This window comes from Lotus japonicus, chromosome 2 (assembly GCF_012489685.1).
Source record: "Lotus japonicus ecotype B-129 chromosome 2, LjGifu_v1.2".
In the NCBI taxonomy this organism is placed as follows: domain Eukaryota; kingdom Viridiplantae; phylum Streptophyta; class Magnoliopsida; order Fabales; family Fabaceae; genus Lotus; species Lotus japonicus.
The window spans coordinates 75,910,864-75,981,791 of NC_080042.1; the positions used below are offsets into that span (position 1 = coordinate 75,910,864).

Here is a 70,928-nt window from a genome sequence, read left to right on the forward strand (position 1 = left end):
GCTTATAAACATATTTTTGTGTAGTAGAAATCAAACTCACAACCTTTTGAAAAAAATGATTCGATCTTAATAGCAATATGTGCTCAACCTAATAGGTTAATGGCTGAATAGCGTCGCTTTATCATATGTCCCTACTCTAGCGTAGTAGCGTACATCTTAAGACAAATTCGTCTTGGTTTTGGGCTAAGATCCTTTTTATTTTTTCTCAACAGTGTGCGCGACTTTGAAGTGATCGTAATAAGGTTGATAACTTACAACTTGTAGTACTTTTTATTTTTTGTTAGAAGTATGAAAGTGTAGGAAATATTTAACCAAAATCATAATTAATAAATAATTGTAACAATAAAATTAGAAATAATTTTTTTTATAAGAAAATGTTAGTGGTTAGTTGTTAGTAATTACAAATGCTCCTCCTTAGGACCTCCATCTCCAACACTTATTTCTACCATTAGCTTAACCAAGTGAGCTACCCCTCCCACCCACTAGAAATAAAAATATACTATAAAGTTTATTTCTCATATGGATGAATTAAAATATAGACTAAAATAATCAACAAGCTACATTTGGCTCGGTTTAAGAGTATTTCGTCAGTACATTATTTGGTGGATATGTTCTCATAGCTAATATATCCCAAGATACAACAATTACATCCAACTAAACTTTGCACATGACATAATCGGGCTACTAACTATTCTTAGTTAGATGTATAGTGAGAATTGTGATAGGTAAAAATTGAAGGTAAATAAGAGATATGATATTAGATAAGAGTATAAAAGGAAGAAAATGAAAAAAAAAATTATTTTTATAACAAAGACGAAATTAAAGAAAAAACAACAAATGACTAACGTCTTAAGAAAGCGGTCGCAAACGAATCCGCTCTTAAGAAATACAAGGCACCCACTAGAGAAGCCCACACTGCACTAAGGCTTGGAGCTGTCGCTCCCAACTTAGCTAAATAGTCTGCCATTACATTCCCTTCTCGAAGCAGAGAAAAATGTTTTGAGTTTGCAAAACGACATCTATTTTGAAATATAATATAAATGTTAAAATAACTTATATTTTGGAACGGAGATTAACAAAAAGTACTAAAGCATATATTCTCTATAGTTTAATTATTGAAAGATTCTACTTGGTGCAACGAGGCAATAGTATTGATTAAAGTAATCTTTGCATTTAAAATGAGACCATTAAGATGCTCTAAATTATAATATTTGTCGATTTGTATAATGTAGTACAGTATATGGTTGTCTGGTTGTACAATGTTTGTGGATGCCAAGAGTAAAAAAAAAAGAAAAAAGGACAACTTTTGAACATTTTATTTCACTTTCCAAAGGTGAAGAAAAGTAAAACAAATTATAGAAAAAAGAGAGGATAATCACCAAGAGATGGACATGCCAGGTTGAGAGAGATCACCACTAAATCACCTAAGGCTAATCCAAACCAGTTGCAGCTTGTAGAATAAAATGACTTTATGAAAACAGTATGATATTGGGAAAGACATGGCAATTACAGTGGCAGTAATGTTGGTCCAGAACCATCAACGAAAATAAGGTCATTACTCTATAGCTTGATCCATAACGAATAAGAAGAGGAAACGTGTCAAACTGCAGAAAAAGAATTTTATGAGCAATGGCAAAATCAGACCAAATACAAATTACCAAATCCTGTTAAGTATCAGGAAATTTCAGAGTTAATAAGAATGAACAAAGAGAAAGTTTGATAATAATGTAGAAGTTCATACTATCATTCATATTCATCTTTTTCTGATATAATGTTTCATCATCTAATTGCATCATTATAAGCAGATGTTTATTCCAATTGAGAAGTCAATTGAGTTTTGTAACTAATAATAATGTAAAGAGAAATGCTAGCAACACTCCCTTTAACACTCTCATTTATTAGTTAGCATGATTCCTTGCATCGAAAGAAGAATCAGATAAAATGTGAGGACATTTTTTACCAAAGGGACCAAAAAAAAGGACATACTTTTACTACTCAAGTGAGGACATTTTTTACCAAATAGATAATCTAAAACCACATACTTTTACCACATAAATGTGTAGCAAATCCTTGGTATGATGTTTTTATCATTGCTATGCACTAAATCAGCAAAAGTGTGCCACAATGCACAACGAAGTCAATGGCTAAATAAACATTGTAATCTGTGATGCATTACTGGAAATACAACAGCAAGAAATGGGGAAATGCAAGCCAAATAATATAAATTAAAGATAGTATTAGCTTATTTGCAGACCACAATTTACAACGTATAATATCAATTTTTTAAAAATACGGTAATTTATAAAACACAACCTCTCATAAAGTAAAATTTAAAGTAAAGTAATTTTCTTAAAAAAAGTTATACAATTATTGTGTGAACTTTTAAAGTAAAGTAATAAAACACAACCTATATTATCAAAAAAAATAATAATAATAATAAAACACAACCTATGAGGTTTGCGTGGATTTGGTTGCATTGTTTCAGTGTTATGGGCTTTGATGAGTTTACCAGTGATAGCGAAAATGGCTCAAGGTGAAGCACAACACAACAGAATCCTCCACTCGTTCCTATTGTCCTCTTTGATGACTTTGCCTTGTGTTTGGATTATGCTTTACTATCCAATTATCATCATCTCTCTAATCAGCGACCGATAAAGTCGCTCTCAACCAATAGGCATGGATTTTGATCCTCTAAAAATAGTGACGGAAATGAGTTCCTCACTAAGTAACGACAGAAATCAGTCAATCTCCACATAGCGACCGACTGGGTTCCCAAGCTAAACAGCGACCAATAAAAATCCCTCTCTACTTTAGTGACGGATACGTCTCTATTTCAGTGACGTTTACTATTCCCTCGCTAAGCTAGCGACAGAAACTTTCCTCACTGTTTGTGACGAAAACTGTTCCCTTGCTCGCCATCTTGCGACGACTGTTTTCCCTCGCCATTTTGAGATAAAAATTTCTTCTTTACTAAGTTGCGACGGAAGTGTGCTCGCTATTTTAGGCGCCTTAGCCCGCCTTTAGCATTGGAAAAAAAACTAATACTCCTCCTTTTAATTGCTCTATGTCTATGTGTCAATGTGTGAGAGGGAAAAAATTATCTAATTTTCGGGTATTAATTAAGGTATTCTACAATCAATAGTAGCGTGAGATTAGTTTGTCGCCCCACAATTAGCACACTAAGGGGCGGTGGACTTTTCAAAGAGTTTTTCATTCACAAAAGTTGATAGTCCAATTTTGAACCACTTGCTTAAAGGACCAAGTAGTAAACCACTAAGTCAAGTTCACTTGATTCAATTCAACAATTGGAGATGCTCTCACCTGTTCCTGAAACTACAGTTGCCACTCCCAATGAATGACTTTACCACTAAATTTGACATTTTCTTCAAACAATTTTTTTGTTACATGAAAGATTTCTTACGATTTTTTTTGTTTGTTGACATGTAAACTTAACTCATAATATAATGTAATAGAGGTCATGAATTGTTTACTATTTTCTCAAGGTTTCGTGCCGGCACATTTGGGAAGTCTTTTTTTTTAAGGATACATTTGGGAAGTCATACCATTACCATATTCAAGTGGCAGCTCCACCAATGAAACTGGATCTAGACGTTTTCAAGTATTTTTTTGCATAAATTTCTTTGGATCATGGAACAATCATGTGCTATCTAGCTCATAGTTTAAAGACCAATTGAGTAAGTTGACCACTTTGAGTATCATATAATATATACCAACTGGTACAGTTCATATATTACACTTCCCAATTGCACTTATTCAACACAAATTGTCCTTCCTTATAGCTAAAGCATTTGTTTGTGTTTCCTCTATGGTATGATTTGATTTGATGCCTTCAAAAAATGATTTGATGTAGCTCTATTATTTTCCATTTCCCTCATTTTGTTATAGAAGAGAGTCCAATCATATTCAATGGGGAGGTCATGTCTTCCCAAATGCAAACTGGCCAGAATATTGGGTTGGCTGCAGATTATTCTGGGAGGAATGGTTATCTTAGTAAGCATTTTGAGCCTAATAAAATTCTACTCTGTTGGGATTTTCTTCCACAGTGAAGATATGTGCCAGCAGAAATTCTACACTGTGAAGGATGTTGTTCATGAAGGTTTCGATGCCAAAGCGCTCAGTGATCGAGTTGTAGAAGTGTTAAACAAGTTGGAAACTTTGCAGGGCAAGCTTGAGTCTAAAGTACAAGAAATGGTGAAAAACAAGGGAACTTTGGAGAAGCAGTTCTTAGAGGATGAAATAGTTAGGCCTCTTCACAGTGCTAATGTTGCTTTAAGACAGATTCGGCTTCCGAAGATTGCAGAAGGGAACTCCACCGTGATGGAAGATCCTTTGATTAACTTTTTTGTGACAGAGGAGATTAGAAAGTATATAACCCCAAAGGAGAATAGAGTTAGCAAGATTAACCTCTATGGGACAGATAAAGTTTACAACACAATTGGGCATGCTTGTGTTTTGTACAAGAAAGAGTTAGAAGAGTACATGGACTATGACATTGGCTCCTACTGTGATGATGATTGGAACTTAGCTCAGAAGCTCATGCTCAATGGGTGTGATCCTTTGCCTATAAGAAGATGTTTAACAAGAGCTTCAAAGGTTTACTATAAACCTTACCCTATAAATGAGTCACTTTGGAAGCTACCAGATCACAGAAATGTGAGGTGGGGGAACTACCACTGCAGAAACTTTGAGTGCTTATCAAGCAAGAATCCGAAGAGGGGCTATTCAAAATGCACTGGATGTTTTGAAATGGAAAAGGAAAAGCTGAAATGGGTTTCTAATAGTTCACTTCCTGCAGATTTTTTGATAGGTGATGTTTTGAAAATTAAGCCTGGTGAGATGAGAATTGGGGTAGACTATGGAATAGGAACTGGAACATTTGCTGCAAGAATGAGGGAACATAATGTGACAATTGTCTCAACTGCTATGAACATTGGGGCTCCTTTCAATGAAATGATAGCTCTTAGGGGTTTGATTCCTTTGTATGTCACACTTAATCAAAGGCTTCCATTCTTTGATAACACTATGGATTTGATTCACACCACTGGTTTTATGGATGGTTGGATAGATCTGATGTTGTTGGATTTCATACTGTATGATTGGGATAGAATTCTAAGACCAGGAGGTTTATTATGGATTGACAGATTCTTCTGTAAGAGAAAGGATTTGGATGATTATATGTACATGTTTCTTCAACTTAGATACAGGAAGCACAAATGGGTTATTTCTTCAAAGTCAAAGGATGAGGTATATCTCTCTGCATTGCTGGAAAAACCTCCCAGAGCCATATGAACACAATCAACTTCTTGTTTTCAATTTTCACCCTTTCTAATACTTTGCATATGTGGCTGTATTATTATGGATGCAATTTATGTACTAGGAATCAGGAGTTTTTATATTTAGTTTTCCCCCTGGTGTAGATTTTGCAAGCATATATTGCAATAGTTCTTCTGACCTATAATTTTCTGTTCCTTGATAACATTTTTCTTGTTTTTTTCTGAAAGCACTGATCTTAACGATGATGCTGGTGCTCAAACTGTCCTTCACATTGAATCACTTGGTGATGTTAACTATTGTTAAGCTTGTTAAGCATTTATCTTAAGCATGTACACATGTTCTTCCTAAATTTATATAGTTTTTTATGTTGTATATGTTTTGGATGTCCCTATGTATTAGTTTCTTTGAGTTCTGAGATTTATCTTTGATTGCTGGTCATATGTTGGTATCATTTAAGGCCTGCAGGCACACAAAAAAGTGTCTTATTAGAAGCAGCTGAAAATATGTTGCCAAACTCTAGATTTATTAAATGTGTATAAGAGGAAATATGTTACCAAACTCTAGGTTCAGTCTTCCCCGCTTGCACCACAACCTACTTCCATTGCCAAACAGATATGGATTCTAGTCTAGAAGACCCATGATATCTGTCATTTCCACTGCAACTTCACTGAACTCATACAGAAGGAGTCCAATCTACGAGGATGGTGATCAGAAAAAGTCCGATCAATCACTTAGACTAGTGTAAAACTTCTTAAAGGGACATGATGAAGGCGAGTTTGAAGTGGCTCCGAACTCTGCTTCAGTCCGGATGGCTTCTGCGCATGGCGTGGACCACCCGTAAGTGGTATCTACGATGACACTCCGACAGCTCAAGTTAATAAGATCAAAACATACCTGGTGGTGCTCTTGTTTAGTGGCAGAGCTAGAATTTTATTTTGAAGGAGCACTGAGGAAAATTCAAGTATTGGGTTGCAAAATGACATGACTTTCAACACATGTTTACCCAACCCAAATTACCCAAATTAAGGTTTGTTAGAAGCAATTCAACTCAAAATTACTTCGCCTAACGCTATTTTATGTATCTCAAGACATCAACATAGAAGTTATAATTTGCCACATTGAGTTAACCGTGGATAAGAGAAGTAAGATTTGACATATTAACTTTAACGCCAATTCATGTTGTGTTTAATGGGAATCTAAACGGACACCTAGTCTCTAATTTTACAAATAATTTTGGTTTTGGTCCTCATTGTTAATATGTTAGTGTTAGGGGTGTTCGAGGATGGGTTGAGACGAGTTGAACTTATTTTTCACTCAGTTCTAAATATTGACCAAGCCAGTTTTTAAACCCGAACCTGTCCCTAAACCTGAACAAACCCGATGAAGTGCATCATGTTTAGCAAAGAACGCAGTTGAGTTGCCCTGAAAGACAAATTGAATTTTAATTTCAATTCCCATCAAAGAACTATAAATACTTTTATTTTGTATCAATGAATTTTTAATCCTATTTATTAACTATAAAAGAAATTAGATTGTTATTAAATCGGTACTAAACTTTGCATGCACAAGATTCTAATGTAACTATATAATGAGATGTATTTCTACTCATGGAAGATAGATAGAATGAGGTGACATTGGAACGAGCAGTCAAGTATAGTCAGGTAAGAAAGCTACTGCCCTTCCTTAGGCTATGAGGGATAGGAGCCCTTCTTCTCAATAATATTTTGGCTTAATTGCAACTTTGGTCCCTGACATTTATAAAAGCCACGATTTTGGTCCCTCACCTAATTTAATTACAAAAATCGTCCCTCACCTAACACTCTGTGAACAAAGTTGGTCCGACCGTCAATTTTTTAACGGAAGAAGCTTATGCGGTGTTTGAAAACTTAGGTGGAAGTGCCACTGGAGAGAGGGAGGCACATGCCTCTACATCTCAGAGGAAAAAACAAAAAAACTCAGAGGAATAGCACACAACCTCAATCCCAGCGTTCCAACAACTAGGCCTCCCAACAGCAAAGCTTCACTATGAGATAAAAAAAACAGCCGAGAGGAGAGGAAAAATTGATTCTGACGCCAGTGGCACTTCCACATTAGCTTTCAGACGCCACGTAAGCTTCTTCCGTTAAAAAATTGACGGTTGGACCAACGTTGTTCACGAAGTGTTAGGTGAGGGACGATTTTTGTAATTAAATTAGGTGAGGGACCAAAATCGTGGCTTTTGTAAATGTCAGGGACCAAAGTTGCAATTAAGCCTAATATTTTATTACAACTACATATCATATTGGTGGAGGTTTGAAGTTATTATTACATGAAATTGTTTTTATGTGATGTTAATTTAAAAATTGTAATTCTCAGTCCCACAAAGTCATTTCTTAAAACCAGTGGTAAAAGGTATTCATGGACGAATTTGAATATATTGTGGTTGTTTCTCACCTGATGCTAAATGTTGATCGGGGTTAACTTTTAAACTCGAATGTATCCCTAAATCCAATGGAAATGGAATGTGATTTTGATGAACTTCGACCCAAGACAAGTTAAATGACCGAGCTGAGTTATGTAAATCCTTAGTTAGCGTTAATGTGGCCAACTTATTGCTACATCAGCACATTAAAAATCACATCGCACTAAGTGAGATGACTATATTTACCGCAAGTAATTTTTTCTCATACTGCATTTTCAAAACGCGCAACATATATTCGAAATTTGCAGGCCACACAATTTAGAATGTAGAACATGAATTAAAAAATATATTCTGCAGTTTAAATTGCAATATGTAATAACTGGAGGGTATTTTTTAAAATGGGGTAATGACTTTAGACTAGCCGCCTAGGGGTGGTGGGATAGTTTTGTCCTATTAGTTCGTGACTTATTAAGGCCTGGCGACCAATCTTGGTCATATAATTAGTCCATGACGCTCTCCTCAGTAGTCAGTAGTTCTCATAAAAGTCAAAGTTAATGATCTTAGTTCATTGCTTAATCAGTGCCAAACTTAATTCATTGACTGAGACTACTTTTAAATACTCATACTCTTTCATTTCATTGAATATAGCTAGAAATGCTCATATCCTTTTTTACACTATTTCATTTTTTTGTTTAGTTGAAATTTATGCATAATTACTAAAAATTTAAAATTCACACTTTTTAAATTAATGATACTTACATAAATTTCAATTAATGAGGGTTGAAAATAGATCGGGTGTTTAAAGTTTCTTTATTTTCACTTTATACATTAATTTTTTTATGAGTAAAATTATTGATCACCCGAGTTTATAAGTAGTATAACCATATGGAATAATATATTTATCCTAAAAAGTAGTTCAAAACTTCAAATGGTAACCGTTGAGGGATATATGAGTTGGAAGAAGAATATCCATAAATTAATTCCTAAAGGAGAATTTTGGTGGATAAAAAAAATATATTTAAAATTCAAAAAGTTGAAGTTAAAGACTTAAAGTATATAGATCATAATTTTAAAATGGACACTAGTTTTTCATATTATCTTTTTACATTCTTTTATCACCAAAATCTACTGTATCTATATTATTACAAGAAGTATTTACATATATACCACAACAGTCCTCGAAGAATAGGTGAAATGATAAAAGCTCAGTGACATACATATGAGTTAGGAAAAGAGATGGGTAATATACTCTCTACACTTGTGTATGCGGAAGAAAGAAAAAAAAGAGATGACCAACCCAAAATAATGTAAAAGGGATGGTGACAAAACTAATTCCCTTTTAAATACTCAAAATTTTAAAAAGTTGAAATTAAGTATGCAAATAATAATTTAAAAATGCGCAAAGTACAATATGTTGAGATTGAATCCAATCAGCTTTTTATATTTAAAAAATATTTGACATTTTCTCTATTTAGTTTGGGGCAATGATAGCCACATGATCTTTATTCAAAGAAAAATAAACACAAATAGCCTGGGAAAGTGCAAGAAAAACTTGTGGTGTAGAGGTGCATAGTCAGAGACCTCTGCGTAAATGCTACGAATTATGAAGTGTGCGATCCACAATGCAACACGTGAAAGCAACAGAGAATCTCATTGTCCTTTATTAATTCTGTGTTGAAACGCCATACATCAGAAATGCTTATAATTAACTTGGAACAAACTACTATAAGAAATTTTGTAAAGGAAAAAAAAGTGTGATGTCAAAATGCTAATAAATTTTACACAAATTTATTAAATAAAATTTATTTATACATTTAATAAAATTTACATAAAGTTATCTAATGAAAAAAACATATAAAATGAAATAGTACTATGTGATTATCCAAATGTGTTTTTTCAAAAATAATTTTGAAAAATTTAAGTGTGATGTCAAAATGCTAATAAATTTTACACAAATTTATTAAATAAAATTGATTTATACATTTAATAAAATTTACATAAAGTTATCCAATAATAAAAACATATAAAATAGTATGTGATTATCCAAATGTTTTTTAATTAAAAAAAAGGTCGTAAAATTAATTATGACGAGTGTGAAAACACACTTGTAAATTGCAAAGCAACACAGCTGTGATAGTTTTATTCCTTTTCTATGTTTTTTTCCTGCCTTGAGATTTTTAACAAGTGTTCATGTGATGACAATTGTTAGGGTTGGACCATATTAAACAGAGTATGAGAGAAATCTGGAACACGCATTGAATATTAATAACAGTTGGCAGAACAATAATGCAGCAGATGCGCCCGAAACAAGATAACATCCTTTTCTCTTTTGCTTTCTCTTTTCTTGTTTTGGATCAAAAATTCCAATTTACTTGCTTTAAAAAATGTAGGGCTGTGATCAATTTGGGAGTACATGCTAGAAGGGAAAAGTTAACTTTAGCTAAAAAAAAATATGAGGCTGAGATAACTTTCACATAAAGGACAAAGAAAATTAATCAGGGTAGCTGGTGGTAGAGACTAGTGACGTTTTGTAATTCCAATTTCCACCGCATAGTTGTTCAAATATGATTTCAGTTTCTTTTACTTGAATTATTTCATGCGGTTAAATAGCATGTTTCCGTGCGCGTCTCGTGTGTCACATCTAGGACATGAGTCATTTTGTAACAATAAAGATATGTGTTCAAGCTTCCAAATAGACCATTAGAGAGATCGGTAGAGATGAGAAATAAATGATAGACCTATTATATAGCTGACGAGTTAGGTCTGATCTATCATAAGTCCGCTAAAATACAGGGTTATGTTAGTTCGCTTTTAATATTTGAGTTCAAAATCTCAACAACCAGCGTTTTAGCGGATCAATAGATTAGCAGACTAATCCACTTTGTGTAATCGAGTAGCAGAAAAAGTGATTATATAACAATAAACATCACAAATTTAAATTAGACACTTAAAAAAAAATGTGGTTGCTTCATATAGTTCATTGTTCCAGCATTCATGTCAATCATAACAAATTTATTTCAACTAAACAATAAAAACCACAGATTCACAGCCAATAATAATAAACAATGGCTAAAGGTGCTTCCGATGTTAAAAACATTAACAAATTTTAACAAATTTCTCTTGGTTTCTCTTTCCATTAGGTGATATAGATAATTTTAGTAAGGGTAGAAATTTCCCTCTTCCAAAAAATAAACAAGAAGGTTCTGATAGAAAATAACCTGATATCCAAAAGCAACAACAAGTAACAATAGTGGCAATGAGCGATGGGCGAAACAATGATGGGCGATGCAGATATCATTAGATGAACAACGACGATGATATAGGCGGATCAAGCGGCGCCGTGAAGAACGACTAAGGTGATTGGTGAAGCGCGCCGCACATAAGGTGGAACATGAAGCCAAGAAAAAGTGAAGACGCGCGCAGGGTCGCCCCAAAAGTAAATGAGGCCTGAAGCGAACTTTAAACTGAGACTTTTTTATTAAAAAATATTTACTTATTAAAACTTTTTACGTAAAAATGATTATTTATTTAAAATTTATTTTTCGAGTGTTTTGAGATGTAAAATCATTTATAAAATTAACATAATCAATTTGATTTAACGTGTCATTTTCAATTGATAATAAAGCTAGTCCATGTAATTTTTTATAAGACATGATTGATCTAAGATAAGATTTCATTAATTTTAATTTTGAGGGTCTTTTTTACTTAGTAAAAAAATGGGGGCTTAAAGCTCTTGCTTGTGATTTTACCCTTGAGCCGACCCTAGACGCGTGTGAAGTGAAGATGAAGAACAAAATAAGTATATTGTGACTAGTGAAAATGAAAGCGGGTTTGAAGTTGAAAAAGAAACTCTAGTCTCCTAAGTTTATTTTTTAATATCTAACTATCTGTAAAATATATATATTACTACGACTTTAGCTTATGTAAAAAAATTGTTGGCTCAATCATACTATGTCATATAAGACCACATTATAAGAAATAAAATTATATTTTATATATGATGTAGTGAAAAATAATTAAATGTCTGAACAGAGTTTATATTGACAATATACAAACTGAATTCATTTTAATTAGTTCTAAAATGTGATAATTAATTAAATAAAAATACTCAATAAAAATTTGTTTTTTTTATTTGATACTGACATAAAATGAACAGGTTATTTAAATCACTCGTGATAGTGGTTTAAATTCACCTAAGTAAATCAAGAAAAATTTATAAACAAAATTAAAAAATTTCTTATTCCCTTATCTTAATTTTTATTAATCCACCTAAGATAAAGTTAAATCACCCTCATGATTTTGTTTCTTTTGTGAAGAAACGCCTCTAAATGATTTAGACAATCCTTCTTGAAATATTTTGAAAGTGATATTCATTTTGGAGGTAAAGTAGGAAATGTACAATTGACATGTCACGTGAGGTTGGATATTATTATGTGCATGCATGCTGCAATCCCATCCACCATCATCATCTACTACACAAATGGTGTCCTAGTCACTGCAATGAGCGATCCTTATCCTTCCCACTCGGATCCGATTCCTCATATGATATTTTATACATGTAATTATTGCTTGAGCAAGTCCTACTTGAACGTGTTAGAAATATGTAAGGGATACATTAAACAAGGTAGCGTTTACTATACATGTTAAAAATATTAAAATGAGACTTATACACAAGTTCTATTATGCGTTTGTTAGTTATATTTTTAAGATACAAAAGCTTATTGAACGGTTTTATTTTAACTCCGTTGAAAACAAAAGAGAGCAAAACATAATACTAATTCAAAAACTTACACGGACTAAAATAAAAAATCTCTAATTTACATAGAAACTTTGTAGTACATGAAAATAAAAAATATGAATAATGTGTTAGTCTATGGTGATAAGCAAGTTAGGCACTGTAAGTATGAGAGTATGATGAGTTCAAATCTCAGAAAAACATTTGTTGGGAGAGATATTTTACCGTTTTACAAATGAGTGACATTATCTCACAAAAGACAAGAAAAAATAATAATAAAATATTAATTAACAAATATACATAAAACATCTTTTGTAAAAAAACGTCATCTTGTACCTATTAAAATAGTAATGTTTAGAATCCTTCAATTCATTATTTAGAGTATAAATGATTAAGAAAATAGTGCTACAGTGATCTAACTAGGAAAATAGTTAAGGGTTGGTGGGGATAACATAGAAAGGGGAGAGCATATGAAAATATATATGTAATATTTATATTTTATTCTTTTTCAACTCGTTATTATTACATGTTATAACAAGTAATTTGTGTAGCACCTGAACTGATGAGGGTGGGGAGTGATCGCCAGTGCAATGAGTACATATATACAATGAGCAGCTCCTGACAGACTTTTAGGTAGAGGGACACATAAATAAACTAATCTTGCACCCGAATACGAGGTATTTCGATCGAGCTTATATAGGTATAATTAAGACTATATAGTTGATGATGACATAAAAGATTTGATTTTATACTACTCATGGCAACAAGATGCATCTTCTTTTTGGGAGCCAAACTCATGAAAACTTCAAGGCTAAAGTGTGTTTGTCTTGTAGTAATATTGAGATATTGGGATAGGTGACCTCTAGGAAGTTTTCCTGAGAGGCACGTGAGTGATGATAAAACATGCTGAAAATACTCGTGTTATTATCGTGAGACCAACCGTCAGATCAAGATGTTACAAATGGTATCAAAACCGGCTCCCAGTACATTGTGATTCAGGGACAAACTAAGTAAAAGTTGGTGGGCATGCAACACCCGAGACGAGTGAGGGCGGGAAGTAATCGACGTTGTTGTGAGGCACGAATAAGGAGCGACTCCTGACAGACTTCTAGGCAGAGGGACACTTGAATGAACTGATCTCGCACCCGAACAAGAGATATTTCGAGATTGTATAGGTATGAGACTACAATTAAGAAGGACATAAAAAGATTTGATCGATACTACTCATGACAACAAGATTAATCTTATTTTTGGGAACTCAATTCATAAAAACTTTGCCCTGCTATTATTGAAATGAGTGACCTTCTGAGAAGTTTTCCCATTAAGCACGTAAGTGAAGACAAAACATGCTGGAAAGACTTATGTTGTTACAGTGAGACCAATCGTCAGATCAAGATGTTACAATTTGTGTCATGCACTGGTGATAGACCTAACGTAACACTCACTTTCATCATAGAAACAAAAGTAATAGTAATAGTAATTCTAGAGTTCCGAGTTTCCATGTGTAGATTCTAAAAATTCTAGCTAGTCATTCAATTGACATAAGCATTTTGTAGTGATTTCAAATCGTCACAAACAATCAGACATAAAAAAAGTCATATTTATAGTGTTAAACTACCACAAAATTCATAGATAATTTTCATGTATGCATCTTATGGCAGTTTCAAATTGCCAGTATCACATTGTCAGTGTCACATATTTTTTAGCTTTACAGTTTGTGACTGTTTTAGATGATCACAAAATGCATGTGTCGACCGGATGTGTACGTATTATATCCAACAATTTTTATTGTAATATTTTAGTTTGTATATTGAATCTCAAACCTGAAAAGTGCATGCAAAGAAATCACAATAATATTTTATTTCATCATTTGTATTTTCAAGATTCTCGGATATGCATGATTATGAATTATGATAGTCTTTTGAGCTTTTTTTAGAGCTCTTATTTTTGCTTCTTTGGAAAACCTTTAGAGCTATTATTTTCTGAAACAGCCTTTATAGCTATTATTAGTCAAACGGTTATTTTTTTTTACAGTTGTCAGCGCGTCCTTTATATTCTTGGATTAGGGATATGTATTAGTATTGAAAGAAATGTTTTCCGTGACTATTATTGATAATGAAATACCCTATATATACAACTTACCTAGTTGACTAACAATAAATATTAAACCCTAATTACAGGCGTAATTACAAAGAGAATAAATAATATCCTATTCTATCACACCCCCGCAGTCGAAGCGGGAGGTTCACCGACGCTGAGACTGGAATGAAAATCATCAAAAAGAAGCCGAGGTAGGCCCTTGGTAAAAATGTCCGCAATCTGATGACGGGAAGGAACATGAAGGACGCGAGCCTGGCCACGCGCGACCTTTTCCCGAACAAAGTGGATATCCATCTCAATATGTTTGGTACGCTGATGGTGCACTGGATTCCCAGAGAGGTAGATGGCACTAACATTGTCACAGTGGACCAATGTTGCCTGAGAGAGAGGAAAATGAAGCTCCAGAAGTAAATTGCGGATCCAGCAGGACTCGGAGACAACATTAGCAACACCGCGATATTCAGCTTCAGCACTAGAGCGAGAGAGAGTGGGTTGCCGCTTGGAGGACCAAGATATGAGGTTGTCACCGAGGAAAACACAATAACCAGAAGTGGAGCGTCTGGTGTCAGGACAGCCCCCCAGTCAGCATCAGTGTAAGAAACAAGCTTTTCAACCGGGGAGGGATACAAATGTAGCCCATAAGTCAATGTGCCACGAACATAGCGGAGAACCCGCTTTAGGGCAAGCATGTGCTCGGTGTGGGGTGCATGCATATGTAAGCAAACCTGCTGAACAGCATAGGAAATGTCAGGACGAGTAAATGTGAGGTACTGTAGGGCACCAGCAAGGCTCCGATATAGGGAGGCATCCTCACAAGGAGTCCCAGAGAAAGAACTGAGCTTCTGCTTGGTGTCAACCGGTGTAGCAGAAGGGTTGCATGAGGCCATGCCGGCGCGAGCAATAATCTCAGTAGCATAAGTGCTCTGACTGAGGAAAAGGCCACATGCATGTCTAGTGACAGCGATGCCAAGAAAGTAACTCAGAGGACCGAGATCCTTCATAGCAAACTCGGATGCAAGAAGTGCCATAAAGGATTTGCGGAGATCATGCGATGATGCAACCAGGATGATGTCATCAACATAGAGAAGTATGTAGGCAATATCAGAACCCTGCCGGAAGATGAAAAGAGAATGATCTGAAGTGCTGTGCCGGAATCCAATAGAGGAAACATAATCAGCAAATCGCTGATACCAAGCACGAGGCGCCAGTTTCAGACCATAAAGGGACTTCTTCAGACGGCAGACATAGTCCGGGTGGTGAGGGTCGCGGAAACCCAAAGGCTGATGCATGTAGACAGTCTCATGGAGATCACCATGCAGGAAAGCATTCTGGACATCCAACTGATGTATGGGCCAAGATCTGGAGAGAGCAATGCTGAGAACTGTCCGGATGGTAGCCGGTTTCACCACGGGGCTGAATGTCTCATCACAATCCACACCTGCAATCTGAGACCTGCCATCACCTACAAGACGAGCCTTATACCGCTCAAACAAACCATTAGACTGCTTTTTATGGCGAAAAATCCACATGCAACGAATAACATTAACATCACAAGGACGGGGAACCAACTCCCACGTATTATTTCTAATAAGAGCATTAAATTCAGACTGCATAGCGGACTTCCAATTTGGATCGGATAAGGCTTGTTTTGGGTTACGAGGCAAGGGTGAGATAGACGGGTCATCAATAGAGACCGAAAGACTAAAAGGCTTTTTAGGTTTGGAAATGTCGTGCATGCTACGGGTAGTCATGGTCCGTACGGGTGGTGCAGGAGGGACCGGAGGCAAGGGCAAAGGTGAGGGAGAAGCGGTAGGGGAGACGGGAGCCGATAAGGGAGGCGAAGAGTCAGTGGGACTCGACGGCTGGACCGGAGGGTCAGGTGGGCGGGAGGATACGGTTTGCCAATGGTGGATCAAGGAAGGAGGGAGGTCCTCAGTGAAACACTCATAAGAAGGGGCAGGAGTCAAGGATAGGTCAGCAAAGGGAAATCGGGTTTCATAAAAAATGACATGCTGCGATATTAAAATTTTTCTGTGTGACAAATCATAACATTTATAACCTCTGTGATTCATCGGATACCCTAGAAAAACACACGGAGTCGATCGTGGTTGCAATTTGTTTATTGTAGCGGAAGGAAATAGAGGAAAACATAGACAACCAAAGACACGTAAGTGGGAGTAGGAAGGGTCGCGATGATACAACAGCTGAGTAGGAGAATCATTCTGAAGAGTCTTGCGTGGCAAAATGTTCAGAAGATATGTTGCCATTTGAAGGGCATGATGCCAAAATGAAGGAGGAACTGACGAATGAGCGAGGAGGGTGCGGATCATGTTGTTAATGGTGCGAATTTTCCGTTCTGCTTTGCCGTTTTGAGAAGAAGTGTGAGGGCAAGAGAAGCGAAAAATAAGGCCATTAGCATCACAATACCGATGAAAGGATTCATTGTCATATTCACGTCCATTATCACATTGAAGACATTTAATATTTGCTGAAAATTGTGTTTTAATAAGTGTAGCAAGAGTAGTAAACATTTCATAAACCTGAGATTTCTTGCTAATCGGAAACGTCCATAAAAAATCAGTGTGATCATCCAAAAACAAAACGTAATAACGATGACCAGCAGTACTTAAAACATGAGACGTCCATAAATCACTATGCAAAATATCAAATGGTCTCAAAGTAATAGTTGCAGATGAACTAAAAGGCAACCGGACATGTTTGCCTAAAACACAAGAGTCACAAACAGAACTAGAACGCGAAGGTTCACAAAAAATAAGTTTATTATTCCTAAGATAGTTTAAAGCTGAGGAAGCTGGATGACCAAGTCGATTGTGCCAGACACTAGAAGCAAGACCAGCAAAGGGAGAGGAACGAGTGACTGGGTAGAGGTCGCCGAGGCTGTTACATCTCAGGAGAGGCATCCCCGTCTTGAAGTCAGACACCGAGAATCCAAATGGATCAAAAGAAACAGAAACATTATTGTTAGTAGTGAGTTGTCGCACAGAAATTAAGTTTTTAATAATTCGCAGAGTGTGCAAGACATGATTGAGTGCTAAAGGTTTGTGAGGGGTAGGAATAGAAGTGTATCCTGAACCCTGAATTGGAATGCCCTGACCACTACCAACTATCAGTTTCTGATTTAAATGACTTAAATTAGAATAAGACGTGAGAGTACCTTGAGATGCCGCAGTATGGGACGAGGCGCCGGTGTCCATGTACCACGTGGTGTCTGGAGGAGTCAAGGACATGGTGTGCATGGCAGCAGCGATATCAGTGGGTGCTGGAGAAGCAATAGCGGTGTAGGCCTGAGGACGCGGACCTAAAACGCCGGGTTGCTGCGGAACACCCATGGGACGCGACCACTGAGATGTGGGGTAAGGACAAGGAGGCATGCCCCAAGGGGAAGGAGCCCAACCAGGGGGAGGAGCCCAACCCCATGGATTCCAGGATGCCTGCGGTGGTGGGCGCCAGGGTGGAGGAGATGCAGCAGAGGAACTAGAGGAGCCAGATGATCCAGGATAACGGGAGTCACCTTTCTTCCTAGGTTTACCAGAACCACCCTGATAATTGCGATTTTGCCCTGACCCATAACGATGGTTGGAGTGGCCCTGATCGCTGCGGTAGGTGGGGCGCTGCTGAGAGGAGTCAACGGAGGCCGGTGGACGGGAAGCAGAGGTGTGCAAAGCAGTCTGAGAGGCCGGACCTGACATCCTGGCGAGACCAGATTCCTCTAGAATCAACATGGAGCGGACCTTGAGGAAAGGAGGCAAAGGCTCACTCTGACGAATCAGGGTGGCAACACCACGGAAAGGCCCAGTGAGACCAGAGACCAACTGGAGAACAAGACGATGATCATTAACAGGGGCACCAACATTCCTCAACTGATCAGAGATATGTTTCAGACGTTGACAATAGGCCGAAACATTAGGAAAATCCTCCATGCGAGTGGAGATGAAATCCTGGTCGAGGGCGACAGCACGGGAGTTCTGATTGTCCTCAAACATAGAAGCGATACGGTTCCAAGTAGCCATAGCAGTAGAACCTTTCTCCATAACAGTGGAGAGAAGGTCAAAGGAGATGGTGGAATAAATCCATTGTTTGACAGTGGAGTCAAGAGTGGCCCACCGGGCATAGGAAGCATCGGTGCGCGCAGGAGGCTCCATGTCAGCTTGAGGAATGATGTGGTGGAGCACCTGAGTAGCGTGAGCATGAGTCTCAAACAATTCAGCCCACATAGCATAATGATCCTTGTCTAACTCAAGTTTGAAAGGAATGTTGTTTTTGATGTTGCTGACAGCAAGGGCCGGATGAAAATCCGGTTTGGCAGAGGAAGACGACGACGCCGTGGGCGTAGGGATCACAGTGGTGTCGCCGGTTGGAGAGCCATTGGTGGAGTCGGAGGTAGCCATAGAAACTGCAAAAACAGAAGATTAAAATAAAAGGAATTTAATTTTTTTTTTTTTTTTTTTTTTGAGTTTCTGGCGGGAGCGGTTTGACCGGGTTTGGTTGAGCCGGTCCTGTCTGGTCAAACCGGTGTCTGGTGAACCGGAAAGGAAGTAACAAATAAAATAAAAAATAAAATTAAACAAAAGTGGCAGAGGGAGACGCGGGTCGGATCCGGGGCCGCGGGTTGCAATGGATGTTGCAAACCCTAGGGGCGGCGGCGGCGCTGGTCTTTCTGACCGATGGGTGGCGCGCGCGAGCCGGTGGCGGGCGGCGACGGGGCAGGCGCGGTTGGAGGCTGCCGGAGGTGTGCGGATCGCGAGAAGATGCGGCTCGATTTGGGTCGTTTGGGAACGAACCCGGTGCTACTGCAGTTGTTCGTTGGGGACGAACGGAGGAGGATGATGGCTGGCTAGGACCGGCGGCGCGACGGAGGAGGCGCGGGTGGACTAGCGGCGGCGGCGGCTGCACTGAGAGAGAGGCTGCGGCGGCCTTTGAGGAAGGAGGGAGAAAAAGGAAATAAAATAACTGTAAAGTAAATAATTAGGTCAGATAGGGAAGGATCTGAACCTGCTCTATGATACCATGAAAGAAATGTTTTCCGTGACTATTATTGATAATGAAATACCCTATATATACAACTTACCTAGTTGACTAACAATAAATATTAAACCCTAATTACAGGCGTAATTACAAAGAGAATAAATAATATCCTATTCTATCAATTATGATAATGATAATAGTCTTATTATGGGACAATGATTAAAATTAATTATAACAAAATTAAAAGTTATTTAATTTTTTACTATTCATCTTCTTTTTATTATCTTTTGTTTTCTTTCCAATCCTATTTTAATTTTAATTCAAATTTAAAATAATTATGCTTTATATCCTTATCAATATTTGCTTACTCATTTCAAAAGTAACAATAAATTGTGGTCAAGGATATTAATATATTACCAATTCTATTTTTTTTTTAAAGGAAACCAATTCTAATTTTACTTGTATACATATTTCATAAATCGTACATGGTAAGATACTAATTCTCATGAAATCATACTATTTTTCAATTTTAATAAAGTCACATTCTTTTTTATTTGTCACATTCCTTTTTTAAAAAGCCACATTCTTTATAAAAAAATTAAAATAAATTTTACAATAAATAAAATATTAATTATATTTTTATATTTAGAGCTTCTAGAACTTTGGATAAGTCTTATCTCAAGAAAATAATAAAAGATTATTTAAATAATTTTTCAAAATTGGTAAAAAGGTTACTAAAATTCCCTTTTTATTTTAAATTTAAAAAATGAAAAGATAAGTCTTATCTCATCAAAATGAAAAATAAACTAAAATAGAAGATAACTTTTTGAAAATAAGAAAAAGAGTAATTATGGAAAAAATAACAACACTCACTTACCATTACGTTTAATTTAGTTTAATCTCCAACACAATGACAAAACTATCCCTATCAAGCTTCCTTGGGGATCTGAAATTTCGTCTGGCAGCTGCACAAATCAAGACACACTCAGCCAAGCATTTCGAATCCTTCAACTTTAGATCACTCTAAGCCACCAACCCAAGATCAAAGCAAGGATATAATAGTAATTCCCTCCTTTAATCACAAAATAATGATGAAACGTCCAGGAAACTAGGTAAGGGTAAGACCGTAATTTCTCCATCCGCACACTTGTCACGGATGGCTTCAACGAAAACCCTATTTTTCACACAAGCTACCCTATAAATTCACGTTCTTCTCCTCTTTACAATCACACGCAAACGCAACCTTCTTCTTCTCCTTCGATCCTCTTTTTCTCTCGTTCTCGTTCGTTCGTTTCTAGGGTTTACCTTGTTGCTTCCTCTTTCTCTCCGATTCCTTATCTGTAAGCGTTTTCCTTCGATCTTCAGATCGGTGATTCATCGTTCTGTTCGTTTTCCTTTTCTCGTTGTTTGAAATTGTTTTCTAATTTTGATTTGATTTTGTTGAATTTTTTCAGATTCTACTTTGGATTGAAGGTGTTGAAAGCGTGGTTCGTTGCGGCATTTTCATCTGATTTACCTATCAAATCAGGTACCTACTTTAGATCTGATGAATTTTTTGTGTTTTCTCCCTTTCTCGATTATGGTTGTTTGAATCGTGATTTTGATTTGTATTCGTGAAAATTTTCTTGTGGTTTTGGTTCAGAGGTTTTTGATAACTATTATTTTCGTTTGTGAATAAGAATTTTGATACCTTTTGGTTGGTACTTGATCTGGTAATTGATTGTGGTAATCGGTGTTTGCTATCCGATTACATGATTAGCGGGGACCTATCAACTATTTGGATTATCGGCGGTGATGGCCGCTTTACCATCCCTTTTCTTGAAATTATCGCCTTGTTAAATCATTATCGTCTTTTTGTAATGTGTGAATGATTATCAAACCCTTTTCATGTTTCATTGATCCAAAAAGGTTTTCAGATTACTCACATGCCATGAAACCCTTTTCATTTTATCGATTTAAAATGTTTTTTCAGATTATTCATAATTTTAGAAGAATTGATTTTAATTTGATTTTGTTTGAATGGTGAATTAATTGTTTTTTAAAATTTAACACACATGTTCATGATTTTTGTGCCTTTTATACCAATGTTGGTTTTCCTGCAACTTTTCAATGTTATGATGATTGTTTTATGTCATTTCAATTGATAATCTATCTATTGATTGTTTTGAAGCAGGACTGAATGAACTAATGGAGTCTAAAGGTGGTAAAAAGAAGTCCAGTAGTAGTAGTAAATCATCTTCATCATTATTCTACGAAGCTCCCCTCGGATACAGCATTGAAGACCTTCGCCCCAACGGTGGAATCAAGAAATTCAGATCAGCTGCTTACTCCAACGTATGTTTTCTATATGTGTTTGGATATATTGAATTTCATTATGTTATTTGCTTTACCGTGTCTAATACTTGGTTTTTCATGTCTCTTTTTTGCAGTGCGCTCGCAAACCATCCTGATACGACTCACTGATTGATAGTTCCTTGCATGCAACCAGTGTTTTTTTTAGCCATTTTTGTTTCCCTCTAGAATTAGTTACTACTCTCCTTCAAACAGCATCTTTCCAATTCCTCTCTTTGCGATTGTACTCTCTTTGCACCTGTCCTTTTTACTCCAACTGCATTCTTTCCGGTCACAGCCATGGCTGTTTCTGCAATTGGTTTCGAAGGTTACGAGAAGAGGTTGGAAATAACCTTCTTCCCCCCTGGACTTTTTTCTGACCCTGAAGGAAAGGGGCTAAGAGCCCTCACCAAATCCCAGTTGGACGAGATTCTTGCACCCGCTGAGTGCACCATTGTTTCTTCCCTAGCCAATGACGACGTTGACTCTTATGTTCTATCTGAGTCCAGCCTCTTTGTCTATGCCTACAAGATCATTATCAAAACCTGCGGCACTACCAAGCTACTGCTTGCAATCCCACCTATCTTGAAATTGGCTGAGTTCGTTTCTCTTAATGTGAAATCCGTGAGGTACACCCGAGGAAGTTTCATTTTTCCTGGTGCTCAGTCTTTCCCTCATCGCAGCTTTTCTGAGGAAGTAGCAATCCTGGATGGTTACTTTGGCAAGCTAGGGTCTGGCAGCTCTGCTTATATCATGGGTGGTTCCGACAGCGAACAGAAATGGCATGTTTACTCTGCCTCTGCCGAATCCGTGAGGCCATGCGACTCTGTTTACACACTAGAGATGTGCATGACTGGCTTAGATAGAGAGAAGGCACAGGTTTTCTACAAAGACCAATCTGGTTCAGCTGCCATGATGACTGTCAATTCCGGTATCAGAAACATCCTTCCAAACTCTCAGATATGCGATTTTGACTTTGAACCTTGTGGTTACTCAATGAATTCTGTGGAAGGAGATGCTGTTTCTACCATTCATGTTACTCCAGAAGACGGTTTTAGCTATGCAAGCTTTGAAACAGTGGGGTACAATTTGAAAGCTGTGGATCTGAAAGAATTGGTGGTGAGGGTGTTGGCATGTTTTGAACCATCTGAGTTTTCTATTGCTGTTCATGCTGACAATGCAAGCAGGTCATTTGAGCAAGGCTGTGTACTGGATCTTAAAGGATACGGTTGCGAAGAGAGGAGCCTCGAGGGGCTTGGAATGGGTGGTTCAGTTGTCTACCAAAAGTTTGTGAAGACGGCTTCTGAATGTGGCTCTCCTAGATCAACTCTCAAGTGCTGGAAAGATGATTCTGAAGAAGAGTAGTTCATTGTCTTTTATGATTTCTGTCTTTTTGAATTGAATAAGTCATTGCCCTCAGGCTTTGGCATCGTCCCCTTCAAGTCTTGTCTTTCAGGATATTATCCGTTTTCATTTTTTGTTTTTCTGGATTTATAATTATGAATTTATGATGCTGGTTTCATGTCACCTATTTGTTCTCTTATTGCTGGTTGCATAGTAATATGTTTGGTTTATTATTATGTTTGGATGAGTTCTTTATAATTAATTTCTAAACCTGTAAGCTCTCACGTAAAAACTTCTTTCAGAATTGATTCCGACTTAAAATGTTTTAACTGTTATAACATTGCATTTTGATTCGGGTTTAGTTACTTTTTGCAAATAAATGAACAAGAAACCAAATTGAAGGACATTGATCCTCCGTCATCAAAGAATAACTCTCAATAAGTCAATATTCAACATGACGAGGTTTACCTTCCACTCAAGCATGAGCAATTTCTCGTTACTCCAAAGCTGATTTTTCAGCACCCTTTTTCAGAATCAATGTTTTTTGTTGTGATCAAGGTGTATACTCTGGAGGTAGTGAAGTTTTAGTAAATTATTATACATTATACATTAGATATGTTCTTGTTTATCTTCGATATCATGATATCATAGAAGACATAAATTTCTTTTCAAATATACTAGGAATCTTAAGATAGATGCTTCGTGTATACCGTTCGCTAGTTCTCCACATGATTGTTACCTTTTGTCCACAAGTACTATTAGCTTTAGCTCTGTCATCACACAATCATTGAAGCTTTTGGAGTGATTATATGTTAACATACAATTTTTCAATCTACATATTTTCAAAGATTTTGTCTGCGATAATGAGATGAAAATGAAGTTAATTTAAGGTCTGAAATATTAATACTCAATGCTAACGGAAAATTATATTTTAGAATATAACCTTAACTCAACGACCTTCTTGCTCTACTTGCACCAAAAACATCTGTCTCCAGCAAGGTTTAGTCAAAATTTTCTTAGTTTCATTGAAATAGAGTTTTGATTTATTCATGTTCAATATTTTTTCCATCAACTTCTGTTTCCTATCTCTCTTTCATTTTTCAATCGTATCATTTATCATATTTCTCATTTTTCCGTTATCTCTCTTTATATCTGGTGTTGGTGGAAAAATGAGTGTCAACGATATTTTTTTCAATCATATAAACATATAATATGATTAGGCTTAATTGCACGTTTCGTCCCCAAATTTTGACTATGGTTGAACTTATCACCCAATAAATTTTTGGGCAAATTTAGTCCCTGAAATTTAGTGGGTTTTAATCTCTTACTCTTATTGTGTACCATGGGCAGATAAAATACTGTTATAAAATATTTTTATCAATTATGGGCCGTACTTTTTAAAAAAATGTTTTCAAATGGAACAGACATGAAATAAATATTAAAAGTACCTAAATTTGTCATCAAGTGGCTGTAGTTTAGTGGTAAGAATTCCACGTTGTGGCCGTGGAGACCTGGGCTCGAATCCCAGCAGCCACACTTTTAATATTTTTTACTTTTATTATTTTCTTATATCTTTAGATGATATTTTGGACACACCTTTATGACTTTATCCCTTTATTTTAGACCAATTAGCACATTATTATCACATCTGATTCAGTTTTCAACATTAATCAAAGGGCTTATGATCCATCATGTAATGCCCCTTTTTTGTTTTTTTTAGAATTTTATTGGAAATTTATAGAATAATCACTTATGATCGTTATATGAGCTTAACGACATTTAAAATATGCAATGTGCAAACAGCCAAACAGAGTTTAATTTTAGTATCGTCGTTGTAACATTTCTTTACTTAAACATCTCATTGTGTTTTTTTTTGAAACTAACATCTCATTGTATTTCGCTACATTAGAAAATATATTGCTAGGGAATATAGTTTATAGAATATGGGTTTATGTGACACAGAACGATTGAATGTCATAGTTAAACATTTATACCAACGATGCATTAAAATTGTCCTCTTCAAACTATGGATGTGGTCCAATTTTAATTAAGAAAACATATTTGCATAGTTTCAATTTAAAATCTAGCAGAGGCACTTTGCTTGCGGTGGGTGATGAGGCTTGCTCTTGATCTAGGCTTCTTCTTAGTTTGCTTTGAGACAGATTCTTTGCAGCTGTATCAATGGTGACGTCGTCGAACTAGAGGCTCTTCTTATCTTGATTTGATTATTTCATATTGTCGCACTTTAGCTTTATTCTTTGCAAACATTGATGTTTTATTTGTTCGTAGTTCCGGCAACTGAGCCGCTGATTTTTTAGCCCAGGGGGCATCTTCTTTTTTGGTTTGGATAGAGGAGGGACCTCCTGGTCTTGATGCTTTTGTAAATTCTGATGCTATGGCTTCCATGCCTGCTTGATTTATGAGATCCATGTTTCTTTCAAAAAAAAAAAATTTTAAAAAAAGTAACATCCTCTTCAAACTATATATGAGGGTCAGACTCAATGACAAACACATTCCCCTGTTCTTAAGGTTAGCGTTAGAGTGAAAATAATCGATACTTATCTATAATAGTCTTTATTGCACTTTTAACTTTCAACAGTTTCTTGTGATTTATTGGGTTGATAAATGATGTAATGATTAATAAATTTATTAGGGAGTTACATACTGTTAATTACCTGATGTGGATATAGGTTTCTTAGCAAGTGGACTTAAGATCATCCTATATTTCCTTGCCCAATACTTTATTGGTTCCATTCCTCTCAAATAATGGAATAAACTAATATCAGAATGATAAGCTATTGAAGATATGCATTGTGTAGCTCTAATGTATCTAAAATTTTACCTTTTTTTTTAGGAAATTCTTACCAAAGAGAGGGAGTCAGAGATTGAACCAAGAGAAAATTGATATGGGGTGAGACTACTCACTTGTTGCAAATCTCCTAAAATTGGAGAGATTTGGATTTAAGTCAGTTATTTTTAAAGCATTTTACTATTTTATCCCTACATCACTATAAACTTTATTCTATAAATATTGTATAGTAATGGTAAAAAATGTAATTTTACTCCATATTCAATCAAACTTGAAGAGAGACTTCTTTCCATATGTAACAACAACAAAAAAAACTTGAAGAGAGACTACTTACCACTATTTCTATTCACTTTCTATCTTACCATTGTCTATCTTCTCTCTTTTTATTTTCCATCTTAATTTACATTCTCTTCTACAACCAAACATAGCATAAAAGGCTAATTTCCTATCAGCTTAACCCCACTAACTGATCCACACTAGTCACTACCGATGGTCTTTGATAACGAGCACTGTTCTGTAAATAAGAATATCCGCTATCTAAATTTTCATAATATAGATTATAGAATCGTTTACTATTTCTGATAGCTTGAGCATATATCTGGGATATTTGGAAAAGGAGAGAAGAAGACAGTAACAGAGTCTTACTTTATGGAATGGTAAGGAATTTGATTGGGGTTTCAATCACTTGTAACCACTACTAATAGAAAAGGAGAAAAAGCAGGATAGCGTGTGTGGTATACTGGTATCCAAAGCTTTAAAGGGCACCTCTTGGTTGAGAATTTATTCTATCTTTAACGATTATTGGCTGGTTCACATGAGTTGAAAGCTAGTGAATATTTTTTATATTTGACATGCATGCACTGGCTCTAGTTTTGCACCATTGATACATAATTTGTGATATGGGACCAATGAAAAAGTTAATTGTTATTCTGTGACTCGTAGTGGGTTCTTTCTAGACATCTTTTAGTGTAATATTCCTTGGATCAACTTTGAACTAGCAAAGATTAATTCTCCTTAATGATGATCACACTGTAGCCACATATATGCTTCACCAATCGGCTCAAGTTAAGCTAGAGCTAGATGCACAAATATTTTATGATAATCCAACTAGCATTCCATTATTAGCCTATAACGTGTTTGGTTATGTGGTTAGAAATCTCATAATCATTTATATGAAGAAAGCTATAATGGAGTTAACATGTTTTGAATAATGTTCACTATTCACCACTTCCTAACACAATAATAGTTATTCATTCATAAAACTAATATTCGTAAGTTATTGCATTTTGAAATTTCTTACAATGGATTCTAATTAATCTCAAAATCAATTATGGTTAGATATTTTGATGAGTAATTTTTGGAAATTGATTCCTTATAGTTAGAGAATCCTTATATTTTCACTGTTATGTAATTTGAGTCATTTGTTTAAAGATTGATAGGCTCAAATTTTAGATTAAGATGATCTTGATAAAATATATAAATTAACCGATTTTCATTGAACGACTCAAATTGCGTGATTGTACAAATGTAGAGATTTCATAATTGCAGGAAAGTTAAATCTAAGTAGCTTCTATGAGTATTACTTATGAGTACCAAAATCCATTCTGAAGAAAAACAAACAGAGATTGAAACATGCCATTATACTGTATCATAAAGGCATTGAGTTGTACTTTTCTATGAGACCTACTAGTCCATGATGATATGATGACCGGACCGGAACCGTGTATTTGGTACAAAAACTATTCTGTGTAGGGAAGGCTCACGAGTGACAGGCAGTGAATTGGTGAGAAATGGGTGCATTGAGGGGGAACAAGCTGGCGGAACAGGGTGTCAATTGTCAACAGTTTTGGAAGCTTTATAATTGTCTTCTTCATCTAAAGAACATGGACAAATGCATATGTAATTATGTGATGTGTGGGTACAATTTGCTATGGTAGTGGTTCCTGTTCCTAGTCCTACCCTTCAATGAAACATTCCTAGTGAATAATTAAAAAGAACAATGATTTCCCACTCATTTGGGCAAGCTCCATGTTGAATATCTTCATTAGGGTCATGGTCAACTTCTCTTCAATCCATTTATTTGACCAACTTTTTGGGGCTTCAAAGAACTTTCTGGTTTGGTAGAAGTAGCAGTTGGGTTTGATTAATCAAGGAGAAGAGTTTGGTTCAAAGGTTTGAAGAGGAAATTGGAAAGGAGGGAAGTATATAGACAGGAAAAGACCCCGTATCCCTATTTTTGTCAAGAAATCTAATGATAGGATATTGTAGAGTGATAGTGCAAGTGGTTATTTGACAAGAGCAAGTCTACAATGCCCACCACCTAAAATGGGTGTTAGATTTAAGTTTATTCGGACTTAGAAATTGATTCTTAAAATTGATGTAATGTACTATATCTACTGTAAAATATTTGTTGTTTAATGTTATTCACATAATTAGAGATTATTCATTGATGTATAACTTAACTTAAATTTTGCACAACTAACCGACATCAATACTTGCACACAAACTAATAAAATTATATTGACAAAAAAAAAACTAATAAAATTATAATGCTGATTGGTAAGTGAGACAAAATTTATCAATTAATTTGAAATAATTATTATGTAAACCTACAAAAGAAAATATATAATTGAAGAAATGTCTTGAATTTATGAAATAATAAATATTTTGGAATAAAGGGAGTTGGACCTTATCGGAGTTCGTTTTCCACTCAATCATCATGATGACTGACGGCTAGCTTTAGACATGCCATCTTCTTTAAAGACTTGATGTCTTTGGGGCTCGTGAACTTATAGAAGATATTTTCCATTGCATTCCTTGAGAAGATCGATCGGGTGCCTATACGACTAGCTGACCGATACTATTGAAGGACAAACTGTTGGCGACATGGGTAGAGCACGAAGTTGGACTCGCCCGATGCGAGACCTAGGTCCAATAACTTTGCATCTAGAAGGTCATTACTTAACTTCAAAGCAGTTTTTGAACGTTTGTAAATAATTGAATAATTGATAGGAAGTTTAAATATGTCAAAGTTGTTTACTGATACGAATCTCTGTAACTACGAATTAGTGAGGCGATTGTCTAATGGGTCAAATAAGCTTCTATGTGTATAAAAGTAAGGAGCATGTAGGTTAAGGTATGCTCACTGGTATTATGGAGACTAAATTTGAATCACTTCAATTTGAGCTTAGTCTAATAGGGTTCCATTTGTGAACAAGAGCTAAAAAACACATTTTTTAATAGATGCAGTAATTCAAACTGATTTTTTATACATAAATATACATGATTTTATTTATAAATATAATCTATCACTAATACTTGTTTATTTAATTTTCTAATATTTATAAAATTATTGTACATCTTGCCCTTATTTAGTTCATTATTTATTAAATTATTATATATACATATCGTGTACTTATTTATTTGCTAGCAAGTCATCTCTATTCAGTATTTCCATTGAATAAAATGTTTTTCTTTCAACATTTCAACATTGATATATTCACATCTTTATTTGTGTTCATCTCCTTTCCACTCATTTCTTTTATGTTTCTTTTCTTTTCTTATTATATCATTCATCATATTTTTTTACCTCTTTTCTATTCTTAACTCTCTCTAAAATTGTGGAATTGGTATGAAAATAATATTCCTCTTCCTTTTAATAGAGATGAATACATGTTAGTCACATTTGCCACTTACTAGTTGACTATAAAATAAGTGCTAAAGTTGCATGGTTTATTCTATGAGAGAGACCACTATGTCTATATGAGACAAGTAAAATCACATTCCAATCAAGTTGTAATGTGAATTAATGAATTAACAAGAAAAGATATAAGATTACAAATGAGGTTAAAAATTATACTTAATTGTACTTTTGGTGATTTTTGGTCTCTGATTTAATATGATTGTACAAAATTTGTCATCTTTGTTTTGTTTAGGGTGAGCACTTTTTATCCCACTTATAAAAATGAGTGGAGGAGTGGTAAATAAAATTTTAAAACTACAAAGGTATAGTAAAAGCAAGGGCATACGTGAAAAATATAATAATCAATATTTGTAAAATCTATTAAGAAGTCTTAAAAAATGAAAAAATGGTCTTATAATTAGAGATGAAAATAACATTTACGAAATAATGTTCTCAAACGTATGTTTATGATGGATATATTTAACTTAATTTTTTGAAAAAAGTGTGATATATATTGATTGAAATCTATTGTGCATATAATGTGAATACTTGTGAGTTGGAGTTATCATTATCCATAATTACAATTTAAAGAAGGATTTGAACCATGGAGGATCATGACAACCTCTATAAGTCAAACAGGGGTCGCTGATGATTTTACAACTTCTCCAACAACATTCACATATCTATGAACTACTTTAAAATGAAATTAATATAATTAATTTAATTGAGTTCTCAGATTGCCTCTAATATTTTATTTTGTCTTCCTTATCATTCACCTAAGGAACTTTATCATCAGCTTCTATGATGATCAGTTCAAAGATATGTTTGAACCTCAAGTCATAATAGTGTGGGGTCTCTAGGGCACGTGCACCTAGGTACCATAGTGAGCCTCACCATGCAATCAATTAGTCACTGCTTCAAGTCAAGCTAGTTCAGGTGGAAAAACAAAACACAGGGGCCAGTTTCATCTATAAAGGAAAAGGAAAAAGGGGTTTGAACTTTGAACGCACTTTCACCAAAAAAATGAAAAACGAAACTTTGGCGGAGAAAGAAATCTCACTGCTGTACTGCATATATTATTTTAGAGGGTGTTTGGATTGTGTGTTGTTGTGGACATCAAAATTAATTATTCAAATATTTTTTGTGTGTATTTGAAGAATTGAAGGGGTTGTAGTCTAAATGACCAATGAGAAAGTTTGAGTTAAATAACTCATCATTCAATCACATTAAATGTAAGTGAGTTAAAATTCCAATCACATTGCATTAATAATATTTTTTATAGCTTTTAGTTTTTTTTTTAAATAAGGGATGCCATCCATAATGATTATATGGCAATTTTTTTACTCGATCATCAGCCCACATACACATGACAATCCTTAGTAATAGTCATATATAAGACGTTCACGTAAACTTTTTCATCAGTTTTAACATTTAATATTCATTTTTGTCATTTTTGTCATTCTCTTCCCCCTTCTTCCTCTTCCTCTTCCCCTCCCCTTTTCACCCAACCACCTTAGTCTCCACAACCACCACCTAGCCATCACACAACCTTCACATCCTTCCCCCACCTGACACCTCCCCTCCCCTTTCCCTTTCCCTTCCCCTATATCCCCCTCCCTTTGGACAACCTATATCTAATAAGAGCAAAAAATTAAGAACAAATTAAAAAAATTCACATAAGCAACATCACAAGTCTTTATTTAAAACAATTTATAGTAAATATATAAGTCAGAAACTATATTACATGTTTTATAATAAGAACATTTTTTTTTTGAAAATGATATCATTTGTACTTACAAAAAACTTGAAATAATCTTAGTAGAAAAACAAAATGTATATTCTGCATCTGCATGTAATCTCTAAATATGTAAACCAATTTGTGATCAAAGTAAAAAAATATCCTATAAACGGGAGTGAAAATGTGAAATAGACATTACACGCCCATGTCCTTCATGACAAAGCAAAAACTACTAAAGGTCACATTTTGGCTTGTTATCAAGGGCACTTTTGGGATTTCAAAGTAGAGAATTCAGAAATAGTGTGACAACAGCTTTTGCTTTTAAAAGTGGGCTGCTTTTGGCTAGTTTAGTAGAGGAACTGTCTGCTGAATGCGATTATTTGGAGACAAAATGAGTGATTGAGAATCAATAAAGCAAACACAACAAATTTCACATAACAAAGATCTAAAGAGATGCTATTGCATCATCAATCTCAACCTCAATCCTTTGGGATTCTCATATTTTTCTCATAATAATTGAATAAAACCAAACAAAGTGGAGTTTGGTGTTTAAGATAATGGCATTCCTCAGGGACATAGAATGTTTGCATTCTAATTTCTACAGTACACTGAAAGGAGTGATACAATGTACACAAAACTCGTCTTATAAACCGATGTTAAAAACACTTTCACATTATACATAACTGTTATTCAAACACACACTAACGAATCGAAGTGATCTACTTTTGTTATTTCTCTATCTTAATTGGTGGCAGCTAAACTCCCTGACCCACTTTGCTAATTTTCTGATTAAGCTCCACTGAACCAACTTTTTACAGTGCTTCACAGATAATACTGCACTTGCTAATATAATTTTCTATATTGATGGAATAGAATAAAACTCCAATTCTCTACATGATTGAGGGAATTTCCTTTTTCAGTTGTCTTTTGCATTTATCTAGAAAGAGGTTAATGGGGTGAGGCTCTTGGCTCTTGACTTTTTTTATTATATATTCTTCCCTTTGCTTTCTTGCTTTCTTAGGCATGCTGCTTCTCCTTTTTTAAGGCATTTTACTACTGGCTCTGACATAAGGGTGGGGGTGAGTGCGATTCTGGCATGAAAGTAAGAGGGAATGGTACTGGTTCTCTTCTGATGTAAACATGACATGTAACAAAACCAAACCAAGTTGAAATTAGACTTGCTGAATCATTCAAAACCTGCTACTCACTTTACTTGTCTACTTAAAATAGGCATAGAAATTGATCTGGTTTCTGTTGGTGATAAGTTTCTACTAATTCTTCAAGTTCAACCCCATGGATAAGAGAGGGCATGTTGCTTTCTTTTGTTTAGCTTTGTTCTTCTTGTGGACTTCAGCAGCTGCTTTGCTTTCTCCTAAAGGTGTCAACTATGAAGGTGAAGTAACTAGGAGTAGAGTACTTCCCTCATTTCCTAGAGCACATGGATGTAAGGTAACTACTAGTGATAACTATGAAGCTGATATATCATTGTTCTACGTGCAGTTCAAGCTTTGATGAACATTAAAAATTCTCTGGTGGATCCTCATTCTGTCATGGGTAAATGGGATGGGGATGCTGTGGATCCTTGCAACTGGGCTATGGTCACTTGTTCCCCTGATCATTTTGTGATTGCCCTGTAAGTCAAGCTGGAACAAACTGAAACTATACTTAGAGCCTCTTTGGTTCACTGTTTGAAAGTATGAAAACGAGAAAATATCACATTCTAATGTATTTTGTTGATATAGCAAGTTATTTTTCCGTTTTCATACTTTATAATTATAAACCAAATGAACTCTTGGAATCATGTTAGTTTCTATTTTTCTGTTCTTCTTGAGATTCTACATATTAATTTATCCTTTGGTGCTCTCTTGTTTTCTTGTCAGTGGGATTCCAAGCCAGAATTTATCTGGTACTCTCTCATCAAGCATAGGCTCCTTAACAAACCTCCAATCTGTGTGAGTAACCAGCTATGGTAAAAGAAAGCTTGGATAAATGAAGTTTTTCTTATGGTTATCTTACAAGGCATTTCTCAGGTTGCTGCAGGACAATCATATATCAGGACCAATCCCCTCTGAGATTGGGAGGCTCCAAAAGCTTCAGACTCTTGATCTTTCTGATAACTTCTTCACCGGTCAGCTTCCAGATTCTCTGTCCCATATGAAGGGCCTCCTTTATTTGTAAGTTGAAGCAAGCATACTTAAATTCATTTATTAGCTTTATAAGCCAATGTAAACTATTCCCTATAAAAAATCTGATAATATGAATTTGAATTGCAATCAGGCGGCTAAACAATAATAGTTTATCAGGACCAATTCCTTTCTCTGTGGCTAACATGACCCAGCTTGCATTTTTGTAAGTCTCTTCAAGCCTTTTGTTATTATTTTCTCTACTCCTTTTCTCCCTCATCAATTGGATTAATTGTCCTCTTCTGAATTTTTCTTAGGGATATCTCTAATAATAACCTGAGTGGACCTGTACCAAGAATAAATGCAAAAACATTCAAGTAAGGAGTTTGGTCTTTACTTTATTACTTCTCTCCTCAATATTTTCTGTGCTTTCACATGTGAGTTAAATTAATCTTAATCCTATTCATATGTATTGAATAATTGTTTGTTTTTCCTTCCCTTGAAACAGTATTGGAGGTAACCCTCAGATATGTGCTCCTGGAGTTGAGCAAAACTGCTCTAGAACAACATTGATTTCTTCTGCTATGAATAACTCTAAAGGTAATCATAGTTCTCACATCTAAAACTTCATGATGCTTTCATCTAAAAAAATTCTTTTTATCTGTCATGCAATGATTTCATTTTGACTAAAAGGTCTTTATGGACTAAGTTTAAACTTTCTAGTTCAAAAGTATTCCATAAAGCCCTCTTCAAAAATTTCATTTTCGAAGCTGCTTTAACATGTTTATGATCATTGCTCCAATATTTATTTGTTTGCATGCAATTACTTCCATACCCTAACACATTTTTCTGAAATGCTCCTTAAGATTCACAATCCTCCAATAGACCAAAGAGTCACAAAGTTGCCTTGGCGTTTGCTTCAACCCTGAGCTGCATCTGCTTACTAATTCTTGGTTTTGGCTTCCTCCTCTGGTGGAGACAAAGATACAGCAAGCAAATATTCTTTGATGTTAATGGTTAGTGAATCATGATGAACTGAAGCATAGACCAATTTTACAGCTATATGATTTAATCTCCTCTTTGTTAACTTTTTCCCCCTAATTTTTGCAGAACAACACCGCGAAGAGGTTTGCCTTGGAAACCTCAAGAAGTTCCATTTCAGAGAACTTCAGATTGCTACAAATAACTTCAGCAGCAAGAACTTGGTTGGCAAAGGTGGTTTTGGAAACGTCTACAAAGGTTACCTTCCAGATGGGACAGTTATAGCAGTAAAAAGGCTTAGAGATGGTAATACCATTGGTGGTCAGATCCAATTCGTGACTGAAGTAGAGATGATCAGCTTAGCCGTCCACCGGAATCTTCTTCGCCTCTACGGATTTTGTATGACAGCTTCAGAGAGACTCTTGGTTTATCCTTACATGTCAAATGGCAGTGTTGCTTCCCGCCTTAAAGGTAAAGACAAATATATATTACTAGATAACAAGTACTTAATATGTATCCACTATTCTTTGTTCGGTCGTCATACACATGAATTTTACATACACATTTCAACATTGATGCACTAGCTTCCAATTCCATAAGATAAAAAGAACAAAAGTGTTAGTGTTGTATGTTTCAAAATCAACCTATAATTTGATTCTAAAACCAAAATCAATTATGGGGAAAAGCTTTTGTGAGTAGCTTCCAAGTGTCAGAATTTATTCTGACTAAAAGTAAGATGATCCAAACATGCAACTGTAGTGTTAGTGATGTATGTTTGCAATCCTCCTACAAATTCTTAAACCAAAATCAGTTCTGGGAAAAAGCTTTTGTGGGTAGCTTCCTAGTGTTAGAATTGACTCTGAGTAGAAATAAACTGATCCAAACATGTTTTATTGCGTGTGCTAGTGTAACTTTTGGTTTATGAAGAGCACTCATTTACTTTTTGATGATACAGCCAAGCCATCTCTGGACTGGGCTACAAGGAAGAGGATAGCTTTAGGAGCTGCAAGAGGCTTGCTATATTTGCATGAGCAGTGTGACCCCAAGATTATCCACAGGGATGTTAAGGCTGCAAATATCTTGCTTGATGACTATTGTGAGGCTGTGGTAGGAGATTTTGGATTGGCAAAGCTGTTGGACCACAGGGATTCACATGTGACAACAGCAGTGAGAGGAACTGTAGGTCATATAGCCCCTGAGTACCTCTCAACAGGCCAATCCTCAGAGAAAACAGATGTGTTTGGGTTTGGAATTCTTCTACTTGAATTGATATCTGGCCAAAGAGCCCTTGAATTTGGGAAAGCAGCAAACCAGAAAGGAGCCATCCTTGACTGGGTGAGCCTAATTGTCATAGCATGTTTTGATGAGCTTCTATTTCCCCAAAATCAAAGCCCAGCTTTTCACCAAAATTGATTATGGCTTCATAATTAGTGCATGTTTGGATACATTGTGGACAAAAGCAATTTCCCTTAGATTTTGCAATCGCCCACCATGCCTTTCACTGTGGTTTTCTGCCGTGTATCCGAACATGCACTTAATTGTTGAAGGATTTCCATACATGCACTGATTTTCTTTCCTTTGCATAACTAGAAGTACTCACTATCTATCACTATAATTGACAGGTGAAGAAAACACATCAAGAGAAGAAATTTGACTTGTTAGTTGACAAGGACCTGAGAAACAATTTTGATAGGATTGAGCTAGAGGAAATTGTTCAAGTGGCTCTTTTATGTACTCAGTACCTTCCAAAGCATAGACCGAAGATGTCTGAAGTAGTTAGGATGCTTGAAGGAGATGGTCTTGCAGAGAAATGGGAAGTGACACAGAGAGCTGAATCAACAAGGAGTAGAGGAAATGAACTATCCTCTTCAGAGCGCTATTCTGATCTTACTGATGACTCTTCATTGCTTGCACAAGCCATGGAACTTTCTGGACCAAGATGACATATAAAGTGTATGTGTGTGACATTCAAGATGATAAAGAGCGGAAGAGAGAAAGTTACTTCAAATGCAAGTTCTTGAGTTCAAGTGAATTTGGTGTACATTAGGCTTAACCATATGCTAGTTTCTGATTGTACAGAATCTGATTGAAGACACTGACGTATAGATGAGTGTTATGTGTTTTTCTAAATTATGGGAGACGATTTTAATCGAAGTGTCCTTCTTGGTCCTTCAACTTGTAAGAATAACGCTCATAAGATAGATAGATTGTATCCAAAACTGTTTATAGTCTTGTGAGGCTTGATTCAGTGATAACACATTGCTTAACTTACCTTTGTTTTCTGCATTATTAGATAGCTTTTCAGACTCGGTGAAATGGTAATTGGTAAGGCTGGGATACTGACAAAACATTCTCTAATGTTCAACCATTCAAAATCATGAGTATAACTCACTGACAATAGTATAACATAGAAGCATTTTGAACCATGACATTTCCAGGTATACCTGGACAAGTTTTACGAAAGTGTGGATGGAAATATGATACCCAATTCAATCCTGTTGGGTTTGTGGAAACCAGCGGGAAACTCATATCCTCTTTTTTTTTTTTTTTTTTTACACCGGATAAATCATATTTAAATAAATCATAGTAAAGACATTTTAACTCAATTAATTAATTAAATAGACTTCAAGAATTTTAAAGATGTAATGAATTTAAGGGCTAAATAATATTTTTAGCAAAATAAGAACATTATTTAACTACTAATTTCATTCAAATTATGTATTGGAATCATGTGCACCTCAAACCCAAACCTATCCCCATCCCCCACTTCTTCGAGTTTGGGTGTAAGTTCAGTTTTTTCCAAAATTCAGTTAAAGCAGATTCCCCACCGCCTCAATACCTGTGTCGAGGTTGGAAATGCCCACATCCTTATATCCATAATCTACATATAAACAGTTTTAGTTATGCTTGAAAATTCATGTTGTCTTTTATATTTTTAATGTTATGTACATAACTGTAACTTATTGTAATAAAGGAAAAGTAACCTTCATTATCAAAAACAAAAGAAAAATAACCTTGTAAATAAGATGAAAGATACAAAAGAATGCAATTAATGCAGTTGTAAACATAGTTCACAGTTTTTACTCGGGTACAAAAATAATTTCTGCTCTAGGAGAAGCTCTTCTAAACTCCAACATTTCGACCGAAATTTTCAATTGAACTAAAATGTCAAATGCAGAAGAAGTGATCATCATTGTCTCAAGCACAGGTGAACAGCCAAGCAAAAATTTGATAAATTCCATCTCATGTGGCACACCACATATTCCTGTTAACTTCACAACTTTAAGCTGTCTGAGTGTTGCTTCATGAGGGCATTCCTTTTCCCAAAAGCCCAAATCTGGCGCATCTGTGACATTATGTATGATTGATGAAACCTGTCAAAGTCATTGTAAATACTTAATTACAGGCTTTATCCGTAAAAATTTAAACAAAACCATTTCTAATCACTTTATAAAAACTGGAAAAAAATTCTCTATTTTTGGTTTGCAATGGGAATGACTTACTAAAATTTGAAGTTTCTTTAGATTGGGAGAGCTTGTAATCAAACGAATGACAGCAAGTATCTCCTTCATAACCTCAAAACTTACTTGATCCAGTTCAATAGTCTCCAATTTCTTGTACATTATTGGAAGATGTCTTGGACCTTTGCTCAAATACTTCAGGAGCATGCAAAAATAAATAAAGTTGGTCATACATTAAAACAAAATACTCTTTAAGAGTAAAATAATAGATAGCAACAAAATGGTACCTTTGTAAAGTCGATAAGCCCAACAAACTTCTCAAGATTAGGCACCCCAACTGAGCTCTGCTCAAAGTGATCAGCAATGTCATCAGTCATATACATAGCTAGATATATTTCAACCAGAAGTGGTGTATCGTCAAGACATATATCCTTGAATTCACCTCCAAGATACAAGTACTTGAGGTTCGGAGCACGGATAGTAAGAGCTGGACTATCAAAGTATGACAGTGATAAACCCTCCAAGAGAGGGCAATTGGAAATGAGGCTCTGAATTGCATCACGAGATATAAACACTTGATGAAGTGTGAGGCATTTTAAACACATGAATCCCTTAAAACTAGGAGGTGGATCCAACTCACAGCGCGAAAGGTCCAAGTAAGTCAATTTCTTACAATTGAAAAGGCAGGAAGGTGCTCTATAAAATTCACCTGCTCCTAATTCAAGGATCAACTCCTTGATTTCATTCCTTGAAAGGTGAAGAATCCACTTATCTATGAAACACAAGGTTTGAAATCGAAACCCATTTGTACCTCCATGTACTAGACAACATGCTAGTTCTGACTACATCTCTTATTGGAAGCTGTACCAGAATCCTCTCTATGATGCTTGGAGGGAGGTTACTGATCAAGTCCAAATCCAAAACATCGCCCATTTGAGCTAATACACAAAAAAAAAAAAAAAAAAGAACTCAAAATGTAAAAAATTCTACCACGCAAATCTCATAATTGACTAATAAAAAAAAGAAAAATCTCAACAATATAGTTTAGGCTTAATTCCAGTTTGGGCCCCTGATGTTTCACAAATGTGCGATCTACACCCCCTGTGTTTAAAACGTGCGGTCAAGGTCCCTCATCTATCTAAAATGTGATAACGATGCCCTTCTGTTAACTTCCGCTAGGTTCCGTCAGTTGACCAAACGGAACTGCTGACGTGTCACTTATTTAATTAATAAAATATAGGCTACTAATTGGTGACGGAAATAATCCGTCATAAAACTCTTCAGCCAACACACTCTCTCAACAAACCCTATCCCTTCAAATCGTGCTCTTTCTTCCTAAAATTCAACAGAGGAATTTCATTGCAAAAGAACTATATGCACAACAAATCAGTATAAAGCAATGCAAAGTCAGATGAATCAGTAATCAACATGTTTCCATCAAATAGAAAACTCAGATTACTAAACTAAACCAAAATATTCCAAAATCAATACAAACTAAGAAAAAAGAAAGCAAGATAGTACAGGAAAATACAAACAGAGGAGACAGGGAAAAAACTACACAACTTCTCTGCATCAGGGAACAAAAACCAGAATCTGTCATCCACTCCATCACCCCTTGAGAACAGAATCAGATCAAGCAAGAAATCACCCAAAACGCAAACTCCCTCAAAAACATAATCCCACGCCTCCACTCAATTACAAGCACCAACATAAAACAAAAATACAGCTAGCCACAATAGCCATTACAAGCATTCCAGGCAGATACGTGGATTAGTAATCCAATCATTAGTAGAGAATTTGAAGGTTTTATTTCTTACCTGCAACCAGTTCCATGCCCTTAATTGGGAAAGTTCCAAAAATTTCTCTGGTTCCATGTGGCCATTCTTAAAGATGACGTTATTACGGTGTAACCACAGCGATCGTGTGACAACGAACAATGCTCGCCGGTGGCGGCGCCGGCGGCGGTCGCCGGAGTGACGGCGACCGATCATCAAATTGGTTAAGGGGTTTTGAAGCTGGCTTCAAGGGGGGAGTCAAATCGTGGTGTTGATTTTGCCATTGGAGGTCGAACGGCGCCGGAATCGGGACGAGAAGGTGGCGGCGGCTAGGGTTTCATCTCCTCTGTTTTGTGTCGATTTTCTTTGAATCGGGAGGTGGTGTTGGAGCGCCGGTGTTCGCTGGGACAGGGGGAGGAGCACACGAATGACAGGTGGTGGTCGCGACTCCGGTGGTGGTCGTTGGACCATTTGCAGGGGGCAAAGCTTCATGGTTGTGGCCAACTGTGGTTGTTGCGTGCGTGGAGGTGGTGGTTCAGCCAAGGAAGGAAGGAGAAGTAGTATGATAAGGGTGATGAATAGAGGAGAAGGGTGCTGCCATGGTGTGTTGGGTTGCAGGGGAAAGGGTAAAGAAAAAATGAAGAAGATGATGTTGTGAGGGAGAGGAGAAAAACACGAGAGTGAGAGGGAGAGATGTGAGTGAACGGGTGAGAGAGTGTGTTGGCTGAAGGGTTTTGTGACGGATTATTTCCGTCACTAATTAGTAGCTTATTTTTGATGAATTAAATAAGTGACACGTCAGCATTTTCGTTTGGTCAACTGACGGAACCTAGCGGAAGTTAACAGAAGGGCATCATTATCACGTTTTAGATAGATGAGGGACCTTGACCGCACGTTTTAAACACAGGGGGTATAGACCGCACATTTGTGAAACATCAGGGGCCCAAACTGGAATTAAGCCTATAGTTTATACGTCACTGGAACGCTTTTTAAATTAATGGGCTATGAAGAAATGTAGCAAATCTAGGTTGTTAAAGAATACTATTTTGGATTAAAGTGAATAACTAGTAGGAAAATCTCGGATTTAAAAGAAGCACAGAACTGGAAATTGATTAGGGTTAAAATAGAAGTACCTAAGAATGAAACCAGAGATAGGGATGGAAATAGGCCAGACAAGGTCTATTCTACAAATCTAAGGCCTAAGCTTGGCCTGTTTCACAGGCTTTTATTTAGGCATGGCCTATTAGCCTATCTCTCTTGAAGCCCTTGGAATAGGTCGAGGCCTATTTGTAAACAGACTAATTCTTAAACAGGTCGATAGGCCTATGTCTAAATAGATTCAAGGCTTAAAAGCATTTCATGCCCCTGATGTATCATGTTTGTGCAAAAGACGCCTCTACTGTATTTTTGTCTATGTTTGTACCCTCAATGATTCTGAAAAGTATAGAAAGTATCCCTCCGTCAGTTTGACGTTAGAAAACTAACAGAGGGGCTGACGTGTCTTTTCTTTTTATTTTTCCCAATTGCCACGTGTATTATAAGAACAAAAAAAAATTCAAAACTCAAAAACCTATCATATTCATCTCTTCCCCTATGATCTTCATCTTCTTGTCCATGGTATACAACAACAAAAACCCAGAAAAAATAAAAACCCAACAAATCCATGAACACCCAAAACCACCGGAACCCATTATCCAAAAAACTAGCAAAATTACATAGATAGAACCTTGACAAATCTCAAGCCAAAAGCCTCAACTTAAAAGAAACTTAACAAAAATAGTCAAAAACACCCATAAAACCCAAAAGAGAAGAAACCCCAAAACCCAGAAACTCCCCCAACGGTCAGATGAGAAGCCACTAAAAGTCTGTAAGTGACAAATACTTATCTTCTTCATCATCTTCATCTAAAATTCCAGAAATTTACGAGCAAGTCCAATTTTTTTCCATCATATCACATGTATACCACAAATTTCATAAGCAGATCCAAAAATTCTTTAACAAAGGTAACGAAATCAAAATTCATACACAAGAATACATAATATGATTTCGTAACATATCTAAATGTAACCGGTTATCAAGAAATCAGAAGGTAAAGACAAAAATAAGCTACAAGGTGCACTATGAAGGGGAAAAGCTCGTGCAAAAAAATGTGTGGCAGGAAAAACCATCATGAGTGCATTACTCATTCGTCTTTTCTTCAAAATTAGTGAGACCTTCCATATTCTTCAATGTTTAATCTTCAAATATAAATACACCTTATCTATTTGTGTTTTATGCAACTCTCATTCAACCCCAATAAATCGTGAAATATAGGTGCTACCTGTATTCTTTTTGTCATTTGTTTTCATGTCATGCGTCCAAACTTGCTATGGTAAGTTACTATTTGGATTTTTAATTGGTCGTTGGGTTTTTAATTGGCCAAAACTACTAACATAACCTTTGAATTAAATTATGTAATAATTTTTTTTTATTAAATACATGAAATATAAAGATTGAAACTCAAAGAAATTAACTAGAGACTATTTAGCTACCTATACAAAATAATAAAATTATAAACTAAATTTTGAATTTTTGTTTTATATTACTCATTTATTATTTCTTTATTTTGGAGAAAAATCATCAACTACAAAAAAACTACATTAAATCATATGGCAGTACTATATATTAAATAGTAAAAAAATAGAAAATATATTAAATAAATAAAAAAACTCACCTTCGTATTAATTGTATTAACTAATAATTATAATTTCAGCTACTTATACAAAATTTATTATCAATCATAAATTGGAGGGGAGAAAATTAAAATAAAACTAAGTAATATTTTGATATACAAAAATATTGAGAGTTAAAATTAATTATAATAAAATAATATTTATTAAAAAATAATAAAAAAAATTAGTCTTTAAATAAAAAGTAGCGCTCTATAAGTATTTACCATTAACTATTATATGTGTGTATTCGTTGAAAAAAATCTTTAAATATAATTTTTGATCTATTATATATTAATAGAAATGACTTGAGAAAGAATAACAAAGTAAAATAACTATGACCAAAGTTCAATAAATTTAAATTTAATAAATAATTTTTTACGCTAATAAAATCATTTCTTATTATAATTTTTAAAGTTAAAATTACTTTATTGTGGATATACAGTGTAAAAAAATATGTCATTATAACTTATTTATGATATTAAAAATTTATTACTTGATTTAATATATTTCAAATTCGCATAATGATTTTTCTATTTTTAAATGAATAAAATATTAAACTACTTCAGTGCTAATTATTTAATATCAATTATTAGGGAGAAATGCATGTGTGTTTAATAACAAAGTTTTTGCTGTTGAACATATATAAGACTATTGCTTGGTTCGTGTGTTTTGGTGGGTCAAGGGGAAGTGTAATGATTGTCCATATGATTTGGGATAGTTTGCTAGAGGCTTTGAGCGTATTGAATGGCCACTGAAACAAAAGAGGCCACGAACAGTGTATTGGGAGCCACCGCCAGCAATTGTTTTGAAGTTTAATGTGGATGGGGCGTCGAAAAGGAATCCAGTGGCCAGTGGTATTGGTAGTGTTTTGAGGGATTAAGGAGGAGAGGTGTTAGGTTACTTTGCAAAAGGAACTAAAATATTGTGGCCTATGGGCTTTTGACGAAGGTTCAAGTAGTGTTACATGCTTTGTTATTTTTTCCAACAATTTAAATTTTCAACTGTGGTGGTTAAAAGTGATTCCTCCTTAGTGGTCGGGTGAGTGTCTACGGGAGATAGAAGGTCATTGAAATTGAAACATGTATTTAATCATATAGATCATCTGATGTCTATAATCCAATGTGTTGGTGTAGTGTGTGTATTGCGTGAGGGAAACACTGTGACAAACTTTTTGGCAAATCAAGGGTGTGTAGGGAACAACAGATATGGGTCTATTATGATCTAATGTAATTATCTAAATGAGAAGATTGTTCTCATTTTGTTGTGTTTCAATAAAGTTTTATTAAAAAAATATATCAATTATTAAATTTGAGTAATATTAATTATTTAGATTTAGAGAACTCTAATTCTATTCAATGAAATGTCTCACCTCCATTATTATTTAATTTATTATATTTTATAATAAACATATTTTAATATTTATTAAAACTATAATAATCATATATAATTTTAAAAATATTATAAATAAACCTGTGCAACGCACGGGTATTATTTCTAGTAAAAATAGTAAAGCAAGCTAAAGATATTATTACATCTTAAGCTGTACATATAAAAAGCACCCTTTGGAAACTAGATTTTAAAAAAATATACTTCATTAAAATCTTACTAGGAAAAATACCCTTAAGATGAAAACCTAATGAAGAAAAAATACTACATAGTTTTTTAGGACCAAACAAGATTCCAAGAAGCTCAATAGAGTAAGCATATATGATTCAAGACAATCCTTCTGTAACTATTTCAAATCTGCCACACATAACCTAGTCATTGTTTCTAGAACCAACACAAAATTCATGAGTTACAATACAACAAAGCACAAATTTGGTTCAAAAAACCATTAAAAAATTGCATGAGTGAAGTCTTTATGTTTTGCTTTTAACTATGACCAAACCTTCATACGAAGCTGCTCAAAAACCTCTCTAGAATCCTGCTCCTCTCCCCTGAAAACCAGATTATTTCGAGCTATCCAAATCTGCCACACAATAGCCACCCATATCACTATAACCCCTTCCTCTTTCGCGTCATCCAACCAGCCCAACCAACTCGATACCTTGCCTAGTTTTAATAACATAATAGAATTAACCAATGAGAAATCAATGAAATTTTTAATTGAATTAAAGCTACACAAAAATTTCAAAAATTTAATTTTTTAGCGAATTAATTAATCTATTAAAAATATTTTTCATTTTTATATATGAGTTTATGTTTTAGAGTTAACAAAAAAAATTAATTATATTTTATTAATTATTTTATTTAAATTAAAATTATATAGTTAATTGATTTTCACTTAGCTGTAGTAAATGATAAATTAAAAAAAATCAATTTTAAATAATATCATTATAATTTTTTTTACAGCAAAAGATATATATTATTGGATAGGTAAATTTTATGAGAACAACTCTCTCACAAAAAGGACAAATCCACAAAACTCAACCAAAAAAAACCACTACAAAGACCACACCTCGTTAAAACCTTCCTAGGAAAGCTCATTGGGATAAAAACCTAGTGAAGGAAAAACAGAAAACCAATAAATATTTATGGAAGAATGAGTTTTTTTTCCACCTTAGTTTGGAATAGAAATATACCTATTGAATTTTCTAACAAGCAATGAAAGTGAAAGAAATAAAGTCTTAACTCCTCGCCTTTTCCAGTAAATCCATTTTTTTTCTGGGAATGATTCATTTGATTTTTCTTTTACTTTTTCACATTATTTATCTTTCTTTTTTTTTCTATTTTTTTTTTTGAATTTTAGTATATATAGGTTGGAGATTGTAATGAGCATATGAAATTCTAAAAGATGGAAAAATCTTTCTAAGCAAAAAGCAATACAGTAAAATTTAAAACTCCTAATCTAACAACAACCTGAAACTGTTATTTTTTCCTTCCCTTTCACGTGACTTTTTTAGGCGGACCTCTTTATCTCCCAACAAAAAAACTTAGGCCCTTAGAGGGCTCCTTCTCCATAGAAGAAAAACGGGAAAGAGGCACAAACCTTGAGAAAATCACAACGACGAGAATCACCGAAACCTCGACAGCAAACTGAAAGATACGGAAAACGATCAGAATTTTCTTCAGCAAAACCACAAGAGAACCTTAATTACCATATATGAACCTTAGAAAAACCGTCATAGGTAACAAAATAATGTTAGTGATCAAGTTATGACTCAAGGCATTGTCCATTTCAGCTAACACACAAAGAACAAAAGAACAATCAAGAAAGAAGCAAAAAGAACCCAAATTTTGATGCATGAAGGAAAAAGAACTCAAATGGTAAAAGATTCTTCGACCCAAATCATATAATTGACTGATAAACAAGAAAAATCACAACTTTATCGGATTGACATTGATGGGCTATGAAGAAATGCAGTAAAGTCTAAGAATACAATACCATTTTGGATTCAAAAGAAGCATGAAACTGGTCATTGATTAGATTTAAAGATACAAGTGTTAGAGAATGAAACCTGATGGAGGAACAATTTTCTGATGTTGTGATTTGAGTATCAATGTCTCTGTCTTCTTGTCTTTTCGTTCAGTTAGACTCGATGAAGAAGACACAGAGACCGTGAAAAGTTTCGTCAGGGAAAGAAAACAGTGTAACCAGAGAAATAAACACAAGTCATTTTTGAAAATTTGGATTGTGTAGCATTGAAATTGAGTTTTTCTTTGTTTTGAAAATTTCTTGATGATAAAAAACTCATATTGAAAAAGACTAGTTGTTTTAGCCTTTATTTTTCTTTTTCCAACATTTTGGCTATTTAATAATTCAATACATTTTATCTCACAATTCATTAGTTATATTTTCATTTAATCAATTTTTTCCTTCCCTCTAACGTGACTTTCTTAGGCAGACCTCTTTATCTCCCAAAAAAAAACTTAGGCCCTTAGAGGGCTCCTTCTCCACAGAAGGAAAACGGGAAAGAGGCACAAACCTTGAGAAAATCACGGTGAGGAGAATCACCGAAACCTCGACCAAAAGCAAACTGAAAGATACGGAAAACAATCAGGATTTTCTTCAGCAAAACCACAAGAGAACCTTAATTACGCATATATTAACCTTAGCACCACAAACCCCATCTTCAAATGACTAACATTCAGCCTCCATTAACCAAGAGAAGACCTTCAACTTTGCTGCATCCATCCTCCCATTCTATTTATGTTAGCACGATAACAACTCCCATAAACTATCGCCGGTTGAACTAATTATCCGCTCCAAATCAACCTTCCACCATGAGCACCCACTACTACAAATTCCTCCCCCGTTCATGTATGAAACGGTGACAAACATGAAGAAAATTGAGAAGACCAAACTATGGGCATCTAAGAATTGCTGATGAAAAAGCGAACACACGACCATGATCACAAAGTAAAGCCCCAATACTAAGGTTGCAAGGAAGGCACCTTCAAACTTGTCCTTTCCGATGAGGTGGTGGTTGAGTGACGCAACACTGATACAACCGACCGCCAAAACCACGAGAAAAAAGAAGATAAACACTCTAGTGCAGGTTTGCACCGTGGTGACCATGGGAGAGATGAAGGGGGTTGGGTAGAGAGAAATGAAGAGGGTGTGTGTGCTTGGTAAATTATCATTGTAATTTTTTTTAAATACAATATTTAAATTAGAAAAAATATATTAGTAGAAAAACCGTCATAAGTAACAACATAATGTTAATTTTCATATTACTAAATCCAATACTTTCCATTTATGAATTAGATAATTATTTAGTTAAATTTATATGATTAACTAAATAAATAAGTAAGTGAGAGACAGTGGTGCTGTGGGGTGCTGAGTTTGTGTGTAGTGTAGGTGGATCTAACAAGAGAGGAAGGATTCTCATAGACACTTGTGTACGAGCCTTGGAGATCAGGATAAAAAATGTAAACAAATTGAATTTAATAGAATGATCACATTTTAAAAAATTAAATAAGAAAGACGAATTTTAAAAAATTGCTTTTTTTAAGGATTGTGTACTTTTCATTCAAAGCAAATTTTGATACATTTTTCAAAATTTATATCATACCCAATCATTATTGTGTCCATATCAACAAACCCTTAGAGATGTTATAGCCTTGTAGTTTGTCGTTATTTTTCCTAGTCTCCGAAAAAATTAATTTGAACTTAACAATATCAAATAGCAATTGATAATAATAAAATTAATATATTATTAAGATTTATAGTTTAATTTTATTAATTAATTTATTATAAATTATAAAGATTGGGATATGTTGTCTTTTGGGCTTTGAGTTTTTCTGGTCTTTAGCTTTTGGATTGCTTTTTGAATTATTGGATTTTCTTTGTTTTTGGTTGGTTTTGAGGTTTTTGGTTGTTGTATAACTTTATGGCTTGTTTGCTTTGGGGGACCGTCCTACGATGTGGGGTGGTTAGCTTTTTGTTGTTACTAATCATCATTTCTTTGTTTCCTTTTTAGCTTTGTTCTCAAAGTTGTGATTAATACACATTTTTCTTTCGAAAACAAAGTTATAGTAAATTCTAACTTAGCTTTCCCTCAGGATAAGTTTTACACATGATTGATGAGTGTCTTTTTTACGTATATTTGAATATCAGTTTAGACACTTATTTGACATGTATGTTTACATTATTAATCATTTTATCAACCAAAGTAGTTAATTTAGTAAATACTTAATATTAGCTTAGAAATAGTGTAAATATTAATTTTTTCATGAAAATACCAAATTTAAGTTAAAAATTGCAATTTTAGAGAGGATAAGCGCTCAGCGCCAAAAGGAGCTTAGGAATCTCAGGTCTGAAGAAAGCATGGTGTTAAGCGCCTTATATGGGGTGTGAAGCGTCCAAGGCGGCTGAAAACCACACTTATGAAGAAAACAGGGGCGCCGAACAGGCCTCGTTTGACTGCCCCAAATACCTATAAATGGTCAAAAACATGATTTTTATGGATCTTCTCCCATTTTCTCCCCAAAGTAAAAGAGAGGGAGTTGAGCACGATTGTGGATGGTCCTTGGGCCTAAGGTTGATGGAGTGGAGTTCTAGAGTGTGGTGACAACTATGGGAGGGCTATGACAACCTCTCAGAGGCTATGGACGACTACGAAAGATTTCCATAGTCGTGGATCCATCGTTGTTCTTTTAGGTTTCACCTCTTCTTTTCGTATCCCTTGTATATGTTTGACCAGATTAGTCTGATCAAAATCTACACTTCCTTGAAAATAAATACTTATTACACTTTAATCCATTTAAATTTCTACATTTTAAAAAAAAAATATTTAAATTTCTTAATACAAATAGGCTTTTTTTAATGCAAAATTTATAGTTTTTTTTTTAAAGTGCAAAATTTATAGTTAATGGTATTACAATGTCTTATAATTTTTCTTTACGGTAAATGTCATACAGTAGGAGTTTAAAACTATAATTAGTAAATATATTATATTTTATGTTTTGAAAAGATTATATTTTATGTTTTAAATAAAATAATTTTTCCAAAACCTTTTAAACTATTATATACTTTTTTTAAGCTTCATGCTTTTTAAGAAGTTAAAACACCACGATTGTTCATATCCTATTAAATAATTGTACGTTTTCCTTCATATGAACAATGTATTATAGGTAACTAGTGCAATAACCCGTGTGTTGCACAGAATTTTATGTTATATTTTTTTAATTAATAAATTAGTTTTCATATATATATATATATATATATATTTTAACATGGTTTTCATATATATAATTTAAATTATAAATAAGTTAATCGTGTATAAGTCAACCGTATTTAATATGAAGAGAAAAATGAAATATATAAATGAAATTGTGTTGTATATATCAAACAATTTCAAAAACTTTCTTACACTCTACATTTACAGTACCAGTATTTTGTTTGCCCGACTCATCCAGTTAGGAATGACAATTTTCACCTGCATGTGGGGATCCCTGTGGGGATGGTCTTATTTGGGGACTCGATCTTCGAGAATTTTTTCCCGTAAGGGTGGGGGTGGGGCCCCCAAACAAATTTGGGGATGAGGCTGTGAATCACCCTCCCCGCCCCATGTGCATTGGTAAAAATTCAATAATACCTTTAATAATAAAGTCAAGTAGCTAATAAAAAAATATAAAGGATCATAAACGTAGCTGATTAGGTACTTCAAAATTTCAGTTTGAACAACATATTTTTTACGAAGATAAAGATGCTATTGAGGTAAAAAAAAATGTGGTTTCTATATTTAAACATTTGTGGTCCAGGTATAAATTTATGTATTTTTGATTTTATTTTTAATGATATATTAGTGATTCCTATGAGGATCCGTGGGACTTGTGGGGAGGTGGGGTTCACCCCACCACGGGGATAGGGAGTGGGATGGGGACAGAGGGGATGGGGAGTGGAGAGACACTCCCCGTCCCCACCCCAAACGGGTGTCATCCTTGCATCCAGTATACAAAGTTTAAGACCTTTTATTGAGCGTATAGTAGAAAGAGGTACATATAGTTGATCATGAGTGAAGACGAGCCTCAAAAGGAAAAGTCTAACCTAAGATAATGTCTGTCCTTCCTTTTGTTTTTTGTCATCGCGAAGCATACTGCAATTGAAAACTGTCTTCTTCTGAATTTAATTGAAAATTTGGAATTATAATGGACTTGGTTCCTTCTTAAAATGTGTACTTTGTCATTAACATTTGTTTATGTGATAATAGTTGTACTAATAGCATGTTCATCCACAATTAACCCGGTTCTATTGCGTAAACCTGCTGCTTTGTCTATATTTCTCAAAAGCATGATTGGAGAACCTACTTTCAATAATAGTTTGTGGTTAGGGATTCCTAAACTTTTGGTGTCGTTAAAAAATTCTATGGTAAACCACTCACCTCAGATTTCAGAATCCTCATCTGATCGCAAGGCAGAGTCGGAGCTCAGATATCCATGTTATGGTGCAGCTACCATGCCAAGCATGTAAGTGTTTATCATTTCAACTTCCTCTAGTGTAGGGGTCAATATTGCTCTATCTTAAAAGAATTGCAGATCTTTCATTTGTGGAAGGTCAACATATGTATATTTAATCAAGGCTTAATCCTCAAATTGGTCCCTTCTTTGAGTCGTCGTCTGATCTAAGTCCCTCACCGGAAAAATTTGTGCAAAAGGTCCTCATCATTGCAAAACGTAGGGAGTAAGTCCTCGCCGGAGAACGAAGCTCCGGCGAGTGATGAAATGGCACGCTGACTGGGCTAGTGTGCTGACATGGATTTTAAAATAAAAATAAAAATTACACATCAGGAAAATAAATTAATTTAAAAGCCCGAAATTAATTTAAAAACCCAATTTCACCATAAATTTATTAAAGCTAAAAAAACAAAAACTCATTAACTATAATTAAAAACAACAACTTTTTTTCCCAGATAAAAAATCTAATCCATAATCTAGTAATCTGGAATGTTCTCACTCCAGAAACTCATTTCCAGAAATTTTCCAGAAGCCCCTCATTCAGATCCTCTCATCTCAACTTCCTCATGGACATGCAATCTAACCCAACAACAACAACAATCGAACTCAGTTTCAATAGAATCCTAACCGCTCTCTCAAGGTCGAAATCAACAGAGGAAGACTCGATTCAATTTGGGGGTGATGAAAGGGTGAACCAAACCCTGGGCTTCCATCCAAGAGCCTCGCCCTTCAAGATCTGCGACTCAGATAAAGATGAAATGGACCCAAAGGCAGAACACCAGGGGAAGATGTTCGTGACCGGAAAAGCTCGCTGTTGACGCTCTGAAAAAGCTCAACGTTGCGAAGGGAAGAGGAGAAATTCTACAACGGACCAGGACGCGAGACGGTATTCTAGGAGCTTCAGGTTCCACTCCCGAGAGAGGGAAAAGAGAGGTTGCAGCTCTGGATCCTCGTGAAGGTGAGGATGGGCGGCGGTGGCGCACAGATCCAGGGAAGACGATGATGGTAACGCTGGTTTCCATGGCTATGCAGATCCCTCCCTACAAGGTTGTGGATTTGCTTTCTTTTGGGTTTGTTATTGTGAAGATTCTGGGTTTTGCTCATACCATTTTTTCTCTGTATTAAATTAACAGTGCTTCGTGTATGTGTTTTGAGCTCGGTGGGAGGTTCCAAGGGGTGCTGATGTTGTGTTCGTTCCAGCCTTTGAATTGTGGTTGTTTGTTTCTATGTTTTGTTACTCTCTGTCTTTTATGCTTTCTTTCTTCTTTTTATTGTCTTAGTATTGTACCTGTGTTGCCACCCCACATGAGTTTATTTCAAGATTTTGAATGTGATAAAGATGATGGGATAAAGATGATGAGATAATGAGATGAACGTAGTTGATGATGAGATAATGGGATCAAGATTCTGAATCGGTGATTTAGAATTGAGGTTAATTTTGGGGAAATTGGATTAATTTGGGAGGAATTTTTTTTAAATTAAATTAGGGTTGATTTTGTTAATTGATTTTATTTTTATTAATTAAATTAAAATTTATTATGTGTAATTTATTTTTTATTTTTTTATTCTACGTCAACTTCATTAATCCAGTCAGCGTGCCATTTAATCACTCGCCGGAGCTCCGGGCTCCGACGAGGACTCGCTCCATACGTTTTGCAATAATGATGACCTTTTGCACAAATTTTTCCGGTGAGGGACTTAAATCAGACGGCGACTCAAAGACAGGGACCAATTTGAGGATTAAGCCTTTAATCAATTCCATTAATGGGTCGGGGCTAATTGGGATGAGCAGATCTGGCGAGATTTGAACATCATACTTTCATGCTCTGGAATCATGATGATCGTCATTTCCAATTTTAAGAATCCAATCTGCAAACTCTTTGATTTCTTTTGCTTCATCAACCATCTCAGCTGCGGTTAGACACATGTTCTTAGACAATTTTATAACTTTAAAATGCTTCCACCATGATGAAGAGTTTACAGTAACCTCCACAACTTCCTGTTTGCTTCCTCTAGTTATTACAGGTAGTATTTGTCTAAAATCACCTCCAAGTATTACCATTTTTTTTCTCCAAAATGTTTATGTACGTTGTCTTCATTTTTCAACTCATTAAATCTGGGAGTGTAACGTCAAAGAGCTTCAAAACAAAACTTTTTCAACATTGGAGCTTCATCCCATATAATAAGGCTTATTTCAAGCAGAAGCTTTGCTCGTAGACTTCATTGCTTTATATTACATATTGAGGTCTCTGTAGCATCTAATAGAATGCAAAATTTAGAATGAGTTGTTCTGCCTGCTGGCAAGAGTAATGAAGTTATGCCGCTGGAAGCAACATTAAAAACAATTAGTCCTCTAGATCTAAGTGACGCAGATAAAGTGTTCCAAACAAAAGTCTTTTCGGTTTCACCATAGCCATATAAAAAGTAGAAGTCTCCTGAGTTTGACAACACAGATGTGACAACCTTATAATATACAGACTTTTGCTTAGGTGTAAGCATACTAAGCATCTCTTCATATTGTACCTTTAATGCATCTTTGTCATAGTTTAGTTCATCGACAATAAATCTATTATCCAATTGCAGGACTTCATCTAATGACATATCATTTCTTTGGAGCAACTTCTCAATTTCAATGATACATAAATTTTTCAAATCAGCATCTACGATTCGTAGTCCAACGGTCGAGAAGGAAGATTAACTAATGTTGTTTAAGTGTATCGAATATCACTAATGATGTTCACACATTTTGCATAATTATCATGCGCAACGTGATTTTCTAAACTTTTGAATTTCATTTAAATTAAATCTCAAGAAATAATTATATTATTATAGCAACATTTCACATCTTAATAATATAACTTGAAAACCTACATACATGGATCATGAAATATTTTTCTTTAATTTTATGGTGTAGAATGCCTTCTAATGAAAGAAGTCAGCATGCGTCTCAAACATCATTAGGTTTTGAGATTGAATTCATTATTAACATTCTTACAACTGTAGTAAATAACATACCCGTTATCAATTTCAATTATAAATGGTAAAAAAATTAGTTAGGGTTTGGGTCTAAAATAAAAATATTTTTAATTTGTATAAATTTCGAAAAAATCAAAATAAAAAAATCAATGATGGAAATAAATTTTTTATCTATTTAGTAAATAAATTTTTTATTCCCGATATTGGTTTAAAATTCACATCTAATTACAAAAATATTGATTTTCAAAATAAATATGAATTTTCTCAAACAAACTTTAGCATTCATGAGGAGCATATCGATAAAGTCATGTTGATCAGACTGCTTTGTGTTGGAAAAAACGTGTAAGTAAAACATTAGTTAATTTCAGGAGCAATCCAGGGTGAAAAAACGTGTAACTAATAAAATTCAAGTAATAAATGAAAACGTGTGGAAAAAATAAAAAAGTAAAAACAACTGGATCTTAATAATGTTATTAACCGTTTCCACTTGAAAATACTTTGAATGTCAACATTTATGGTGAATAAATTTAAGGAAAAAATTTATGGAAAAAATTTGAATGTCAACTTTGAATTTCTATCGCATTCAGAATTGAACACGTTTTTTCATACACTGTAAAAATTTCGTGCAACACTAAATAAAAAGATACCACCATTATGTTCATGGAAACTAAGTTTATATTCAATGTACTCATGCCCAACTGTATATTATGTTAATTTTGGAATCCATTTCTCTTTTAAAATGAAACAAACTTTTCAAATTTTGATACACTGCAAAAAGATTCCACAAAAAATCATAAATAATATATCTTTTGTTTTCATTCATGTTCTAAAAAAATTCTAATCATTCAAGTATTACTTAATGATGATTCTTTTTACCTTTTTTAATTTGTAACTGTTAATTAACTCAAAAAGTAACATTTATGGAAAAACTTTGAATGTTAACTTTGAATTTAACCGTTTCCACTTTGAAAACAGGCTGATATTTTATTAATTTATTAATTCATTTATTTATTGATCTATTGACTCATTAAATTCGACTAATGAAAATTGAATAATGTGGACCAATCAGACGATGCCATTTGAAAATTCAATAGCAACAACCAATAGAATAAAAAACATGTGAATATTAAGTTACAATATGGTCCACTTTGGTGGATGATTTTTATATATTATTAAGAAGCGTACATAACATTATCATGAGTGTCACTTAAATTATGAAAAGTAGAAAAACAACAATAATTTTGGGTTTTTGAGCCAATTACAAGCTCACATGGTAATTTTCAATTAGTATGTAAATTTTTTATTGGTGGGACAAAAAAACTAAGAAGTCAAGCCATTGAGAAGAAGGAACAATGAGCTTCCTTTGAGATAACATGCACTGTAATGCAATGTATGTGAGAAGCAGAGTGACCTTGTCATACCAATTAAAAATACTTGAGTGTGTCAATTGCAAACTTACATGATGATTTTTATTTGGCATGTCAAAAATTTATTGGTGGGATGAAAAATATAACACTAATTGAAGACAAAAGATGTCAAACTGTAAAACTTGCCTTGTAATGCAATGTATGTGAGAAGTAGTGTGAACAAAAATGTTGACAGTAAATGTCTTCACTGTATCTACCATCTCAAGAGGGAGCAAGTTTCAGACCACTATAGTAATGAAGACTCAATGCTCACCAAATATATTCTTCACTGAAGAAGAGTTCTACATCTTCCTCAACATCCAAGTATATTCCACCCCCACCCAAGCCTCCACTTATCTCTTCCCTCTCATTACCTTCTGCATCCTTCCACGAAAACTTATTTTTCCGCCCTTTCTACTTTTCCCTCACCCTCCGACCTTAGATCACGTCGCGCACTCCACCACTCCTCACCATTGTCACCGCCCCATCGATCTTCCTTATTTCTTGCCATCCGCCTCCCTATATTATGGTGTGGCTTTGACCGTAATTGATCCCTCTTGCTGGACAATGGCTGCAACACCAACAATGTCGGATACGCTAAAAATGTTGAAGTGAAAGAAAAAATATCTCATCAAATTAACTTATGGACTATGGAGCTTGCGGTTCAAATACCATGGTAGAGCTTTGTAGAAGGTTTGGTTGGCTGATTTTATTTTGTGTCCATTGTGGAATGACCATGTTATGATTTGTGTTGTTTATGCTGCTTTAGCATTGCAGAATCAGCCTATTAGGATTTTGTTCCTCCGTTTCTTGACAAGTGTCGTCTAGTTAGGTCTTAATGAAATCTTCTTAGACAAAAAAATATCTTACAGATTCAAGTGCACTTAAATAAAGGTGAGAATTTAGAATTTAAACTCAACTTAGACACGCCTATGGTGGTAGAAATGGCATTCATGATTCATGGTAGTTTGCTTCCAAACGTCTGGAGGCCCAAAAGTGGACAGAACATGCCTTGCTAGTTGCTATCAGGGGAGGAGAATGATCTACCTAAGTATTGGTTCCTTGCGTTAAAGCTCGATACTGCTTCAAAAGTATATTCTAATGGCTCACTTATTTCATCCTTAAGATCATCACACCTCATTGACCAAAAAAAAAGAAGATCATCACACCTGAAAGTTAAGAGTGTGCCAATGGGTCTACACTAGTGGCAAGATTTTCTAAATATTAGTTGATTTTGCCTATGCCCTGATGACAACAAAGGCACTCTACATTAGATAAAATAGATTGACTCATCAGTAGCAGCTGCCCAGGTGAGAACGATAGTAGCTGGGATACGGAGGAATGGCATGGCTGTGACTCTAGCATCAAAGGGAGCATTCAGCTGCAAGATGGGGTGGAGATAGGGCAGATGGTTGACCAAGCCTAGTCTTGAATCAGACAATCTTGGATAAACTACATCAACTTACACTTGTTTATTACCGCCAAAACCCCAATACAAGCATTGCTGACAAGTAGTTGAGTGGAGTTGGGTGTGGTGCATATTACAAGTAATTAGCCATTATGACCTTTATCTTTTCAAATCTAGCTGCTTGTTTGGGTTTTCTGTCAGTAACATGGACTCTATATCTTGATCCAACATATCTCATGTTTATAATCCATATATAAGCATTTTTACTTATGCTTTAAAGTTTACAAATTGTCTCATATTTTGAATGGGGATATGTAAAGTACACGCTAGTTAATTGTAACTAATTAACAAAGACACAAAGGAATGCATTTGATAACATAGTCCACTATTTTACTCATGGACAAAAACAATTTCTGCTCTAGTAGAAGCTCTTCGAAATTTCAACAATTCGATCAACATTTTCAATTGAATTTCCATGTCATATGCAGAAGAAGTGATCATCATTGTCTCAAGCTCAGGTGAACAACCAAGCAAAAATTTGATAAATTCCATCTCATGTGGCACACCACACATTTCTGTTAACTTCACAACTTTAAGTTGTCTAAGTGTAGCATTTGAGGGACACTCCTTTTCCCAGAAATCCAAATCCGGGGTATCTATGGCAGTAGGTATGTTTGATGAGCCCTGCCAAAGTCAATTGCATAAAATTAATAGATTGCAAATACGTAGTTACACTCTTATAGGTAAAAATTAAAAATAGAACCACTCTTCATCACTTAATAAAAACAAAACAGAGAAAATTTAATTTTCTCCATTTTTGTAATGAGTATGGACTTACTGAAATTTGAAGTTCCTTTAGATTGGGAGAGCTTGTAATCAAGCGAAGGACAACAAGTATCTCCTTCATATCCTCAAAACTTACTTGATACAATTCAATAGTCTCCAATTTGTTGTACATTATTGGACGCGGCCTTGGGTCATTGCCTATGCTCAAATACTTCAAGAGCGTGCAAAAATGAATTAGAAATTGGATATACATCCAACAAAAACACTCATCCTTAAACTATATACAAAAGGTGAAACATAATAGATAAGAACTAAATGTTACCTTTGTGAAGTCGATAAGCCCAACAAGCTTCTCAAGATTAGGCACACCACCAAGAAACTTGACAAAATTGCATTTTGAGCTTTGCTCAAATTGCTCAGCAATGTCATCAGTCATATACATAGCAAGATATATCTCAACCAAAAGTGGTGTATCTTCAAGACATATATCCTTGAATTCACCTTCAAGGCACAAGTGCTTGAGGTTCGGAGCGCGGACAGTAAGAGCTAAACTATCAACATATGACAATGACAAACTCTCCAACAGAGGGCAATTGGAAATGAGGCTCTGAATTGCATCAGGGGATATCAACACTTGATGAAGGTTAAGACATTTTAAATACATGAATCCCTTAAAACTAAGAGGCGGATCCAACTCACAGCGCGAAACCTCCAAGCGAGTCAACTTCTTACAGTTAAAAAGGCAGGATGGCACTCTAAAAAATTCACCTTCTCCTAATTCAAGGATCAATTCCTTGATATCATTCCTTGATAGGAAAAGAATCCACTGATCTATTTCAGGGCAGGTCTGCAAGTTCGGATTTGTAATTTGGAACTTATGAATTGATCCTTGGTGAAGAAATAGCGTGCCGGCAATGAACTTGACGAAACTTTGCTCAGCAACCTCTCGGTCATTACACGAAGGTACAGACTTCTCGTCAAACACGAGGTGAGACATGGAAGCCCATTTGTACCTCCATTTGCTAGACAAAATGCTAGTTTTCACAGCATCTCTTATTGGAAGCTTAACCAGAATGCTCTCTATAATGCTTTGAGGAAGGTCACTGATCGAGTCAGGACCCAAAACATCACCCATCTATATAATTCAGCTAATACAATCAACAAAGAAAAAAAAACACAATCAATAAACAATTCTACCACGCAAATTGCATAATCCATTTATAAAATAAAAAAATCGCAACCATAAAGTTTATGCATCAGTGAACCTTTTACTAGCCATTAACCAGATTTGAAGCAAGGTATAGTTGAATTATGCGAAACCAGGGAAAAAAAAAAAAGCAGATCTAGAATTCAAAAGAAGCACGGAACTAGAAATTGATTAGAGTTGAAGAGATATGTACCAAAGAACGAAAGTTGAGAGAGCAATGAATTTCTGATTTTGTGATCAGCAACTCTGTCTTCTTCTTGTTCGGTTCGGTGGATGAAGACACAGACAGAGAGATGGCTAAAATAAAAGTTTGGTAAAGGCAAAACAGTGGACAACAACTAAACAGTGATGTTTGCAAAATTGGACTACATGCCGAATCATGTTTTATTTTATGATGGGCCAAGGCCCAAAACTTAGTTTGTTTAGTTTTAAAAATATTAGTTTTAGCCTTTTAGGAATACAAAAACTCATTGTCCAAAAAAAAAGGAATACAAAAACTCATGATGGGTGGGGTGGGGTGGGAGTGGGAGTAGGAGATACAAATTCCCCACAATCATATTTCAAAATGTAATTCTATTTTGAGTTTAATTAGTATCAGTATTGATGCACGGGTAGGAAAGACTAATGAAATAAGAATATATAAGAAATGAAAAAAATTGAACAATGAAAAATTATGGAATTATGAAAGCAACATCTAGAGGAAAACTTGGGGAAAATAATTGATATTGATAGAAAATAGCTGAAAATAACTAAAACAAATTAAGCTATGTTCTCTAGCACTGAACATGTCATTCGTATCACAGACACCATAAAAATAATCCTCTTTATTAAAATATATACAGATTATTATGATATAAAATTATTGAAAGTAAAAATTTCAGTTCAATACCAAATGATTGAGAACCATTTTTGTATTAAGTGCAAAATTTTACATTACTTGAAAAGCTCGGAGCTGTTTGCATTCTAGTTAGTATAAATTTACTAATTAAGACCAAATGTTAGCACAATGAAGGGCGGGTTTGACCTGTTCATGGAGCGTGAAACAATTAAGAAGCACCATATGTAGTCAACGATATACTTGGGGGCGGAACCCCAACCAAATAGAGGTCAATAAGTCATTATGGGGAAGGATACACCAAAAGGGAACTAAGGAAAAGAAGGAGAGACATTGATACAATCAAAAAACTGATCTTGAGCATCATGATTCATGATCAAGCATGGCAAGATATTAGCAATCTATTCGCTTCACTATAGACATGGTAAAATGAGATGTCACAGTTACAATGTGGTATTTTAGTATGGCGATTGAATCCGAGCTTCAGGGTATTTACTCGATCTCTCCAGCCAACTTTGACTAAAAAGAACCCATTATAATCAAGTTTAGATGACTTATAGTTCATTTATTTATAGATATTAATAAAAAGTTAAACAGAATAAAATAAACAAAGTTCTCATTGAGTTTAACACGATTCCAGAAATGTAATTGATTTTATTCAATATAAAATTATATCAATTTAAACTACACATTTAAATAAGAGAAATGTTAAAGAGTACATAAAAATAGAAAGAAGCTAAGAGGTCATCGTGATCATGTGTCATAGTGGTGAGATCGTGATCATGTGTCGATAGTGGTGAGAACTGAGAACTGAAAAGAATGAAAACTTGCATTGTAACGCAATCTCTGAAAATTCAAGTATATCTTATGGATACACGCTCTGGTAGAAATGGCATTCATCGTGCCACCTCCATTAACAACTAACTTGATGGCAATATCTTCAAAATCTCAAACATAGATTAATGATAGTTAGTTTCCAAATGTCTGGTTGTCCAAGAGGTGACAGAACACGCCTTGCCATTAGGGAAGGAGAATGATCTACCTAAGTAATGATTCACTTGTCATCTCTACAAATAGATATTCTATTGGCTCCCCTATTTCATCCTTAAGACCATCATTCTTGAGAGTTCAAAGGGGCTAACAAGCCTGCACTAGTGTCAAATTCCTATGTAGAAGATGAGTTGGTTATACCCATAAGGCAAAGAGAAAACACTCCATACTCTACAAAATGTGCACGGTGGAAAATCATGATGAGCCAAAAAAATCACACTGGACAGAAGCAACTTTTGTTAGCTTTTGTGGCTGTCCAGTGTCCACCGTGGTTTTCCATGGGTACACAAACACGCACAAAATAGATTGACCCAACAGTAGCAGCTGGGGTGTTAAAAGCAAGAAACAGTATACGGGAAATGGTAGTGAGACTCTAGCATCTAAATGGAGCATTGAACAGCAAGATGCGGTGGAGATAGGACGGATTGTGGACCAAGTTTGGAGCTTGGCGGTGTCTTTTGCTCACAATGCTGGATGGAAGCAGTCCGATAGAAATGAACATGGCTATCGGGCCATTTTAACATGCACCTCAACAATAATAAAGCTAAATATATAACTCTATCACCAGCTAATCAGAGGAGTACCTATGACCCATGTCTCAAGACCAAAACAAAGACATTTGTTCATGTTGGCAGAGCCTTCAGATGAGTGAGTAAATCTCCTAGTTATAAAGAGAACAAATGGCAATGGATAAAAAAGGATAATTCCAAACTAGTCTTGGACTAGCAAAATGAAATGCATAGAGCCAAGTCAATCAAATTTAAAAGCATGACTGAATTATATCAGACAGTTGGATCCATTACATTGTCTCAATTGAAAGAGCAAAAACCTAATACAAGATGTGACTACTCAAGTAACAAAACCTTGTGATTCTTTTAAAACTGTAAAAGAAACAGCAAATGTCCAACACATAAAGCACTTCACACCTTTTAGTCGAATAAACTGAAACCCATATCCTGCAAAACAGATACAAACATAATATATCAATCATAAGCATATAGTCATTAATTCACTAAATATCAATCAACAGAGCTACAATTGCAAAACTTACATCATCAGACTCTTCCTTCTCTACTTCCTTCTTTTCCTCCTTTGCTTCAGCAGCAGGAGCCGCGCCACCAGCTGCAGCACCTCCTCCAGATACAGCAGCAACAGAAACAGCAATACCACCGGAAGGCACAGCAGACAACTTTTCTCTACCACTGGCAATCAGCTCGGCGAAGTCCTTGCCCTTGACTTCTTTCAAGAGCAACTCAATCAACTCATCTTCAATCTCAATTCCAACTACATAAATCATAAACCAAAATATTCAACTCACTACAGCTAATTCAAAACCCCATTTCATTAGGGTTCCATCAAAATTCAACATATAAATCATGGAGTAAGAATTCAAACTATTATTGGTAAAAATCAAATAATTTCAATTTCTAACTACATGATATAGAAGCATCATTCACCAAGAAAACAGAGAATGAAAAAGAGAATGAGAATAAGAACCTGAGCCAAGGATGTTTTTGAGATCATCGGCGGAGGGGGAAGAATTGCCACCCAAAACAGCGAGCAAGTAAGCGGCGACTACCTTCATTTCTGAAACCAAAATCAGGGAAAAACAATGGTGAGAAACACGAGAAAATGGAATTGGACACGAGAAAATGAAAGGAAACGTACTCGCTGGATTGCGATCTGGATATTCGCGGTAGGGTTTCTGCGAAGAGAGTGGCGAAGAGACAGGGGAGAAGAGGGAGGGAATATATATAGCTAGGGTTTGGTTTGAGCGATGGCTTCATCTAATTGAATTTCCAGTAATGCCCCTCTTTCTGTTCTTTTATATTGCTGGTCACTAGGGGTAAAAAGGTTTTATACATACATTTAATCTTTGTTTTTTTTGAACGTGATACATACATTTTAATCAGCATTTAAAATTTATCACCTTATAAATTAATTGAAATAAGCAAATGCAAAAAAGAAATATAGTTAAGAAATGTATAAAACTCTTTATTTGTCTTAAAGATCTCTGAATGATAGTTTAAGTGGTAAGAGTTATGTTCTCGTTGAATAGCTCAAGTGGTAGGAGCTCTGGGGACACATGAGTTGGGTAGGGGGAGAACCAGGGATCAATTCCTGGCGGGTGCAATTTATCTTCTGATGTACCAAAAAAAGTGATAAGAGCTATAAAACATATGGGTTGAGTGAGAGAGGTCTAGGGTTCAATTCCTGAAAGGTGCAATTTATATATGTTTATCAATAAAGTTTATAGGAATTGGTACTAATAATTTTTTATCAGTTTAAAAGTCACATTGAGAAACTCTAAGATAAAGTAGTAATTCTAATCAGTGTTTTTTTAATGGAAAAATAAACAACAAAACTACAACAATCTTTCGTCAAAAAAGGAACACTATCGAGCAAATCAACCAAATTCAAGCCTGTGAGACCATAGTGCAATCTGCACTCTCAGGTAATTTTGAATCACTTTCTTTTCTTCTAAGTTTTATGGTTTATTTTTCTTATTTTTTAAAGTATGTTAGTTTAACGCCCGTGCATATTACCAATAATGTGTTGATCTAGTTGTAGATAAGCTATATTATCGTAAAGGTGATGACATAAGTTCGAATCTCGAGAAAGCCATTTGTTGGGAGATTGCCAAAATTCACTTGAATGAGTGAATGGTTTACAAGTTATTTCTAGTCTTTTATTGTATGTTTCAAATCGGCTACCAGGTTCTATCTTGCATTGGTCTTCTACTATGTGTTCCAAATACCAAGTACTTAATGCCATGGTATGTGGATGGATTGCTATTGTTTTGTGATCCAAGTACCATATCAAGTTGTTAGTATTTAGTATTCATTTCTGATATGCATCTTCTCATTTAACAAAGAATCCCACGTCTCATATAAAAGGCTTATATGAGCCAGTAACTAAATTGCTTTTAAACTTCATTCCTGCAAGGAAAGTGTCACCAGCATAATCAAATCTATGTGTTGTGTGCATCTTACTTTCTCTCCCTCCGCCCAGCTACTTCACTATGACAATTTGTAAAAGACCATTTGCAGGAAGTTTTGGTGAGTGTGAATAGTGCGTAAGATATCAAATAATTTTTTTTCAGGGACTTAATCCTAATGAAGCACTCGAAAGAAAATGATAACTTAGTATTTCCTTTTTTTTTTTTTTACTTTTTTTAAAAAATTAGCAGTCATAACAATTATGCATTTTTATTTTCATAAGGTAGTTTAATAAAACCTTCCCAACGACTGCCTTGTCCAACATTGACCTTTGATCCTCTATCTGGAAGTGCAGTTTATAACCCATTACAAGCAATGCTCTAATACATACATCACAAAATGAGGGTAAAAAAGAAACAGAAATTATGTTTTTTTAATAGAACGGCAGGAGGGGGAAGATAATATGGTGCAACCCCTGATGCAGGTTCAAGTTTTGGTAGCTGATCCCGCAATGCTCTCAGTTTCTGCCTTCTATGCCCTGCTTTAAAAACTGCAACCTTTTTCTGCATAAAATCCATACATTGCAAAACATAATCGCACAAGTAAATAGAAATAGGGAATGAGATTCATATAGTAACAGCAATTAACCAAATGAAAATAAAACAATCTACTTAATTGTTGAAACTCAGGATATTAACGGGTGCTAAGTGCTAACACTACCGTCAAGGAGTGAACCAACACCCCATCTAATCACACTATCACCAATTAATTCCATATACAAAGTTAAGGTCCAGATCATTCTATATGCCAATAGCCATGGATGATAGCAAAAATGTGTAGAAAGATATTAAATGTGTGTTTAAAAAGTCTCAATTGCAAACCCCGAGCCTCGTGTAGTTAGAAGCTACAAGCCTACAACTACCAGCTTCAACTTTTGGCGGAAACCTTCCATTCAATATTAATTGCTTCAATGGGATTTTAAAGGGACTAATATTAAGGGACATGAAGAGCTTCTAGCATATGGATTAAACCTTACTTGGAATCAGTAAGGCGGCCATGTAAACTCCACCTTTGGCGGAAACCTTCCATGCCCTCAAGTCCACTAGCAAGAATCAGGCGCCTGTACATTAGAAATGAAGGTACTTAATACATCCATAGATTGAAATTTTAATTAGCACATTTTCACATTCACATAACCATGTATCAAACAATTAGGGCAAATTCCGAAGTGACACAAAGAAAGATAATGTCAGCCAATAGAAATATAGAAGTGCACTTATGATTGTAAGTTCAAGTCATGAATAGATAGAGAATCTACTTTACACAATCTCATTGTGTAACCCAACAATGTTAAGTCCATAGATTGGTGACCTGTTTGAAACAATAATAAAACTTGTAGTCTGACCGGCTGATAATAAGAACAAAGATTATTCCCTAGCATCAGTGGTGAAATATGAACTCAAGTATTGGGGATAAGTTCAATTATACTTTTGGAAGAGCAATATGTTGCAACTTACAGCGAAACAAGAGAGCGTCGAATGATTAACAAAAAATTAAAATAACCATTTTCACTGAAGCTGCTCTCCAGAAATTTTGGTTTGAAGTTAGGAAAAATACCATCTTCAGGATCCTACAAAAGACCACATAGCAACTTGGTTACTTGGATATACCTCTCTAATGTTGTAACTTCTGCCTCAAGCTGAGCAGCCCTCTCCTTGGCTTGATCTAAAGGCATTGATGAACCCAATTTCAATTCACTATCTTGAAGCCGCTTCCTTATCTCCTTATCCTTCAAGTGATTTATTTTGTCAAAATAAAAAATAAAACAGAAAGAGTGATGGTGGATCCAAAAAAGTTAATTCTATGTCAAATATTAACATTGAGTAAATTCTGAACATGTTTTAAGATCACTTGAAGAAGGTAAGATGTAAGTTGAAGGAGTAAAAAAAGAAGCAGGAAGAAAGAACAGACAAAATAATATCCGTAAATGACAACAAAGATCTCACCCTTCTTTCAGCACATTGTTTATATAGAGCAATCTCATCTTGACAGAATGGTTCGATGTCATTGATCTGCAAGCCTACAAGATTTAAATAAAGCTTATAAAATGTGTTCAAATGAGACAATGCTGTAACAGACATCAGATGTTAAAACCTTCAAAAGAACAACAAAAGTCATATAACTTTCAGCATTTATCAGTGGAATGAGAAAGCCTCTTGATTCTAGTCGGACAAATTGATTAACAAAACCTCTCTCTCTCTCTATTGTCTCACACACACACACAAATTTAATTCCACATTGGTCATACAACCTGATGTTCCTAATTCTTATTACTAAAATAAAGCAAAGCAACCACTAAATCCATTCATGGTTATTATATCCAATATATGAAGGCAAATCATAAGGCTTATTTTGAACTGTGGACACATGTACGTCATTCTTATTTTCTTTTCTGTGCATATTAATTTCCTTACATTTTTATTTCTTCTTCAATGCAAATTGATTTTCTTATCAGTACGCACGCCATTTAATAGGATCAAACCTAGCAAGAAAACCAATTCTAGTGACAAAACAACACTCCTGCCATTTATGTCAATTGAGTGAAGACTCTCAATTAATCTAATGGATTCTAATTTTATGCAACCAAAGGAAATAACCAAAAAACAGCTACAGAAATTAACGAAGAAATGAGAAAAAAAGGCTTACACAAAAACATGTTCCTGAGAATTCCATCACACATATCAACACCATGGAGCACATGGGAGGCTATTTCCGGGGGCACTACAGGCGACGGAGGACCCGTCATTAGATCATCCCCAACCAAAATCGTCTCCTCCATCGTCGGCTGCGAATCAACTGAAGCCCAAACATACAAGTTACAATTTTGCCTGAACCAAAACATCTCAACACAAAAAATAAACTAAAAAATAATATGAGTGTCTCAGAGACTACATACCATCCATGTTTGATTTCTGGCAATCCTTTCAGAAACAATAAATTTTTCTTTCTTGGAGTAGCAGCAGCAGCTCAGGGAACAATTACTGAAACAAAAATTGAGTAAGAGTTATGATGTTGTCATTTGTGTAGTTGGGTAATGGAAGATAGTACAATTTTGGGTGTGGCATTTCATCAAACAGGTAGCATGCAAAGTGGGGGGAAATGTAAATGAAACACAATTAATACGAACCTGGAAAAGTGCGTCACTTAACTGAATGATTTATAGGTGGGATAGTCCCTGATTCCAGAAAAATGTGAAGAAGCTAAGTGAATGAATGAAGCAACTAAGCTTCAAGAGAAACGTGGAAAAGTAGAAGCTAATAAGAAGAGGAATGGAATCTCCGAAAAAGAAAAATCTACAAAACATTATACTTACTTATATATCAATAAAAAATTGCATATAATCCCACATAAATTTTGAATGAAAAATAAATTTATAGTGTGAAATAAAAATATAAATAGAAATAAATGATTTTAAGAGTATACAGATATAAGATTTGGGATAAAATGAATTCTGATACAAAAATTTTAAAATGATTATTTTGGGAAAATTACGACTTGAAAGAGAAAAAATCAATGATAAGGAAAAGATTTAAAATAATTCATAACTAGTTGACTTTTACCACACTCGAGTCGAAATTGTGAGAGTTCAACATAAAAAAGTAATTAATGTTTTTCACTAATGTATAGTTTATACTACGGTTCTTAGTAGTATTGTGTGTTTGAATTTCTATTGAGCATGGATTCTTGAAATATTTTAAATTACATGCATGCATTTGCATCAACTTCAAACCAAACTAAACCAAACTAAACATCCTCATTTTATTTTAAAATCTCATATACTTTTTTGCTTTTGAAAGACAAAGCTCATATATTAACTTAACCATTGGCCGGGCTCGGGACCTTGGTTTTCGCCGAGTTACTTTTGAGACGGATTGTCTACCTTTATTTGATGCTTGGGAGCATAAAGGAGGTTGTTCAATTTTGGATTCCTTGCTTTTGGATTGTCGTATTTTGATTTCTAGCATTGATATTTTTTCCCTTTTATTTGTGCGGCGTACCGGGAATAGTATTGTCGATGCTTTAGCTAAACTCTCTTTTAGTTTGGGTGATGTTGTTTGGATTAAGGAGGTTCCTCATGATTTACTTAGCTTAGTCCAATCCGATATAATGGCTCATATGCCGAATGTTTCTTCTTAATTGAATTAACTAGTTTTAAAAAAACTTAGCAATAGTCGTAGTAGAGATGACACTTGATGGAAGGAAGAATATGATAAGAAAAAAAACACAAAAATTTAGAAAATCCAACCGATGTGATAGAAAGCTCTCACGGAGTAGAAGGAAAAACCCTCTAAGAAAAGGATCGAAATTCTAATGATTAATGAAAACCACCATCCCCTTTGGAGAGGAAGGGTGGAAGCTGATGGATGTCTCTGATTCTTTGTTGTGCTAGGACATCTGTGTCTTTCCTTTCGGCTTATCTGTTTGGATGCAGACTTTAGAATCACTTTTTGGAGCTTATATAGTGTTTTTAGCACTTTTTCAGGACTTGAACAATTGTGCATTTATTAAATTTTAATTTTTTTGGGACCAGCCTTTTAATTGAAATTTTTTAGAACTTGCCAAAACTTGATTTTATAAGTTTGACCTATGCTGATATTTCTTCAGCAAGTTTCAAGCAAATTCTTGATCTAAAACAAGCGCAACTAAGAAAAAGAGCAAAATAATTACCATCACATGGTACAAATAATGCTAGCTACTAGCTGAAGAGACATGGGAAAATGAAGAAGGAACTCAGTAATAGGACAATAGCCAGATATTCACCGAGTAGCAGAATGATTTGTTTCATTAGTAAAATGTTGCAGGTAAACCCTTACATAGTCCTATAATTGCCGCATTTTCTTCCTCTCATTAGTTGTCATATATGTTGCAAAATTGGCCCCAAAACTCAACTCAATTCAGTGTGACCAAATTATGTGAAGACTTAAACTGAGGTGAGAAAGGCTAATGGTATACCACCTGATAAAGATTCTAAAAGAAAGACTGTGGATTGAAGGTTGAAAATGCCATAAAAATGTGATAACAAAGTAAACCCACCAAGTTACAAAATTTCAAGTGGCCATCATCATCACCCTGTCTCACTAACCTTTAAATGATCCTAAAACTCTGCCTCCAGAATGTCTTCAACTGTCAATGCCTCACCACATTTCTTGCTAGGAAGGGTGTCACGGTGCAGAAAAATAACTTGCATGTAGATGAATCACTTTCTTGTCAACAAACCTCTCATCAAGAAGATCCCCAAACAACCAACCGCTGCCACCACCACCGTAACATGAGTTCCGGTGAAATTTGAATCTGTAGCTTTGCTTTTCCGGTTAGTTCTTGTTTGGTGTGACGTCTCCCCCAAGTTCCCCCGCAGAAGATTATTGAGATTGTCCATTTGGTGCATCATCTGACGCTGGCTACGAGCAATACCTGATATCTGTAGTCAAACGAATCATTAAGAACTCATTCAGCATATTCCAAAGTCATATCCCATGGTGATTAAGATGGTTTTTCATTGATATCATCATGTACAGAAGACCAATTTTTTTAATATTCAGTTCAACCAAGAAGTTTTACTCAAATAAAAACTCACTGCAAAGTTGAAAAGGTCCACATGAGGTTCATTATGAACTGTTATTATTTAATATGAATGTTTGTATACATGGTAAAAAACCATGGTGAGCCAAAATCATGGTGGACAGAAGCAAGATCCTTAGATTTTGTCTTTCTCCAGTGATTTTGGCTTTACCGTGGTTTTCCGTCGTGTATCAAAACATGCACAATAACTGTTTTACTATCATGTAATCATAAATACGAACATTTAATAATCATCAAATTGTCAACACTTCAACCAGAATCAAACCAGGAAACTGCCCATGAATGACTAGATTGATTTTTAAAAGATTGGTTTATATGCATTTACAAAACACTGCCTTATATTAAAAGCCAAGCCAGTTCTTTTTTCTTAAAAGCAGTAAAAGCAAACAAACTCGACTCAACAGAAACAAGAAAATAATTGGGGAGTTGAATAAAATTTGTATCCGAACATGAAACCAGTTTTGGAAACAAGCTCAGTGTAAAACTTGTTTACACTAACATCCTATAGTTGTTTATCATGTCAGAAATAAATTTTAAATTTAATCAAATTAAAAAATCACATAACATCAGCATGGAAAGGTTCGATGTCAGGCAAAAGGATTTTCACATGGTGCATGAAAATTAACCTCTATTTTACAAGGTGACCGTGAACATTTAATGGTTGCTCCTCCATTTCTCAACTTGCTAATATACTAATATAGTTCTACACATGCACTTATAAACTCTGATAGTATAACTACTGTACCTCACGTCAGATCAATGCCCTAGAGATAGACCAGTAACAACACGAATTAAACCTCATGCAAAACAATGATGCGTAACATACCATAATTCAACCAAATCCAAGAATTGTCTACAAAATACTCATAATTTTTTTAGTGAAATCATGAATTTCAATACCTACCTTGCTCCTTTTAAGGATTTCAAATTAAAAGTCAACACATTTCCATTTATACTTACTCTCCTGTTAATTTATCATATGTTCCTAACGAACAATCAAGTTACCAATGTAACTAGTTAAGACAAATTAGACTTGTCGGTTAATGGAAACCATCTAACATTTCCCTCCCAGGAAAATGCAGCTCTTAAAGAAACAACTTAAAGACTGTAGAATAACAAGCTCTGAAAGTGAGATATGATATTAGACTTGGAAAAGATACCTCATCCATTAACGGAGATTCTTTAGCTAATTGTGATGAAGATGAAGAATTTGGTATCTTCGATCCTGTTAGGGAACCGTTGCCTAAACTAGTGATGAAGTAAGATGTGGGAGCTGAACCATTGCATGTCTCAGCTTGAACGGACAAATTTTGTTGGCTCGGAGAACTTTTGATTGTTAACTTGGAGTTCAGCTCTTCAACACGACTTGTAAATTCATCCATTCTATCATTGAGGGCAGAAATCTGATCCGAAAGCTGACTAATGGCTCCCTACCAAATATCAAATCAACGGAAAAAAAAGATAAGTAATTGAGGAATGGGCCCATGGAGACGTGATAATTTAAGTTCAACATGTTCACAGGAATTATAAGCTACTGCTAGTGACTAAGTCTAAAACTACCTGATTTACCTGTGCTGTGGAGGAATCTGAATTTCTTTCACCAAACCCTCGATTGTTGGTACCATATCCAGTAACTTTGGCTAAATTTCTGTCCCTTTGATTCGTATATGACTGTGACATTCCACTATTGAAGATACACTCACAATTAGGTAACTAGAAAGCAGTTTCCAAGAAGTACAGAATAATATCTCATTGAGAAAATTACTCTAACCCTGCCTAGAATCAGAATATACATGTTCCCTCTATTAGCAAAATCTACATAAACCTCTTTCAACATTAAAATTACAATAAATATCCAACTACATTAGAGCCATGAGCCATCAAATCTTGGTCAACTGATGAAACTACCCATAACTCACTAAAAATTAGTTAAGAAATCACCACAATCACCCATGTTGGCTAAACAATAAGTTGAACTTGGAATGGAAAAGTGAATACTATTTTTGAAAATAATGCAAAACTGTGCACAATGTTACAATATATATATATATATATATATGTATATATATATAGGCTAAGGTTAATAGTTCCTTTCCAAAAAAAAGAATTAATTTTCAATCACAAACAATAATGTAATAAAATACCCTGGTAACAAAAATTTACGATAATTACAGCATTTGATTTTCTCTCTCAGTATAGCACCAAACAATTTCACTGATTCAGGTTCCTCTGAGCTGAATCAGCTGATTGATCCACTGAATTAAGGGTGGCTATGATATTTCACCAATTAATTTTGGCATTTTCCCATGA

The 70,928-nt window shown here is 35.0% G+C and overlaps 8 protein-coding genes, 1 non-coding gene and 1 pseudogene across 11 annotated transcripts in view; 4 read left to right on the forward strand and 6 right to left on the reverse strand.

Moving 5' to 3' along the window:
* Positions 1-3,584: 3,584 nt before the first annotated feature.
* On the forward strand, positions 3,585-5,620 carry LOC130739647 (probable methyltransferase At1g29790). Its single transcript, XM_057592010.1, has one exon. It carries the CDS (start codon positions 3,928-3,930, stop codon positions 5,308-5,310), a length of 1,383 nt encoding a protein of 460 aa, XP_057447993.1. The 5' UTR covers positions 3,585-3,927; the 3' UTR covers positions 5,311-5,620.
* An 11,706-nt stretch (positions 5,621-17,326) lies between these two features.
* On the reverse strand, positions 17,327-18,604 carry LOC130735688 (protein transport protein SEC31-like). The gene is made up of 2 exons (XM_057587598.1): positions 17,707-18,604; positions 17,327-17,458 (listed from the first exon to the last, which is right to left on the reverse strand). Exons 1-2 carry the CDS (start codon positions 18,581-18,583, stop codon positions 17,433-17,435), a joined length of 903 nt encoding a protein of 300 aa, XP_057443581.1. The 5' UTR covers positions 18,584-18,604; the 3' UTR covers positions 17,327-17,432.
* A 3,354-nt stretch (positions 18,605-21,958) lies between these two features.
* On the forward strand, positions 21,959-23,375 carry LOC130739648 (S-adenosylmethionine decarboxylase proenzyme). The gene has a single exon (XM_057592011.1). It carries the CDS (start codon positions 22,149-22,151, stop codon positions 23,211-23,213), a length of 1,065 nt encoding a protein of 354 aa, XP_057447994.1. The 5' UTR covers positions 21,959-22,148; the 3' UTR covers positions 23,214-23,375.
* Positions 23,376-24,656: 1,281 nt separating this feature from the next.
* Positions 24,657-24,728, forward strand: TRNAH-GUG (transfer RNA histidin (anticodon GUG)). Its single transcript has one exon. It is a non-coding gene; the product is annotated as a tRNA-His (tRNA).
* A 7,682-nt stretch (positions 24,729-32,410) lies between these two features.
* On the forward strand, positions 32,411-36,796 carry LOC130739649 (protein NSP-INTERACTING KINASE 2). The gene is made up of 11 exons (XM_057592013.1): positions 32,411-32,814; positions 32,922-33,054; positions 33,302-33,373; positions 33,452-33,595; positions 33,699-33,770; positions 33,862-33,921; positions 34,053-34,144; positions 34,411-34,560; positions 34,655-34,996; positions 35,481-35,860; positions 36,148-36,796. The coding sequence occupies exons 1-11, from the start codon at positions 32,715-32,717 to the stop codon at positions 36,466-36,468; spliced, it is 1,866 nt and encodes a 621-aa protein (XP_057447996.1). The 5' UTR covers positions 32,411-32,714; the 3' UTR covers positions 36,469-36,796.
* Positions 36,797-37,376: 580 nt separating this feature from the next.
* On the reverse strand, positions 37,377-39,280 carry LOC130739650 (F-box/FBD/LRR-repeat protein At1g13570-like; annotated as a pseudogene).
* A 17,100-nt stretch (positions 39,281-56,380) lies between these two features.
* On the reverse strand, positions 56,381-58,484 carry LOC130739651 (F-box/FBD/LRR-repeat protein At1g13570-like). Of its 2 annotated transcripts, none has more exons than XM_057592014.1 (4): positions 58,348-58,484; positions 57,270-58,095; positions 57,000-57,158; positions 56,381-56,845 (listed from the first exon to the last, which is right to left on the reverse strand). In XM_057592014.1, the coding sequence occupies exons 2-4, from the start codon at positions 58,080-58,082 to the stop codon at positions 56,552-56,554; spliced, it is 1,266 nt and encodes a 421-aa protein (XP_057447997.1). In that variant the 5' UTR covers positions 58,083-58,095; positions 58,348-58,484; the 3' UTR covers positions 56,381-56,551. The 2 variants fall into 2 exon arrangements, with proteins under 2 accessions (XP_057447997.1, XP_057447998.1); XM_057592015.1 differs by lacking the exon at positions 58,348-58,484 and adding an exon at positions 58,213-58,338.
* A 2,256-nt stretch (positions 58,485-60,740) lies between these two features.
* LOC130739652 (60S acidic ribosomal protein P2-4-like) lies at positions 60,741-61,842 on the reverse strand. Its single transcript, XM_057592016.1, has 4 exons — positions 61,708-61,842; positions 61,537-61,626; positions 61,091-61,323; positions 60,741-60,995 (listed from the first exon to the last, which is right to left on the reverse strand). The coding sequence occupies exons 2-4, from the start codon at positions 61,622-61,624 to the stop codon at positions 60,969-60,971; spliced, it is 348 nt and encodes a 115-aa protein (XP_057447999.1). The 5' UTR covers positions 61,625-61,626; positions 61,708-61,842; the 3' UTR covers positions 60,741-60,968.
* Positions 61,843-63,222: 1,380 nt separating this feature from the next.
* On the reverse strand, positions 63,223-66,323 carry LOC130739653 (uncharacterized). The gene is made up of 7 exons (XM_057592017.1): positions 66,166-66,323; positions 65,935-66,019; positions 65,685-65,834; positions 64,985-65,058; positions 64,649-64,767; positions 64,015-64,098; positions 63,223-63,541 (listed from the first exon to the last, which is right to left on the reverse strand). Exons 2-7 carry the CDS (start codon positions 65,939-65,941, stop codon positions 63,496-63,498), a joined length of 480 nt encoding a protein of 159 aa, XP_057448000.1. The 5' UTR covers positions 65,942-66,019; positions 66,166-66,323; the 3' UTR covers positions 63,223-63,495.
* A 1,480-nt stretch (positions 66,324-67,803) lies between these two features.
* Positions 67,804-70,928, reverse strand: part of LOC130739654 (inorganic pyrophosphatase TTM2) — a 9,475-nt gene continuing 6,350 nt past the window's right edge. The window contains exons 10-12 of one of the 2 annotated variants that reach the window (XM_057592018.1): positions 70,179-70,302; positions 69,779-70,048; positions 67,804-68,457 (exon numbers count right to left, since the gene is read on the reverse strand). In XM_057592018.1, the coding sequence (XP_057448001.1) occupies positions 68,236-68,457; positions 69,779-70,048; positions 70,179-70,302 (616 nt within the window). In that variant the 3' untranslated portion in view covers positions 67,804-68,235. The remainder of the gene's footprint in view (positions 68,458-69,778; positions 70,049-70,178; positions 70,303-70,928) is intronic. The other variant, XM_057592019.1, reaches the window with a different exon arrangement.

Bases quoted from the DNA above. Each gene is read 5' to 3' on its own strand.
- LOC130739647 (XM_057592010.1), top strand. From the start codon at position 3,928: ATGGGGAGGTCATGTCTTCCCAAATGCAAACTGGCCAGAATATTGGGT.
- LOC130739651 (XM_057592014.1), bottom strand. From the start codon at position 58,082: ATGGGTGATGTTTTGGGTCCTGACTCGATCAGTGACCTTCCTCAAAGC. The intron at 57,159-57,269 runs GTAACATTTAGT...ACGCTCTTGAAG, and splicing joins GGCTTATCGACTTCACAAAG to TATTTGAGCATAGGCAATGA. The intron at 56,846-56,999 runs GTAAGTCCATAC...TGACTTTGGCAG, and splicing joins TAAAGGAACTTCAAATTTCA to GGCTCATCAAACATACCTAC.
- LOC130739649 (XM_057592013.1), top strand. From the start codon at position 32,715: ATGGATAAGAGAGGGCATGTTGCTTTCTTTTGTTTAGCTTTGTTCTTC. The intron at 33,596-33,698 runs GTAAGTTGAAGC...AATTGCAATCAG, and splicing joins ATGAAGGGCCTCCTTTATTT to GCGGCTAAACAATAATAGTT. The intron at 33,771-33,861 runs GTAAGTCTCTTC...AATTTTTCTTAG, and splicing joins ATGACCCAGCTTGCATTTTT to GGATATCTCTAATAATAACC.
- LOC130739652 (XM_057592016.1), bottom strand. From the start codon at position 61,624: ATGAAGGTAGTCGCCGCTTACTTGCTCGCTGTTTTGGGTGGCAATTCT. The intron at 61,324-61,536 runs GTTCTTATTCTC...TGATTTATGTAG, and splicing joins CAAAAACATCCTTGGCTCAG to TTGGAATTGAGATTGAAGAT. The intron at 60,996-61,090 runs GTAAGTTTTGCA...TCTGTTTTGCAG, and splicing joins AGAAGGAAGAGTCTGATGAT to GATATGGGTTTCAGTTTATT.
- LOC130735688 (XM_057587598.1), bottom strand. From the start codon at position 18,583: ATGGAGAAAGGTTCTACTGCTATGGCTACTTGGAACCGTATCGCTTCT. The intron at 17,459-17,706 runs GTACTCTCACGT...TCTGACTTCAAG, and splicing joins CCATACTGCGGCATCTCAAG to ACGGGGATGCCTCTCCTGAG.
- LOC130739648 (XM_057592011.1), top strand. From the start codon at position 22,149: ATGGCTGTTTCTGCAATTGGTTTCGAAGGTTACGAGAAGAGGTTGGAA.
- LOC130739653 (XM_057592017.1), bottom strand. The intron at 64,099-64,648 runs GTATATCCAAGT...TCTAATGTACAG, and splicing joins GAAGTTACAACATTAGAGAG to GCGCCTGATTCTTGCTAGTG. The intron at 63,542-64,014 runs GTAAGGTTTAAT...GATTTTATGCAG, and splicing joins GGCCGCCTTACTGATTCCAA to AAAAAGGTTGCAGTTTTTAA.